Raw genomic sequence first — 56658 nt, 5'->3', positions numbered from 1 at the left:
AATTAGTATATTACTTAATCCAATATTCATTATTTATTGTCACTAGAACACATATTTTATTTTCTCAAATTGTTAATACTTAATAGTTAATAATACAATGCTTTAAAGTTATCAAACCATCAGATTTAAAATAACATATAATATTACAAAATTGTTGACAAATTTTGAATATATACCTAATACGTAAATGAAAAATATTTATTGTAAACGTTATGAATTGTTAAGAGGACACCGTTTGTGTTGTCTTTTAAACGTACAACATATAGCAAATTTACGGTCAGTAAAATCAATTTTGTATTGTTAGCTAATAGATAAGCTATTAAAGTGATTTCACTTATGATCAAACTTAAACGCAAGAATATTTTTTTTTTTTTTTTATTATTGGTTAAGCATCAACTATATAGGTTATTAGCTTACAGGTGTTAATTTCTACATTAAATATTATATGTTATTGTACAATTCAATTTTTTTTAAAAATAAAATTATGCTATGAAAGTTTGAAAATGGACCAATTGCTTCGTACAGGTTGTCTGGGATGTTGAGATCTTTTCTGGCTTCGTTGAAGTTTAGGCAGTGGATGATGATATGCTTGATGGAGTAGTTTGTATTGCATGTTAGGCATAAGGGTGGATCTGTCTTTGCCATAAGATGTCCGTGTGTGAGTTTCGTGTGACCGATTCTGAGTCGATTGAGAATAACTTCATTTTTTCTGTTTAGTTCAGTGTATCTTGGCCAGAGTTCAACAGAGTGCTTAATTTCCCTTAATTTATTTTCCGTGGTCATGTGCCACTGTGAGTTCCACAAATCAATACAGTATTTGCTTATATTTCTTTTTATATCCACGAGTGAGGAAAAAGGAATATTTTCACTGTCTGGACTGTTGACTGCATTTCTAGCATTTCTAGCAAGAATATTATCGGTGCTCTTTCGTTGGTTTTTACGATATTTAAATTTTTAAACGAGTTATTATCATTTTTATATATTGATATAAATATTACATAAATAGGTAGGTTAAGTACTCAAAACTTGCTTAAAAATTTAAGTATTGTAAAAAAGTAAAAACCAACGAGAGAACACAAAAAATATGTTCTTACCTTTAAAATTGATAATTCACTCTAATATTCAAGCCACGAAATTGGTTTAGCTGAACTCAAATTTGATATGTTTTACATATTTTGTAAGACGGATACAAGAAATACAACATATGAGAGTCCATATGTGTATCCTCTCAACATAAAGAATCTGCTATTTTTATGAGCGTCTAAATTGTTAGAATTTTAATAAAATTCATGAAAATCACAACAATTTTCAAATTATTTTTAGTTTGAAACTATAGGTACAAATGTACAATGTAAGTACATAATAACAATTTTTTCTTTCACATCTAAGATTTGACAACCTACCTTAAAAAAAAAGATTACCGGAAAGTCAAATTAATTTTTTATGAGCGTTTGAAGATCAAATTTTTACGACATTATCCAATGTAAACCTGTAAACCCTGTATTTCTCTGCTTGTAAATTAAAAATTTCTCATCAAACAATTTTCTTATTTGGGTGTGATTCGAAAACGAACAACTGTAGATGTTTTTTTTTCATATTATATTTATATAGCACAATATGGTATAGTCAAAATTCAAATCTAAACAGCAACCTACCGGGAAGTTTGCCGACTTCCCAGTGGCTCAGTCTACTACTGATTCACCATAATATTAAAAATAAAAGAGTAAAATGGATTATGTTGAACGTATATTATGTTTATGTAGGTATGTGTCATAAAGACGAAATACATGTGTGTACAACGTCATAAAGTAAGTCATAAGACAACAAAATATAATATATATCAATTAAAATACAACCATTTAACTTATAACAGTGTACAGTTCGAACTTTCTAGTCTAACTTATTTGGGACTATAGGGGTTGTCACTGTTGTCAGATTATTGAGATTTGAGGGTTTGGCAGGAAAGTTTCTCGCCAGTCTGAGTGAGCGAGTGAATTCCAAATCGATGTTTGATCCGGTCAATTATTTCCTATATATTATATATATACAAATCTTTTCAAAGTATGTTTCACAAAACGCATATTATGTTACAATATATATCAGCTGTAACTAAATTTGGTGTAAGTAATTATATGTTTATTGAAAATCCTTGGTCATTCAACATGGAATCCCCTCCAAAAACCTTTGTTCGTCGATTATAATATCATTATTCAAAGATTTCCAATTAAATGACCCACTTGTCGCGGATAGTTTTATGTAGGTACCTAATAAAAAAACCAAATCTTTTCGTTTAACATATATTTTAGTAAGTAAGGTAAAAACTATCATAATATTTGACTTTTTTTCACTGGTCTACATTATATTATCATAAGTATTTACATTGATGACATTTATATCATTCATAGTTCTACTTACGTCAGTATTAGGTATATATAGGACAGCTGGTGTTTATACTTAAATTAATAAGTAATTATATATATAAATCATTTCAGTATAACATGTCAAGGTTATTGCACATATTTAGCGGAGATGGGAAATTATATTTTTCCTTTTTAAGATCGTAATTGGAGCGAGACGAGCTGATGGCATCTCAGAGATTAGTTTTTGTCTTGTGTGACTACACGGTATAAACTTTTTTATGTTTACGGTCAATTTTAATAATTTGAAATTAAAAAAAAAAAATGATTTAAAAGGTTTGTTATACAGACTTATCTTATTTTAGATTTGGTTACTATTAGGAGAGCAAGACATAGTGTAAATATGTTATTCGAAATGCATTGAATTATTTGAATTCATCAGAGCCTATTAGATTCTGATAAAATTGAGCGATATAGGCAGTGGTTTTGCAATAATATATTGTTTTTTGTTATTGTCGTCACCTGTTAGAGTAGAAAAAAATACAAAACGTCAATATTGAGGCTAATTTTTAGTAAAAAAAGTAATCTAGTTAGCACTTGGGTGGTTAAAATTAAAAACTAGTAATAAATTAGAAAAATTAACAACAACAATTCTTAGTCATTGGTTTTTTTTGTTGTAGTTCATTAAAAAAAAATTCCATAGACCGGTAAGTTTTAATATTTCAAATATGAATATTGATTATGAATACTAATAATAGTATTTATAATCAATAATATTAGGTTCTATTTTATAGTCGTGATATAATTTTAGATTCTGAACGAAGCGATGAATGTATTAATTGTATAATGATGTGTTTTTTTTTAATTTTTAATTTTTGTGTCTGTCATCACTTTTTAGGACAGTAAAAGTGCTTGGATTTTCTTTAACAGTAACTTCTCTGATAGGAAAGTGAAACTAGTTGGTACTTTGGAAAGTCAAAAGTAAAAATTTCCCAGTAGTTTTCAAAAACGAAGTGAAAAACAAAAGAAAAATTAAGGAAAAACGGGAATTTTTACGCAAAATCTGTTTTTGAGAAAATTGATTTTGTTTTTTGGTGTAACTCTAAAACAAATTAACGTATATACATGAGACATTTTCACTGGTTGTTTATATTTGCATTTTCTATACACGATAAAATTTTAAAAATATTTTGATTTGTTTTGAACTGTTTAGGAACATTTTCAGTTTCCAATTTTATTAGTATTTTTGTCTATGGATGTCAATAAAACTTTATTTGTTGGGTAAAAAAACTTGAAAAATTAATAAATGGCTCCTACTATATTATTACTATGATATTTGAAAAATATTAAAAATCCTTAGTCACAGTTTTTATTTATAAGCATTTAAAGTTCAAATCTTGGCAAAATACTGGAAAATCACGAAAATTAACAAATTATTTTGTGTTGAGAATTCATAAAATTTTTTCCTTTTAAATCTAAGATTTTAAAAAGTAATACAAGATTATCCATAAGTTTGTCTACCTTTATCAAAAAAATAAATGTATACCTACAAAGAAAATCAAATTAAATTTTTATGAGCAGTCGAAATTCATATTTTTACAACATTTGATATTTAGTATTTACTCGATATCTCGTGTAACGATTTTCTTATTTTGTAGTAATTAAAAAACGTATGACTTTAAACACTAAGGAAAAACGGGAATTTTTGCTCAAAATCTGTTTTTGAGAAAATCGATTTTGGTTTTTGGTGTAACTCTAAAACAAATGAACTATGAACGTATATACAAATGTATATACATGACATTTTCACTGGTTGTTTATATTTGCATTTTCTATACACGATAAAAATTTGAAAATAATTTGACTCTTTTTGAGCTGTTTACGGACATTGTTAGTTTTCATTTTTTTAAATTTTTTTTTCTATAAATATTAATAAAATTTTATTTGTTGGGTAAAAAAGCGTGAAAATTTAATATAAGACTCCTGATATATCGTTCTAATAGCAGTTGAAAAATATGAAAAATACATAGGCACAATTTTTTTTATAAGCATTTAAAGTTCAAATTTTGACAACATTTATCAAATTTAAAATTTAATAATTATTTTGTAGTTAAAAATGTATAAAATGTTCAATTTTTATAGCTAAAGATTGAAAACTGAAAACAAGGCTCCACGTAAATAGGTTATTTATAAATTACTTTATTTACAATAATATCATCAAATATACTTGGTAATATTATAGGCTGACTGACTGTTTTCGCTCAGAATCGTATTTCTTATATAATGATATCATATCATTGAATTCAAATTTAACACCATCCATTACAGTGGCCCACTTGTAACCTACTGTACAGCAGAGCGACATCCACTTACCCACCTTTTTTAATTTTAATTTAGTTTAACCTTGCTGTCTATAAAACGATAAAACCTCTCTACATTTATTGTTTAATCATTAACGTTTGCAGAATTTTTTTATAACTATTCTTAAGTTTATACAATTTTTTCACTAGGTTTTTGTTTTTGCCATATAAGTGCTCAGGACTATCTTTGCTTTTATTTTAAATAATTTTTCTCAAAAATCATTAATATAAAAATATTTTTATGTTTTTAAAATCATTTTACTAGTCACAGGACTGCTATTCTTTTTATTAAAACTTATTTTATTTATTCTAAAGTTGATTAAATTGTTTTTGCATTTATAAAATATTTTTGCCTGTACGTGGCCACCGTACTCTCCACTTAATTGTATTTTGTCTTAAAATAGGTTTTTATGTGGGTACTCTTAATTTTTTTGTAAAGGTAATTTGCAATTATAAACTATAGTTTTTATAATAGAGGCATTTTGTATCACATTTTAAATCATTTGACAAAGAAAAAATTATTTTATTAACATGATTATTATTATTATATTATTATATCGAAAGAAATTCGAAAATTATTCACATTAGGAGTCGATAGTATTGATCTACTCGTCATTGAATGACTGTTATGGATATGTTAAATTTAATTCAATGATGAATCATTGAATACGAGAAAAGAATTCTAGTGTTGACAGACCGGTCAGCCTATTATAACACGTTATAAATTATAAATATGCAATAGTTTAAAATTGTTCAAATTATATTTAAAATATCATTGTGTATAATAAAATATGTATATAAGTACCCACAAACAATTATTTTGAATTAGGTTCAATATAATAAAAATTATTATTCTTTGTTTAAATATATAATTTTGTTAAAATTTGAACTTTAAATGTTTATTAGAAAATGTTGTTTTGGTAGTAGTAGGTACTTATATAGTTTTTTTAGGTTACAGTATCAACTAATCACGTGAAACTTTGTAAATTTTCAACCCTTAGGCTATACAAATTAAAAATTTTATTAATTATTAGATAAAAAATAATTTGAAAATGTTCGTGATTTTCACAAATTGATATAATATTTGAACTGCCATGCTTGGAAAATAAAATTGCGTCCAAATATTTTTAATATTTTTAAATGTTTATAAATATCCAATTTTTTCTAAATTTAAACTTCAGATAAGCACAACAAATATTTGTAGATTTGCTCTAAACTTTTTACTAGAATAATATTCATGTAAGAAAAATGAATATATACCTAAAATATTCTATTACATTTTTAATATTTTTTAATTTAAATTTAATACTACAAAATAATTAGAATATTTTTGGTAATTTAGCATTTTGTTGAATTTCGAAAAATTTTGAACTTCAAACGATTATAAAAAAATTGTTGTAACGATGTTTTTTTTTTTATTATAACTATTATATATAATATATGTAACTACTATGTAACTATAGTTAATATATATGTGAATAACTTATGTGGAACCTAGTAATACATTTTAATCTTTTTTACCCAAAAACAAAAATCGTAACATACATAAATCAAAAATAAAGCTAAAAATGTCTTAAATTTAAAATACCTATAAATACCATCAAAATAATCAAAATCTGTCATGTAAAATAATTGCTAATATGAATTTATAGTATTCGATGAAAATCTCTAGACGCTTATATTCTGTTATTCATTTTTGAGTTCCAACAAAAAACTAAATCAATTTTGACAAAAACTGGTTTTGAGTAAAAATGTCAGTTTTTCTTTGTTTTTAATTTTTCTTGTTACCGGTTATTTTGTAAAGAATTGAGAATCTTTTACGAAGACCCTTCGGCCTTCAAAGTACCAACTAGATCCAATCCCAGAAGCTAAAACTTATAGGTATGGTATAGATTGTTTGTAAAATAATTGCATAGGCATACGTATACGAAACAAAAATGTAAATAGTTCATAATTTTTATTTATTTCAATTATTGATGCTCTATATATTTTTTATGTACCTACTACTAATTACTATACAATAAACTTTATACACACTAACAATTTATTTATGTATTTATTTATACACTAACAATAAACTTTAAATACATCTAGTCATAAGATTGATTTTTATTTTTTCAGTATAACGTTCACTTTTAACCCAGATTTAGCAAACTTTTCCAGTAGGTATATCAGCAGAGCACCATACGCCAATATGGTTCTATACTTCAAAACAACAGTACAACACTTAAATAATTGCAGACCTTCAACTGAAGTTACAGACAGTCTCGTGCCATTACAGGTGAGTGGTAGGTAAATATAGTATATTACACTAATTTTTAATAATGTATAACTAAATCCGTAAAATTACGATTTCTGTAACTGACATTGAACCAGACCGAACATTACAATTAATCAACCGTTTATGATATATAATATACATATTTATATATTAGGTATTATAATTATAGTTAGGTATATAACTGCAGTATAATATGCAATATTATATTCAGATATTTCATAATATATAAGTAGGTAGTATACCTACTACTTAACTATAGGTATAGCCGTATAGGTACCTATAATACACTCTGATGTATACACTCTAATGGTTTTTTAGAACATTATAATTATTTATTTTTAAAGTAAGGTACCTACGTATTAATACAAAAAAATATATTAAAATGATCGCAAGATCGCAGCTAGTACAATTCATGAACATTGCAAAATGTACCATAACATGTGTGCGTACGCCGTATTATGTGTAAAATAGGTACTGTTTGTGAAATCCAACAGTTTCATTATCTATAATAATTAATTTAAAAACATAACAATGTCATAGATTCCAGTGTTAGTTTGGAAATTTACTTAAAACTTATGTGGTTGACTGAAATAGCTGGATTGAATGATTGATCCACGTATAATATTATAATTAGGTGCGTCTATAATCTGCATAAGATCTGTAGGAGATCTGCAGACTGCGTGTCTGCATTCATGAGAATGTATATTTATAATATAGAGAGGAAAAATTCGCATTTGTATTCCTTAACCCTGTGAATCTTATAAAAAACAGAATTATAATATGTCCATTATTTCATCAATGGATAAACATTGCCTATCATTGTTCTCATGGATCATTCTGTATGTCAAAGTCAATTAGACGTTTTTGAATAACAATAAAATAACAAAATCGCTACATGAGAAATCGAGTGAATATCCAATATTGTAAAAATATGAACTTCAAACGCTCATAAAAATTTAATTTGACTTTCTTGTAGACATTTTTTTTTTTTGATAATGGTAGATAAACGTATGGATAATCTTGTATTATATTTTCAAGTCTTAGATTGAAAAAGAAAAATTTTTTATGAATTCTCAACTCAAAATAATTTGCTAATTTTCGTGATTTTTTCGTATTTTGTCAATATTTAAACTTTAAATGCTTATAAATAAAAACTGTGACTAAGGATTTTTAATTTTTTTCATCTGCCTTTGAAACAATAACCTAGGAGCCTTCTATTAAATTTTCAAGATTTTTTACCCAACAGATAAAATGTTATTGATATTTATAGAAAAAAAAACTAAAAAAAATGGAAACTGAAAATGTCCGTAAACAGCTCAAAATAAGTCAAAATATTTGGAAAATGTTATAGAAAATGCTAATATAAACATTCAGTCAAAATGTCATGTACCTACGGTCATTTGTTAAAGATTTACATCAAAAACCAAAATCGATTTTCTCAAAAACAGATTTTGCGTAAAAATTCCTATTTTCCCTCAATTTTTCTTTTGTTTTTCACGGAGCTTTTGAAAACTACTGGGAAATTTTTACTTTTGACCCCCCAAAGTACCAACTAGATTCACTTTCCTACCAGAAAAGATGTTGAAGAAAATCTAAGCATTTTTACTGTCCTAAAAGGTGATGACGGACACAAAATAAAAATAATAAAAAAACACACATGATTGTAAAATCAATACATTCATCGTTCCACTCAGAATCTAAAAATGATTCTGTGTAAATTGCGTTTTGTCTATATTGTAAGTGGGCCAGAGAGAGAGAACTAACAGTGCGCTGACATTTTTTTAGTATTTTTGATGTAATTGATTCATATCGATTGCCGACCAGTTTTCAAACTATAAATTAATAATACTTTTTGGGTTATAACTATAATTTAAATATTTGATTATGCTATTTATATTTATACAATACTAGCTGATCCCGCTGGCACTTCGTTGCCCGTTAAATGTACCAATTCTATATGACTCAAACTTTGTTCAATTCGTTATTTAATATTCGGTGTATGGTGTATGGTGTTCAAAATTTATCTTAACTTTTCTGTTGCCCGGAATAAAAATTCTGATTCGCAGCAGTATATTATCAGGTAGGCAATCTACCTGCGGTAGATCGCTGACCCCGTGCTGTTTGTACGTAAATGTATGATTTAACTCTAAAGTATCAAAATTTTACCGAGTTTGTCATTTTTACTTAATTCCACCTTCGGAGGATTAATATAATCAATCAATACAATTTTGAGATTTACGATAGAAATTTTTGTTTTTTAATGATTGCTATGGGTTATATATTATATAGATAAAAATAATTGTGTAGACGTTGTTGTTGTTTTTGGCCATGTCGCCAGGTGTGCACTTAAGAGGCCATAACTCCGGAACCAATTATCCCACAGCGTACAAACTTCACAGAAACCATCTACATATCAATCTTAATATGCCCTGAAATTTTTATCAAAATCGGCTTGGTGGATCTTGAGTTATAAAATGTATTCAAAATGTACACTAATTTATATATATATAGATACCTTTAATATATTAATTATATAATGAATTATAGTAGGTTTATTTAAATTTATTGTAGCACGAAGTACAAAGTACTACAAACACGGAACAATGGACATCACACCAGTTGTACAGAATTCAGAATTGGACATGGACATTGGACCACAGAATAGCTATAATAATTATTCTGTGTTGGGCCATAGATAAAAGATAAAGAGTATTATAATTTATTCATTTTATTATGATAACACCAAAGACACACCATAAATTGATGTGTTATCATAATTCATAATAAAATGAATAAATTATAATAATATATTTTTTACTCCACGAAACAATAATATTATCTCTCTGTGTTGCCGACTTTTTTAGAGGTTATGTTGTTAAACTTTTGTTATCGTCTAATTGTACTGTTTTGCTACTGAACTACTCTTTATAGTCAATAGTGTCTTCGATCGACTTCTGTCTTGTTTAGAATTTGGATATCCATTATCCATAAACTATTATCGAATATTATATTTATTTTTATTCAGTATTTCATAATTGGTTGGAACTACTATTCGCCGAATACATTTGCCTATTAATATTCGATTGTTCGTCTTTCAAAACCAATGGTTCGTGGTAGTGGACGTATCGGTATGAATAGATTTCCACCATCGTTAGCCGGACCAATGGTTCCTCCATTTATGTCCCGTAGAGTGCCAAGACATCCTTTCGATATCGTCCTTTGCGAAGGGGCTTTCCCTCGAGTGAAGCCTGGCGCTCATACTACAGAGGAGTCGGCTTTCAATGCTGTAAGTGCAAATCCATAGTCTTGCAACTGTTTGCAATGTACACATTTTGAATAGGTATTATTGTATTATTTATTTACTCTTCAGGCTTTGCTGAAAAGGGCGCAGGTGTTGACACCCACTCCCGAAGACCATTCATCCTTATTGGGAGTTGTTACCAAGATACAGTCTATACTGGATAATATTATTATATCCCCAGGAAAAACTGAAGTATCTGTAAGTTTATTGTTACAGTATAAATTTTAAATTATTCTCAATTTGTAATATTATATTATTATGTTTACATAACAGATAGAAGAGGTTAGAGTAGTTGGATCTTTTAAAAAAGCTACTATTATGAAGGGCCATACTGTGGCTGACATAGTGGTTATTTTTAAAACTTTACCTACTAAAGAGAGCGTAATCTCTTTGTCTCAAAGAATTATAGCAGACTTCAGAGAAAACTATCCTACTGGTATGCAGATTGCTGATGGTTGGTTTAGAATTTCATTATTAATTTTTTATGATGTTTATTGTTCATATTTGGTATATTTGTTTTTTATTATTATTTTTAGATGTTTTGATGGCTCCAGACAGCACTGGTTTTGATGTTATTTCATCACAAGGTACTGTACGCATACTAATTTCCACGATATCTACAAATTTAAAGAAGCTTACGTCTGGCCTACACTTAGATTCAAATGCAATGAAACTACATATGGGTGCAATACGCCATAGGTGATTTTCTATTAAAATATTTAGTGTGTTTACCGTTTAGTTTCATATAATATCATATAATTTAGTAATTTTTTTCCAGAATTGCTTATTGATTTGTATAAATAATGCTATTAACTATTATACCTAGGTAAATAATAGATTGTAAGCAAGGCTCATGACAGCATTTGCATATATGTTTTTAGAGATCCAAGTATAGTAAAATATAAAATGCGTAGTTATATACTTAGGGATGAACACTGTTTACGCTTGTATTATAATTTTAAAGAGATATTAATATTTAAATTATCATGACATTTTTGTATTATTATTATTATTGTGTAAGTGTTAGTCAATTTGTTAATATTTTTGTCATAATTATGTTTGCCATTAAACACAATATTGTTTGATGCAGATTAATCAGTAAGTTGAAGCTGTTTGATAATTCAGTTAATAAGCAGCCCAAGCAGGTCCTATTATTGTAAAACATACAATTAATATTATTCAAGTTTCAAAGTATTATGTTATTAACATTTATTATTTTCTTTTCATTGTGTCTTGGAAATTACTTACTCAATTATATCCAACAGACAGTGTTACAATCTCATATACTCAAATATGTGTAGTATTTTTATTCACAAACTTAATTTTTCCACGTGAATGATTTTTTTAATAATGGCTGAAGATGAACTATCAATTTGGTTAAAATAAATTTGCAACTGACCCAAATGTCAAAAATATTTAATTTTTTCCTTATTTATCATTTTTATTGCATATTTAGGCACTTATTATAATATAATATTACTGTTGTTAAATGCATGTAAATGCTATTATAATATCCTTTTTTAGATTTTCAAAGTCATGAGCCCTGATTACCTTTGTTAACTGTAACTGTTTTTATATTTATTATTTGAATACTAACATTTTTAATAACAATGTCAATATCAACTAAATCTTTTTCTTTGTTTATTTGTAGCCGATGGTTTGATGACAATGCCTCTCATTCATCAAATAAGATGCTTGTTAGGCTTCTTAAAGATTTACGCAACCGTTTTACCGGGCTAAAATGTTTAAATCCATGGATGATAGACTTATTGGTTAGTTTGAAACTTAAAAAATAAAAAATCCGCTAAAAGACAATTTTTGCAATAATTTAAGAAACTAACACATTTTTAAATATTGTTTAGGCTCATCGTTCATTGTTAAACAACAAACAAACATTACCCATTCAGATAGCATACAGGAGAGTCATACAACTACTAGCTGGTGGGCTATTTCTTCCTGGTTCAGCTGGAATAATAGATCCCTGCGAAAGTGGTAACATTAGAATTCAAACATTACTATCATTGGAACAGCAAGACTTACTGTGCATGACTGCACAACATTTAGTTCGTGTGATGGCTCATGGTGGTTTTATTGCTGTACTAAATGGAAACGATAGTATGTAAAACCTATTATCATGTATATTAACTGTAAATTTTATTTTTAACTTTTTTTCTTCAGATATTCTAAAATTGAAATCTATTAACGGCATTGTTTTTGAAGACTTGCAAAAAGCATATGAGAAACAAGAAGAGATGGTAGAAGATGTTGATGCTACAAGTGCCGAAAATGAAGAAGTAGCTATGGAGAGTACATAAGTCAATAATTATAAATTAGTTTTTTAAAATTGTGATTTTCGGTGTATATATTTAATGTTTGTGTGTGTATTGAGTGTGCATATTTTCTACATATTCTTTTTTTCAATTCATTAGGAAGTTATCTAAACGATAATTGTATTTATACATTTAAGAACCTCATTTTTGTATAACTCTTTCATTAAATAAATTTCTTCTAAGGTACAACAGTTTGAAAACACAATTTTTTTATTGAATGTATTATAAAAACAAGAGTAATATAACATATTTAAAATGTGATTAAATTCACAACTTAGGTACAAATGTGACTAGATTTAATGACTAGATTAGTGTTTTTAGCAATATAATTTAAGGCGAGTAGTATTATTACAGTATTAATATAATATGATAAAAAAAAAAACCAACAATAATATTAATTTGTTTACTACCTCCTATAAACTAATTATAATGGAGTTATTTCATTAATTCAGCGAACAATGAAATATTTAATTATGACAACATACTATTCACCCGAAACTGGTGGTTATTATGTTGAAATCCATTCAGCACTTGTCTATTTTTTCTTTTTTATAATACACTTAGAGTATAATTGATGATTCCCGTCTATAGTGTATAATACCAGAATAAACTGAAACAAATAATAATAATATTTTATCAATCAACTGCTGCATAACACATTAACACAACTTTTGTCTATATCTGCCTAGTGTGGTGTGCAGAGGGAATTGGAAAACAGATGGGAGTTATCGTTTCATTACGAGACATATTTCGCTGTATATAATTTTGTTTCTAAGTAATTGTTGTTGTAAGTAACTTAGTTATTGACGTCATGTCAACGACTGCAAACTTGTTTTCAATTGGTTTTTATTTTATGGTTGTGTTTTGAAGTAATATGATAGAAATATAAGTATCCATAATATTGTCATTAAGCTTGATTTATATATATTTTTTCAACGTTTTCTCGGCCTACAGACTCATGTCTCGATACTGATTAATACTATAATATATCCCCTTTGTCAAAGCCTAGAAGCATAAACAGCGCCTACAAGAATGATTAATTATATATACCTTTTATTTTTTACAATGGAATGTGTCATCCATGGCATCTATTGTTTTTTTTTTATTAGATACTTATTATGTCAATTAATATAGGTTCCAGATTGTAATAGTGAATATTTTTTATAAAAATAGAACATTTAATATAAGTACTAACAAGGCATTTATTTTGTTAATTACAGTCGTTATAAGTATAATGCCACGCACAGAAGAGAACCGATTGACAGATATTTTAAAACTATAAACAATCTCATGAAGGGTTAACAACAATTTATAAATGCCACACACAGAAGAGAACTGATCGACAGATATTTTAAAACTATAAACAATCTCACGAAGGGTTAACAACAATTTATAAATGACACATTTTTTTGTTAAAAAAAATAAGATCGTAGAAATGTTAGAAAAAGCACAAGACATCAAGCTCACCAGCTCAAAATGATTATGATAGGGTTCAATATGTTAAAATCATTCTTCACTTTATTTTTTATAATTAATAGCTAGGGTTTGGGACTTATACTAAACATTTTAAAAATATGCAATTACAATATTATTCAAACTTATGCAGATCATTTTTATAATAATTTGTTTTATAGTTATGAATAAAAGTGTATAATTAGGGTTTGGGACTTGTGCAATAAAAATGTTTGAAATATGCTATTATAATAACTAAAATATACAGTTAAAATTATAGGAGGGCAAGTTACAGAATGTATATGAAAATATGCCCTAATATGATAATAATAATTGTTAAAAATGCTAACATTTTTGTAAATATAACAAAATATTTAAAGGCAAACTTTGTACTTGATTTCACCATTTCACAAAATAATATTTTACCTAGAGATAATTATGATAAAAAAAATGCTAGAAGTCCTGAATGAACTGAATTGAATGCCTGAACCTATATTTTTATTTTAAGACCAATGTTTGGTACTTAATATTTCATTTATAGCTTATAGTGAAAATAAGTTTAGACTATTTATCTGATTTTGTATGAATATAAAATATAAGCTTTACATAATAATATACCATAATATTTACCATTTTATTTGCATGGATGATTGTTCTCTCCTATATCAATCATACTGCAAGCCATGTAAGAATTGTAGCTTGTTGACACTGGGACTCTGAATACCATTCCACTCGGCATACATATGCATAGTTTATATTGATGAGCAGCAAATTTGTTAGACAGTACTACTGGTAAATTTTGTACATCCAAGTAAATGCCCGCAGAACTCAGTACTACCGTACCATTTACCGATCTGAGAAATATATCTCCTTCGGCTGACCATTTTATTTTAGATCCATCAATGGTAGTTCCTTCATTACCTTTCAGCCGAGTATAGTTTGAAGATTTCAATGTTAGAGTTTCGTTTATTGGACTTACTATCCGATTAGTGTATACTGTGGCTACATCTAAGTGACGGACACCTTCTGGAAGTCCAAAGTTTGGAAATGATGTGGTAAAAATAGGATTTTCTGGATCTCCCACTGTGAATGAATTAATGTTTTTTACTTGTGTCTTAGTAAATCCAAGTTCAATAGCGGATTCCAAACCTAGAGGAAAAAAAAAATTCAGTTCACAATTTAAACCGCAGCTTATAATCTCTACCAGATTTGGACAACTTACTTTTATCTTCTGGGTTGACAACATGTATAAGTATATTGTCATTTTCACTCACCATTTCTAATGGTATATCTTTAAACCCTTCCATAATGCCATCAACTTTATATATATCGTCTAAATCTATATTGCCCATAAGTTTAGTCAGCTCGCTATCAGTTAAAAACTCTATACTCTCCATTCTAGTAGTGAATCGTAAGACGACCATTAGCATAATAGTGGCGCCTAAGCCAATAATTGCAACTACCATTAATGTCCATGTATAAATCCAAAAATACCAATTTGTAGCAACTAATAACCTGTAAAAAAATATATTAAAATTTAAAAACTATAATTTATTTACAGATTTTAGTTAGGTATACATCTATATGATAATATATTTTTGATTAACTTTGTAGCCGTTTCTTTTTTTACCTAACTATTCTCAACTCATTTATTTTTGTAGGCACTAAGATAATATACCTACTTTATAATAGAAAAAAAAATATTGGTATGCTTTATAAAAACAAAGTACTTACTACTTATAAAAGAACAGTTTACTAACTATAACTTTTAATTAAAATTGTACACAAGTACAACTAAGTAGGACCATAAAAAGTGATATGGAATTTGAAACCTCCCAACCAAGGCCATAACTAAAAAAAAAATTCAGGAGGAGGGAGGAGGTTCAACATTTTTTTAATATGAATCTGGACACTTATCATTTTTACGTTGAAAATATAAAAACTCTTGTTAATCAACCAACTACAAGGAGTCCGAAACCCCCCCAGTTAACGCTTTGTACATAACCATTTATTAATAATTAATGTCTAATGACCATAGGCACAAATTGGCTAAATTTTTTGGGGGGACTCAAGCCAGCCTCATAGGCTATATTGCTTAGTACCATAGAATATAAAAATTAGTACTAATTACTAGATTTTTACCTGGGGGGACTTAGTGCCCCCAAGTCCCCCCCCCCTATTTGTGCCAATGCTAATGACATTACATTATGAAAAGATACTTTCTCATTCATTATTAATTTAGGTTGTCTATCACCATAATAACTATTTTTAAATAGGTAACTCTTGGAATTTTTTTGCTAAAAGATATTTTAAACATAATAAATTTGGTCAATAAATATAAATTTTAATATTCTAAACCGAAGGGGAATAATTCAATAATAACACAACATAAACATAAAATGCATGTTCATTGTTTATGAATACATTAATACCTAAACAATTAATAAAGTATAATAGGTATCATAAATTAGTAGTACAATTTATGAACTCAAATATTTGATGAAATATGTCAATATTAATGAATAAAATTATTTTTTACAAGAATTTTTATAACTATTATGTAGTATAAGAACAATATAATCAAGATCTAGGCATCTATTCAAATAATTTACAATCATAATATATTCAGTATTAATTACTTTATTATAAACTATAATATGGTTTTAGCCGTTTTAGGTATAAAACTAACCAGTAACCGTACTACACATTTATTAATATATAAAGTGGAATAAAAATAATGTTAGGTAAGAGTATACATAAACTTATAGTAATCTATTAAAAATAGTTTAGGTAGTTGGATTTCCTGAATAACATTAACCTATTTTAACATGAGTCTATCATTTAGAATACATTTGCCTAAATGTACATTTCCATAACTCACCAGTCGTTTTCTTCCGTCTTGCTTTGTTTCTTTGATGGTTTTATCAGACGGTTGGGCAACAATAAATTTTGTGACGCCACATTTTTCAAATTTTTCATCATTTTTAACAACAACTAATTTATTGTACCTATTTAACAATTTTTTTATAAATAAATAATAATATTGTATTATTGTTATCAAATTATCACTAGAATATATTTTGTTACTTCTTATCGCGGATCTTTTTATCCGTGCTTCTTTTTGATTGTTGTTATCACGGAATATACAAGATAATAAGATACAAGGTAACAAGGTATAATTTTGTTCTATGTTAAATGTTAATACACAACAACTAAAATACAACTAAAATATTTACCATATTACTCTATGGGTAAAAGTATCAGAATACAAATTTCATAATTCCATATTATTTATATATTAAGGTCTATGCATAATTTATAAGGGTAGGTCCGTCGTCTGTAATTCCTGTGCATATGTGACGTCACTATCGTATATTTTATAACCTCAAACAAATATTATGGTACAAATGTACAATAATGTAAACTTTAAATTTTCCGCTTAGTAATTGTAATTTGGAACTCGTAAGTTAGATACTACGATTTTGAGATTTCTCAATAGAATATTTGAAGCTTACTGAAGAGTGAAGACTCATTTGTTGTCAAATATGGCTACCGAAAGATACAGCTTTTCGTTGACCACATTCAGGTAAAATTAATTTTAATACTACGGTTTCACAATTCTGTTTAATATTTCTATATTATCAAAATTTTACTGTATATTCAATGTTAATGCAAATAGTTAATGTTCTACAGTTTTAGTGTAATTTTGTTTGTGTTGCTTTTACAGTCCTTCGGGTAAACTTGTTCAGATTGAATATGCGTTAGCAGCAGTGTCGGCTGGTGCAGCATCAGTCGGGATTAAAGGTTTGTACTTATAGATTTATTATTTATACTGTGCCTGTGGTGATTTAATTAATTGGATGCTAATTAATAACTACCTTTTGTAAATAGAATTTGAAGATTTTAGATTAAAAAATAGGTTTTATAATTTCTTAGAAACCCCAATAACTACATTTTAAATTAGCATTTATGTAGCATTTAATTAGCATTTATTTACTACCTATATTGATTAATTTATTAATATTAACTGATAAATACAATTTCCATGATCTCCTTGAACATATTATTTTAATGTATTAAATAATTACCATTATAACAAAATATATACCTACACAAATTTTACCATGCCCCAAAACTAAAACAAGTAGTTTCTCAGTTATTAAAATATGAAATAAACCGTTTTACAAAAATATAAATGGATGTAGTATCGGATCTAGTAATTATCAGACCATTTTTAAAAATTATTAATATCAAGTAAAGTTTTTAAATCAACATAGCCCCATATCTTTTAAAGTCTAAACACATTATCATAAACCTATTATTCTAAGTACATAAAGTCAAATAACTCAAAAACTACTCATACCAATTTTGACTCTGATAGGTCAACAAAATGTTGTATCTCCTCAGGATACTCCTTTAATAGGTAATACAAAAAATTTCAAATATTTTTAAATATGGTCTACAAATATTTATAAATTCCAAAAATCTGATTTTGAATAATTGCATTATAAAAAAAAAGGGGAGGGGGGAGTTTGCTTTGCAAATCACCCTGTATTAAACTACTGTATTGGTTTTTTTTTTATATTTTGAGTTATTTATACATTTATGTGTAGAGATCTAAAGGTTCTGTTATTAAATTATCACAGTTTTCTTTTACTGTTTATATTGTTTGTTAATAAATTAAAATTAATGCTAAATTTGTTATGTTATTAGCTTCAAATGGTGTTGTAGTTGCTACAGAAAACAAGCGTAAATCTCTTTTATACGAAACAACAGTTGAAAAAGTGCAAAAAATTACACCCAACATTGGAATGGTTTACAGTGGTAAATATGAATATGATATAAATCTAAACTAGAAATTTAATTGATCATAATTTTAAAATTAAAATTCCAGTAAAAACACGTTTTTTTTTACATAACTGATATTATATTTTTAATTTCAATAAATTATTTTGATAGTTTTAAATACAAATATTATATTATAAGTAAAATATATTTATTTTTATCAGTTATTTGAGTACAGTAAAACCTCATTAATCAATGGATTAATAACTACCATAAATGTAGAATACCTATATTATTTATTTATTAAATTTTTTAGCTAGGATGCTTTTTTTATGTTCTAAAAATAATAAAAAAAATCACCAACTTTTAAATCTTATTGATAAGTATTTAGAAATAAAATATTTGTATTACTTGAGATTTTTAATTATTGGTTTTGGTATCTGAAGGTATGGGACCAGATTATAGACTTCTTGTTAGAAAAGCAAGAAAAGAAGCAGCACAGTACCAATTGAAATTCGAAGAAGAAATACCTACAGCTTTACTGGTACAAGAAGTTGCTAGTGTTATGCAAGAATATACACAATCTGGGTAATTATTATAAATTATTTATTCTATGACATATATTCTATTAAAAAAAAGATAATCAACCATCTCCTGGAATTAAATACTAGTCCCCTATAAAAATCACAATTCTTAAGTCTTGCTGAAATTTTTTTGTTAGTTTGTGTCTGTGCTTAATATACAAATATTCAGAATGTTATTGTTCTTACAATATACTGTATAGTGTATGTTGATGTACCTTTAATTTAAACTAGATTTTTATCATCTCAAGTGAATTTTTCAATTTGAAATGTTTTTAACAGACAAAATTGAAATTACTTGTTAGTTTTGTGTGAAAGTAATGTTTATTTCACAAGAATCCTATTATTATAATTTATAAATATGTTATGTAAACATTACAAATGGGATATCCACAAATTATAACCCTTGGATTGTGGCTGTGTTGTATTTGGATTATCACTAATCCATGATTAATAATAACATGTAAAGAAAATTTTATTTTATGAAAAGATGAAAAGAAAATACTATTCAAAATTTGAAATTAAGGATTACAGGGTATTATAGTCTAAAATGTAATTAATTGGTTTTTCAGGGGTGTAAGACCTTTTGGTGTATCATTGTTGGTGTGCGGCTGGGATAAAACTGGCCCCAAACTTTATCAGTGTGATCCATCTGGCGCATTTTTTGCATGGAAGGCCACAGCATTGGGAAAAAATTACGTTAACAGTAAACAGTTTTTAGAAAAAAGGTAAATTAAAAACATACTTCTTAAAATATATTTATATTATTAATTGTTATGCTTATTTTAATTATTAATTAGATGTTATTTTTATAGAGAGTATATTTATATTTATGCAAATATTTTTTTGGATTCACTTACCTAAATAGACTATAAAATCATTAATTGCAGTTTTCTTATTATGTATTAATTGACAACTGTCTATAGTATATTTATAGCTGCGGGTCTCAAACTGTGCACTGAGGTGTTCTTTGCCCAATCCAATGGCATTACAGTCCAAAATAAAATATATAATAATTTTGTATAACAGACTATATTTTATTTGAATATCAAAATTTGTCTCCAGACATTTTTTCAATTTATTTTTAACATTTAACAAATTTAACTCCGCGACGTCAATTTTGTCAACTTTGGTTGGTATATTTACCGAAAAGTATTTTTTTACGAACAAGTTTTGTTATCACGATTATCAATAAGAACCATCATTAATTTTTTATTGATCATAATATTCACAGTAGCAATGTGACTGTATTTGGTCCATTGGCTAAAAAAATTGTAAAACTGCTGATTTATAGTATATTTAATCAAATTAAATTATTAATCTTTAATCCATAATATTAGGTTATTATTAGTTATTACTTATATCCATTTTTAAACTGTGTCTTAGGTATAAAGAAGACTTGGAGTTGGAAGATGCTATTCATACAGCGATTTTAGCATTAAAAGAAGGGTTTGAAGGACAAATGACTGCAGACAATATTGAGGTTGGCGTTTGTCGTAAGAATAGACACGATGAAATCATTTTTGAAAAGCTTGACCAACAACAAGTGGCTGATTATTTAGCTAATATACCAAACTAAGTTTATGATAAATGTATTTGTAAATGAGTATCAACTAAATATTTAATGTGTTGGAGTTAACAGCTCTTGAATAATATGAGAAAATATTGTCATCTCATTAAATTTTATAAATAAGTTTATTAATGAAACATAACTAATTTTTCAAAGTAAAGGCATACGGTATTTTGTAAGTACTGTTTTCAATTTATTTCCTTTCATGTATTGGTTTTTCAACATAATTCTTTTTAGTTTTACATTTTTTCTTTAAATAATATTATGCTACCAACTAATAAAAATTAATTTTTCAAAATTGTTATATAAAGTTTATATTACATTTAAAATTTCATTTTATTATTGACACATTTTTGAAGTAATAAAATATAAATATTAAATTGGTAGGTTCAATTAAAAAGTTCATAAGAACATCAGTATTAAATACTATTAATAAACATAATTTCATGTAATTTGTTTATGTTAACAATATTACATGGTGAAAATAAATAACTAAATAATATTAATTTTTTTGGCACTATTGATGGTAGTGAGGGTACTTAGTGTAGTACAGTGGTGCTTCCCTAAAATTAAATATTACTACTTATTGTCTTCATAATTGTAGATTCTATAATCATTCAGCTGTGATTGTATTGATTTTATAATGATTTGTGTTTTTTCTTGTGTGTTGTTATTTAAGGAAATTAATTAACTAATTAGCCATTAATAAAATAGTAAAATTTAGCTAAAGTTTTCATTAGCAACACAGAACTTTGAAACTGGTCAACATTTGTTCTTTAGAGTCTTGTACTCTTGTTAGAATCACTAGAAAGGAGAAGTGCAGTGAAGAGTTTCAGATCCTTATCTTTAATAGTTAATTTACTGTGGATAAGAACTATGTACCAAAGAAGAAAATCTGTTGAAAATTTTTATGGTGCTAAAAAGTACGATTTGTCTTCCTCAAGAATAGTACAACTAAACTCTAAAGTATTAAAAAATGGTTACAATTTTAAAAATAGACTACTAAAATATTGTATTCTTGTATGAAATGTGTTCTGGTTCAAAAAATTTCCCATTTCGGACTCTACCTAAAGAATAATATGATTTAATCCTATTGCGTAATTTATGTTATAAAATATATACATAATATAATTAATAACTAAAAAATCAAGAAAGTGTAGAGGACCCCAATTTATTAATTGTTTTTAATAAGCATTTGAAGTTATAATGACAAAATTCGTCAAAATCACAAACATTTTAAAATTATTTTGTATTTAAAAATGTATTAAATATTCAATTCTAATACAAGGTTCCTTGTATTGAAATAAGTCTCAAATATTTTATACTGATAAATCTAAATAATATATAAGTAATAAACTTTATATTTTTTTCATAGCCATTTGAAGTTGGAAATGTTCAATTTTAAACGAAATTCAATAATTGAACAAAGTAACGGTTTTGTTGCATTTCAAAAATATGGGGATTGAATATGAATATTCTAGGTTTGACGTTTCAAAATATTTATATAGTTTAATTTTGCATTTTTGCGTGTAGCAATGTAGCATGCATCATGCATAAGAATTATGAGAATAATAAAAAAAATGATTAAAAACAGCGTTATCAGAATAGATAAAATTTAACAGATTTTGATGTTATCATTATCAGACATTATTATTGTTGCACACTAATTAATTGCTCTTGGTATTGTTATTTAAATGTTATTTCTTAATAATAATTGGTCCAGGGTCATGGATATTTGATTTTAGACATCTACGCCGCCGAATCGACACGACTCGCCACTCACCAGCGACCAGCCCCAGGTAAAATGGGCAAGTCGTCCAAAGATAAGCGTGACATATACTACCGGCTGGCCAAGGAACAGGGCTGGCGGGCTCGGAGCGCGTTCAAGCTGATCCAAATCAATAGCCAGTTCAAGGTGCTGGATGGCGTCAAGCGGGTGGTGGACCTGTGCGCGGCCCCAGGAAGCTGGAGCCAGGTGCTGAGCAAGGCGCTGTACTCGGACAGCGACGACAAGGATGACGTGAAGATCGTCGCGGTCGACCTGCAGTCGATGGCCCCGCTTCCCGGTGTCGTGCAGCTGAAGGGTGACATCACCAAGGAGAGCACCGCCAACGAGATACTCGCTCAGTTTGATGGTGGCCGGTTGGTGGACCTGGTCGTGTTTGATGGCGCGCCAGACGTCACTGGGCTGCATGATCTAGACGAGTATGTGCAGGCGCAGCTGCTGCTGGCTGCCTTGAACATTACCACTTACCTGCTCAAGACCGGTGGCACGTTCATCGGAAAGATATTCCGCGGCAAGGACTCGTCCCTGCTCATCTCCCAGCTTGAAATATTCTTCGGTGATGTAGTTGTCGCCAAGCCTTGCAGCTCGCGCAACTCCAGCATCGAGTCATTTGTCGTATGCCGAGATTTCCGGCTGCCCGACGGCTACACGCCCACTATGGCCAACCCTCTGATGACCAACGACTCGCAGTCCTGGGACGAGATGGATGTACATAGGGTTATCACGCCGTTCGTGGCTTGTGGCAGTTTAAGCGGTTTTGACGCTGACAAGACCTACCCTTTAGAAATTGACGGCCTACAATACACGCAGAGAAATCCTGTACAGGGGCCAATTGCACCACCGTATGAGAAATCAAAGCCATTGATAACTACAAAAGGCATGAGTATTGTCCAAACACCTATTGACCAAGTTGTCACCTCTACTGAACAACCATTGGACTGATTTTTATGTCACCATAAAATTATATTCTCTATATTAAATCAACTTTTTTGATTTGTAATGTATCTAATAATACATTTGTACCTATGATATTATTTTTGTATTCATTTCTACAACCTGTAATTAAAACATACAAGTAAATTATAGTGGTTTAAAACATTTTAAAATTAAACACGGTAACCCTATAATTGTGATTTACAAAAGTAAACTGATTGCTTATAGTTTGTAACTAAGTATGCATAACTTATAATCATAAGAAGACATTTGTCAACTGGTATACATATTTTAATAAAAGTGCAATATGCAGCATGCTACTAGACATTTTTCCTCTGCAAGTAAAATTGAGTAATCATAGTTATGTTTTTGGGTTTAGTGCAATGGAAAAATATCTAGTAATATGCAACATTCTGTTGTAAATTTAATGAATTAAGAATTATAGATTCTATTGTTATACTTAAGAGTGGTCTCTGATGAGAACATTTTGAAACAATTCACCTTGGTTAGGTCTTTGGTAAAAAAACAAAGCATTATTTGTATAATTATTATTATTTAGTAATTTTTTATTTGCGTTTCTATGGTGATAAACGAAGTGTTACACAAAATTTCCTGGTGAAAAAAAGTTCTATCCAACCCAAAAACCTCTATTTTATAATCACTTAAATATTCTTACTCAATACTTTTATATTATATTAACTTTTTTATCCCTAGTATTAATAATTTATTAATTCTTCAATATTTTCAGTATTATTCTAAATAAAAATCTAAAAATAACTGAAAATATTATTTTTACAATTTATTATTGTTATACTGGTATCATAATATGCTCAGTCGCATTAACATACTCACTACCTACTCTGTACTCACATCCAGTTCACAATGTTTTCATAAGAGTCATGATTATCAGATTTTTTTATTAAGTATCTGTTTGGCTGATAGTGTTTTTTTTAATTATGAATTGTATGATACTATTCTGAAAAACCATCCAAATGTTGTGGTCTCCATAATCTTCATAACATGCATTCTTTCCATACTTAACCATTTAAACTGAATCATTTACGTGTATTCTGCATTATAAAGCTTATATTATTTAATAATAAATACATTACTGATCAGAGGCATAGATAGGAATTTTCATTGAGGGGGGATATATATTCATAATCTTAAGTATAATAAGTCACAAGGTAGTGCCCCCCGGCACTAATACTATGTATAAAGAAATGGGCAAGTGGGTAATGATCTGTTTTACAATAAGTGTCTAGATTTGGAATTAAAAAATGTATTGGTATTTGTAGAAAAAAAAACTAATAATATGAAAATTTCTATTAATATACATGTATCAAAATGAGTAGAAATATTTTGAAAAATTTGAATTTTCATGCATAGAAAATAATAAAATAAATACATTAGGTGAATACTTATTAAGAGGACGCCACACCTGCATGTGTTGTCTCCGTCTTACAAACGCATAACATTATACCAAATGTACGCTCAGAAATTCACGTTTAATGCCGGTAGCTTAAAAATTAGAGTGAATCGACCTATTATAAAACTTGATGGTAAGAAGATTATTTGTGTTTTTGAGCATTTTTAATTTACGTTTATTATACACGCATAACTCACTAAAAAATGAATTACCATCGTAAAAAAACTTTCATTAATACACAGGTAATGTTCTGTCCATCAAGTTTCATAATAAATCGATTCACTCTAATTTTTAAGCTAATGGCATAAAACGTGAATTTCAGAGCGTAAATTTGGTATGTTACGAGTTTGTAAGACGGAGACAACACATGTGGGTCCTCTTAAGTTGAGGAAAACCTTCATAAAAGTATATGTATGGAGTGTGGCGTCATATGGCTGCTTTAGTGTTCAATTATATAATGTGTCCGTTCTTAAAATTAATTCAACAGTTACCTATAAATAGCCACACTAATATCATATTGTGGCCTGTGGGTCACTATTTTTATTTTTGTTTGTTTTTTGTTTTTCACGGTTACATCTGCAGTTTTATTGCCTATACTGTATAGTACATTTTTGTAAAACAAAAACATAATATTAATGTCGAATATTTTTCATTAGTTGATTACCCTGGACAAAATAAATGTCGTTTATTAGTTATTACTCATTAGTATTACTTACACACATAATACAATCGGTAAAAATATTTATTATAATAATTCAATAACAAATTATGGTCATGATTCACAAACAACATAGTGGTTGTCAAAAAATAATTTTATTTCTCTCGATATTTTAAAGCGTTACACCTCTCCTCGTCTTTAATGTAAGTTACGTAAAGTAAAATTAGGTAATTATAAAAATCATTGTAAGGGGGAAAACTTAAAATGGACGGTCAATTTTTTTGCTATACACGTGTGGCATAGTTACATTTTTTCCCGATGCCTACAATTTTTTTTATTTGTGGAATCAATAATTAAAATACTTGGAAAGTTTTTATAAGTCGCCAACAACAGATTATTTAATTTTATATTTTTGTAACGAATGATAAAATTAATGTAAATAATATATTAAAATGTTTTCCAGGATCAATCCTCCCGAACGGCAAAAGGATGATGACGACGATACAATAATATTCTGTTATGTGCGGAAGGGAGCTAGATTTCTTTTTAAGATATCTGGCGAGTCAAATCCGCAGCTGATGATGACGACAAGACAACAATAATATTATTCCGGTAATATATTATACAATAGTCCGCGTATATTCATAATATAATAATATCATTATAGTGCCGCGGTGTGCTGTGCAGACCGAGCCACTATACTATTTACAAAATTCTATGCAGAGATCTTCAATCATTCGAAAAAATTTAATATCGCAACCCGACCATCAAGCGCAACTGCTAGTCCGCTATTTCCCCGCGGCGGCGTGTCATTATATTTAAAAAAAAGCTCTAAACGCGAGTTTAGTTTGTTTTTTTTTTGTCGCTACCATTCTTTTTCGAATGATTTATTATTTGTCCGAAAGACCTGACAGCGTATATACCAACCGACTACGTTTGTGGCATATAATGTATATAATATATATATATGTACATTGACACATTGTGCACACACGCGCCGCCGACTTCTGTATATTATACCATTATATTATATACACACCAAACGTAAATACAACAAATTACGTTTCATTGTCGCGACTAGGTAGGTACCTATATATTAGTATATATTAGGTACCTACTAAATATAAAAATGACAATTTTTTTTAAATATTGTTTATTTAGATTACCGAGAATATGAGAAATTTAGGTCAGCTACACTCCAGATTTCTATTAATTTTTCCAATTAGAACGATTTATTCCTGTACAACATATTTTAACACATTTTTAAATCACGACTTAAATACACGTAGGTAGGACAGGTTATATTAAAAAAAAAATACAAATCGGGCTTTTAGCCACATTTCAAGACATTGTCTACTTTCTAACAATAAAAAAAAATTATTTAAATCGGTCTTTTGAAAACTAATATTGGTACCTATAGTAACAACACGCGTGTTATTATTTTTCATGTGGAATTTAGTCGCTTTCTGTTAATAATAAAATTATCACCCTGGTAATATTATATACTAAATTTATTTCATATAAACTATAGAGGCTCTGCCCCGCACTTGCTTCTCTAATCAACCTCCATCCAGTTGTGGATTCACCCCGTGATCCAAGGTTTTTCGAGATGTGAAGAGGGTCTTCGCACATCTTGAAATTTAATAACTAAAGTAGGTAAGTACATAAAATATTTGAAAATACAAGAGGTGGTAGACAAAATTTTCAAAATTTTTTTTAAACAATAATATAGTTTTATTTTATTACCATAGCAATTACATTTTGTGAAAGATACAAATATACAATATACAACACTTTTTATTATAATATCTTAATATATATTTATTTCCGTGTGTAAGTATTCATACTCCTCCTAAACGGCTGCACCGATTTCGATGAATGTTTTTGTGTGTGATTGAGTGGGTCCTTGAATGGTTTAGATTCACAATTGGACCCGGTATGCCCAACCCGGGGAGGTCCTTAAACAGGGATTTTGAAATGAACGACGGAAATTGCAGTTGTTTTTAAATGATTGCTATTGGTTATAGGGGAAATAATTAGTAGAAATTAGTATTTATTTATTATTGGTGGCCATTGGTTATTCTTGCAGATTAGGTACAAGTATGCATCAAATCGAATTTTCGCACATTGCCTTCCAAGGTAGCTGAGTTGCACATCTTACTGTAGCGAGTAACCATATGTGCGCACCCAAAAGTAGTTAAACAATCACAATTTGTTTAAGAGTCGTCATTTTTTACGGACAACAAAGTGCGTGGGATCAGCTAGTATAATATAATATAAGATTATAGATTTTTGAGTGAAACTACTCTTGACTTTGCATACGGGAATTGGGAACAAAATTGAAAATTCAAATAAATAAAAAAAAAAATAATTAGGTATGTTATTTATATATACATTATATATAGGTACATTTTACATACTAAGTATTAATAATAATATGTTCTAAAAGCGTCTTCGATCCACAAATATTTGAATGTCGCAATTTATTCATTTATTCTACGGTAAAATTACGTATTTTTATGGATAGTTTCAATTTATTTTTAGAATTACTATAGAATAGCTAGGTGGAGGATAAGGTAGTCCAGGGATGGCCTTGCAGTGATGTGCTCACATATTATTATATTATATACGTCCTGCCGTAGTTACGTTTACATAGGTTTTCGGTGAAGAGAAGACGAGTGTGTAATGTTATAGAGGTGCCTAAGTATAACATAGTTGTATTTATCCTGGTGACATAGTTTCTAAAGCTTTGTCAACTCTAATAAGTTCGGAAAACTCTCGTTTACGAAGAAAACACGCGCGGACGCATGCACGCACGCGCATATATTTATTATCGTTTTCTATATATTATATTTATTATAAAATGGTGGCGTTCACATTATAATACGTTGTCATGGCACTTGTTTTTTATAAATGAGCATATTATGTGTTTGTCATGAGTATCATTACTAATACTATTATCTACAGTTTCCGTAATTTTACGATTTACACTGCGGCACACTAATATGCGCGTATTGCAAGGAGGATGTGTCCTATAAAAATTGATAGAAATATCGCATTATCCACATTTATGTGCATGTATATTATATTATGATTTATATAATGATGTACTTACATATAATATTATTTATACATCAATAGTTTGATATTTTAACCGTTCTAATGCGCTCACGACCCATTTTTATGCTTAAATAATAAAACAGTAGGTACAGCATTTATTCAAATTATTAGGTATATATTTTATTTATACATACCTTTTTTTTTTGAAGTAAATACTTCATAGATGAAAGCGGGTCGTCACTAAGCATTAAACGTAAATTAAATTATTATTATTGTTTTTATTTATAGTAGATATAGTATTATGCATATTATATACGTTCATTATTATATATTTATGTAAAATATTTTAATTTCAATCAACGTTAAATATTCATTGTATTCACTTCTGTCATGTGTAAATGTGTAATGTGTACTGACGTCTGACCCAAATATGTGTTTTTATATTTTCGTTTTTGAACTGACGACGCCCCGGGATACAAAAGCATCGTATTGCTTCCGCAAAATATATAATATATACCTACTGAAATAGTATATTTAAAAATATTAAGATATTTCATGGATTCTAAGGTAATGTTTGTGGCTACACAACATGTAGTTTTTCATATGAGATAATTTTCAAAAAACCCACCTGCTTAAAAATGTACAGTCACAGATATGTTCACATTTGTAAAACAAAAAAAACACCATGCAGGACAGTTCTTAAATCTACGATTTTCAAATTAATATAATGATCTTTTATTACGAATTTAAAAAACCAGAATTTGAACAAATGCACGATTTAACCAGTAGGATGAGCATAGGTATCGTTAAAAAATCACTCTGATAATAATCAAAAGGCGATCATACCGGTAGCATATTAATATTATCATTGGCACGAATTTACGAGACACTATAATAATGAAACGTTTACGCATAGCTACACAATTTCGTACTCTGAGGCGTAAAATCATATTCTTGCATTTTCTATACAGTTGCATAGAATTGAAATGTCTCATTAGAATATTCGTGTACCTAAATCATTAAGCTCTAAATATGCTAAGCATACCCATTACATGTACACACGTCTCGTAAATGGCCTGATTCCAACGTTATTTTTAATTTAATTGGAAACGGTGCTTATTGTATGTACTGTGTATGCCGTACGTATTTCTGCAGCTATATAATGTGTTTTTTTGAGCAGATTGGTTTAACTGTTCTCCTGCCATTTAATTCTAGACGTAATAAATTATTTAATATTCCATTCCACGCACCGGCGGCGATTTCATTTATAATCTTATACGCACTGCCTTATTCTTATTAATAGTGCAACCTAAAACAGTACACTTGCTTGCAATAACATAATTTACATTTTCTCTCCTTTTTTTTTAATATCCCAAAAACTAAAATGTAGTTATTTTAATTAACTTTATTAAATCCCACTTTAGAAGCAATACTATGCCGAATAAAGCATATTTCGGAAAGCATATTTAATAATATTTCGATTGCACGACCCTGGATTTCATTCGGGAATTTTTTACTGCATAAAGGATTAATATTTCATTTTTTTTTTTGAAAACTATTTTTATACGCATGTTTTTTTTTTTGGTTTTCACCCCAATTTTTTAGTTAAAATTTAAATTACATTATTTTTTTGAAATTGATTAATTACCTATAGAGTTTTTTCCTAGTTTAAAAATTGATTTATTTAGACTATTCACTCTAGTTAACTTAAGTTTCGATTGATGCATGATGTATTTATCATATTTTTAATCGTTCACCTACAATTTTACATAGTTCCACGTGATTTCGTATGATTTTTTTTTTAAACCTAGGTGTGGTGTCTTAACTGTTAAGTACAAAATCACACGGAACTTGGTAAAATTGTAAAAATTTTTTTTAAAAAATACGATAAGTATAAATCAACATGCATAAATCGAAACTTAATCCAATTCTCAATAAGTAAACTTTTGAGTTACCTACCTAGAAAAAATCTTAAAATATAAGTCAACGTTTAAAAAAAAATAATTTAATTCAAATTTCAAATTTGTTTTGCCTTGTAGAGGCTGTGGAAAACTATATTAAAAATAAGAGTAACATTAAACTCTTAATGCAGTTATATAAACCTGAATGTAATTGCGGATCATGTGTTTGAAATATTTAGAGATTCCTTTGTCATCGAACACACTGTTCATATAATATGGCTATATAACAGGGGTGACCGGCGATTAGTGAGTCACGAGCCGCATAGTATAATGAAAAAGCGGGCAAGTGGGTGACGCTTTGCTGTTGCTGTACAGTGGGTTTCAAGTGGGTCCCTGTAATGGATGGTGTTAAATTTAACGATATAATATCATTGTATACGAAAAACGTTTCTGAGTGGTGACGGTTTGTCAGACTAGGATATTTTATATTATATTTATATTGTTATTATTTTTTTTTTAAAGTTACAACAAAAACTAAAATCGATGTTGTTGAAAACCCGTTATTGCGTAAAAACTCCCGCTTTTCCTAGCGATTCGGAAAACTACTGGGAATTTTAAATGTTGACCTCCCAAATGTACCAATTAGGATTCACTTTTACATTGGAAAAGATACTGTAGTTGAACATTTAAGCATTATATCGACTACTTACGGGGGCGGCTCCAGAGACATGGTTAGGGGAGGGACAAATCATAATTTTCAGAAAATTTCGATGACTTTTTTTGTAATTTTGTTTTTAACGATACATTTTTTTAGAAATACAGCTTGGGGAGCGCAGCCCCTAGGGTCCCCTCCCTGGAGCCGCCCCTGACTACTTATCGTTTACATAGACACAAACAAATTTAAAAAATAAAAAAGACACACACAAGTCATTGTAAAGTCAATACATTTATCTCTCCACTCGGAATCTGAACAGCCAACAGGGATAAAAAGATTCTCAATAATCGTAAATAAAATAAGATATCAAATTTAATAAAATGTGTAAAATTTGAAACAATATAAAAACGTGCAGTCATTTCAGATTAAATATTGTATATGGCATAATATTACTAATAGTAAGAATGTTTGGCGTCTTATACGATAAGACTCCAGCCGCGGTTTGATCACCCCTGGTATAAAGGTTTTAGATACATTGTACATATGATACAATATACATTTTCCCTTATAAAAACCTGACATAATAAGGGCTTGTAAGTCCACAGGCGCATATTGTAGCGTAGCTCAAGGTGCTTAACACTCTAAATCCCATGATTATAGTACTTTACTACACTAGTATTTAGCACAAACATTGTCTTGAATAATTCGTTTTCATGTATTTTCAACATGTGTTACCAAACATATAATATTTTATATTTATTATGTATATATCATTCGTATACATTATACGAGATTATTTTTATAACTGCACGTACAGTACCTAAACCTATATACAATTTTAGTAAAGCAATTCAGTTGTAACATTTTCGAAAACTTTTGTTTTTAATTATATACCTATATAATATTATTTTATGTATGACTATATCCAATTATAATATTTTATATTTTAATTTTTTTCTTATTTTTTCATATTTCTTATGTTTTCTCAGGTATTTGGTTAATCCATTTTAAACTATTGATTTATAAATCACAAACTATATTTTTAATTTTTAATCACGAACAGAATACTTTTCTGAACATTATTATGTACAAAATATTATATTAATAATTAGGTAGGTACCTAATCGTTTTTAATTAATATTTCATACCTACACATTTCAATTTTGGATAAGCCTGTGCCCTGAAAATTTTGCTTACTGTTTGAGCATCTTTAATATTTTAATTTTATAGATCAGGGATAGGCAACTCAATGCTACTAGAGGGCCAATTTTGAATGTGCAAAAATCTAGCGCGAACATAGAAAGCAAAAAAAAAATGCTAACTATACGGCCCCTATAAATAATATAATATTATTTACATTTAATAGTTCAATACTAGATAAGAATTTATATCTTTTACGATTTACGTAATAATAAAATAAAATACAGAAAAATCTTGACATTTTATATTTTTATAGACTAAATTAAAATGTAGCATGGGCCAGTGAAAAATGGTACGCGGGCCAGATGTAGACGATAAATGATTAGTATTGCGCCTGTCCATGGCCCATGCTATAGGTATAGTAACAACTACCTACCAAGTGTCAAGTAACAACTAACCATAATTGAAAGTATAATAATTATTGAACCTATAATCCATATAAAACAAAATACTTATAATGAAACCTGACCAAAACCTAATAAAATCATAACCAATAGTTGACTATTTAATTTAGCTACTTATACGAGTACCTATTACCTAAATAAACTAATAAAAAAGTGGTGTTTCTATAAATATTGTATTTAAATATTATGTTAATACTTATAAGTTATAACGTATACTAATACTTTTTATTGTTCATCTAAAATTACAAACACAGGAAGTTTCAATGGGAAGACATGTTACTATAAATAATCATGCCTATACATTTTAATGAATTGTGGATGTAAAACCAGACATATAGCTGGTATTTAGTTAAGTTCCTAAAAAATTGTTTATAGCTTATAAAGTAATAACAATGGACCAAGATTAAAGATATAAGTAGGTTACCTATATTACCTACCTACCTATATTTTAGTGGTCGACTATAAGTTATAACTGAATAATACCCATGTAGATGAGTACCTAAGTATATATTATATCTTAGTCCGTGTTCCATGATGTACCTACCTTAAGGTACATAGTGTTATGTATAAATGTTATGTTATAATAAATATATATAGATATTAGGAGGTACATAGCAATAAATAATGAATAATGTATCATTTTAATTATAAATTTAAATTTACAAGCTTTTTTTCCTTGCTAAATAATCATCGATTTTTGTTTTAGGTGATTAATGCAGTGTTATAGCCTATAACGAAAAAAGTAATGGACAAATCTGAGGCCCCTAAATAAATTCTAACTATTGAGGCCTGGGGGCCATGGCCCCCCTGGACCCCCCTCCCCCCTTAATCCGGCTTGATTACACAGTTTGACGCAACTGATGATAACTGATAATGCAATAAGTGATAGGTTTATATTTACTTTTTAATATTAATTAAATTCTAGATTTTCCTTATGTGTTAGTAATCCTGCCAAGTTTCATTATATTCGTTGGTAATATCTTTAAATATAAATGTGAAAATGAAAACATTTGAGGCCTATGTTCTCGGAAACTACTGAACCGACCGTTATGATTTTTTATAAATTGAAGAGCTCATTGCGGAGAAGGTTTATGGCATTTTATCGATTCTCTAACTAAATAAACAAAGGAGTTATCAATTATTATAAATAATGACCTGTTACGTAATAATAAATAATAATAATAAAACAGTATTATTCTCAACTCCTATAACCCATAGCAACCATTAATAAACAACAATTTCTATCGTAAATCTCACAAAATTTCTGTTTGACAACCTACCAGGAGTGATCAATTCCCTTTTTAAATTAGTCTATGACACAAACAAATAATGTGGCTTTCTATTGGTGGAAGAATTTTCGAAATCGTTTCAGTAGTTCCAGAGATTACACTCAACAACGGTAACTAACAACTCCTCTTTATATAATAGTATAGACTAGCTTATCCCGTGCACTTCGTTGCCCGTTAAATGTATCAACTCTATATGACTCAAACTTTGTTCAATTCGCTATTTAATATTCGTTGTATATTATTCAAAATGTATCTTAACTTTTCCGTTTCCCGGAATAAAAATTCTGATACGCAGCATTACATTATCAGGTTGGCAATCTACCTGCGGTGGTAGATCGCGGACCCCGTGCTGTTTGTACGTATGATTTAACTCTAAACTATCAAAGTTATACCAAGTTTGTCGTTTTTACTTAATATAATCAATTTATACAAAATCCTATCCTAACCTAACCGTACTAAAATCCGATGAATGAAATAAAAAACAAATTTAACTCTTTGTAAATATTAACCTATCTTCTTCCCAGAGGTCTAATCCACCAACCAACTATATAAATACTTAGAGTATAAGTATACAGACTAAACTCTGGAACTACTTATTAGATCTTATACGTATATTGACAAAAGACAATAATACAAATTAACAAATATGCCCGATTAACCAATAGCAACCAATATATTATACACAGGGGGATTTTCCTAAAATTTTCTTTTATATAAACCTTCTCCGTGAAATACTCTTTCGTTTAAAAAAAAAATTTAAGATATTTATAATATATACAAGAAGATCTGATAAATAGTTCCAGAGTTTAGTCTGTATAGTTATAGTCTGTGTATTAATATAGTTATATATATATAGAAATTAATGTTTGTGGGTAGATTGGACCTCTGGGAGGAAGATAGGTAATTTACAAAGGGTTAAATTTGTTTTTTTTTATTCATCGGATTTTATTACGGTTAGGTTAGAATAGGATTTTGTATAAATTGATTATATTAATCCACTGTAGGTGGAATTAAGTAAAAACGACAAACTTAGTATAACTTTAATACTTTAGAGTTATACACTATAATCATACACTTACGCACAAACAGCACGGGGTCCGCGATCTACCGATTGCCTACCTGATAATGTACTGCTGTGAATCAGAATTTTTATGCCGGGCAACGGAAAAGTTAAGATAAATTTTATTTTGAACCCCATACACCGAATATTAAACAACGAATTGAACAAAGTTTGAGTCATATAGAGTTGATACATTTAACGGGCAACGAAGTGCTCGGGATCAGCTAGTACTAGTACATAAACAATTACAGTGAACACCGTACACCTCTGTTCAGAGTGCAAGTATATTTTCAACATAATAATATTATACGTTATTATAATATTGTATAAAAATATCACCATGACAGTATATGACACAAATATCACCATTTACCTATTACAATAGAATATTGAAAAATAATTTTGATTACATTAGTTTGAACAGCATACGATAATGACAAGAGATTATTTTTATGATAGCTCTCTGTTTTCATACACTCAGTGATAGTTCCGATTTCGACATCAATAATTTAATAACTGACAAATGTTTAAATTTTACGTGACGGGAAGATTGAGTTCAATATATATTTTCATATTATGTTAACAATATTAAAATTATTCGTTATTATAGTATTATTGGCAACAACATTATTCAAATATTACAATTATGGACTACCTACTTTTCAGCGTATTAGTACTAACCTATAATTTATATGTGTATTTTAATAATAATGCAAAGATTTACACCGAAAAAAAATACAATAATCATGGTAATATTATTATTTGCTTAAATATAGGTAGATACTTAAAAATAAAAATAAATTATTCATATGAATCATATCAACCTAATTGTGACACACTCAAAATTATACGTTTTTTTTCTAATGATAATATTGTTATAGGTAGGTATATATTATAATAAATGACTTTATCGTTCCACTTGAAATCTAAAATACAAAAACCGTAATTTACAATCCGGAAACTTAAGGCACAGCGAGTATCAATCTTACACAGGAGTATCAAACTTTCTCACCGGCTTACGGTGACAAACTTGGGTCAACATCATATATCACAATGTGTAGTGAAGTTTAATCGATAAGACGATAAGAGACATAATTCAGCGAAGCCATCTATTGTTAATCAAGACCCCGGAAATTTACACTCCCACGGATTGGGGTGTGACCATTTTTACGGTTCGATATTAAATCATAATAATGATTGTACAGTATATTATCATAAAATGTACGTCAAAATTGTACATAAAGTTTCAGCCGAATGACGCGAATCATTAAATATCAAATTATATTTTATACCATCAACGCGCGTCTATTTTATTTATGTGTTTGTATACCTCAGTGAACTCGTGTATTCATTTGTGTTATAATTGAATTATGCGTCATTAAAATAACACGGAAGGTAGGTACATTGTACATTCACTAGCTAAACCACGTTGGTTTTTATGTTACCAAAAAGTATAATACGACGAGAGCATAATATTGCGTACCGATATTTCCAATAAATATCCATCGGTTCGTATAACAGTGGCCGTCATTCATAATATTTAGCCGAATAATTATAACAGAAACGAAATGTGTGTACCTATCTGATACTCGTATCATTATTATTATTATGCTCAAAATTAAAGTATAAAACGTATGCCTCAGAAATAACACAGAAGTCGATAAAAAAAAATGTAAAATGTGCGTGAGGTAATTAACTGGATTGGTATTGCGAGACAAGTGTGTGTGGCGCTACAATCTGAAATCTATATTCGATAGAACCATAAAGATGGATTGACGAGGTCAGAGGACAGCGATACAAATAAATACAATATCGCATTAGAATATTATTCTATACGACTACACCTACTAACAACTAATTTTACTTCAGTTTTTAACTGCGCATGTAAGCTATAGACAACAGTGGTGGAAAATAACTAAATTTATACTAATAGACTAAACTAATTTTAAAATCATCAAAAATATCGAGTGAAAAGTTATCATGTATCATGGCATTGTCGTCGTTGTATGGTACGTGTTTGTTTATAACTGATTAACTGAAGTTCCCGATGTGATACGCATTAGCACGATTTTATTTGATAGACCCGTGATAGAGTGTCATATTTAATCACTAGAGCGTTTTGTTATTTTATTATTTGCTTGACTCGTGTTGGTCCCTGTCTGGCTGTCTCCATAAGTGATTTATTGGATCCAAACGGAGTAACAATTTTTTTAGAAAATTTGTCACTGGACTGCGTCCACATCACATGACGTGACTCCTTTGACTATATCCTATATGTATACATATTAAACGTAGGTACCAAGGTACTAAATATACAATATGGTACGCGTATACAATACAGTTGGCCGTTTAATTTTTGGCATTGTGCACCAGTGTAAGTGTTTAACTCGATAAATCACTATATATATATATACGAGGCGGGGACGTTGGCGAATGGTTCTCTTTCAATATATTATAATGGACCTAGCTAATTTGGGATCCGTTTGAATCGCCCGGAGATTTTATTTATATATATAAATGTGCGCGTGTGTGTGTGTATAACAAAAGGCAGAGCGGTTTTCGCTTTTGCGTCGTTTGCACCACCATTGCCGTCGGGAAATCGTTTCCAACGCATGCGGTGGCATGCTCTATAGTTGCATCCACCACTGTATGGCAGTTAGAAACGGTAGCCAGCAGTTATATATATATATTTATATATAAGTTCTGGCGTCCTCGGCCTCGCAAATAATACAACTCCGTCTGGGAAGTTTTTCGCGGGGAGGGGGTGGTAGACGGAACTCGGGAGTTTAATTAAAGACACGAAACTGTTGTGTCACGCGCTAGAAGTGGTGCGCGCGGGTCGGTCGGACGGTTGGTCGAATACTTACCGGAAATTCGTGACCGGCGAGAGGGTAGTAATACCAAATATACATTTGTGTGTGTATTTGACTTGGGGATAAGGGGATGATATAGTGGTCGAAGGGATAACCGCAGACCTATCAGCGTGACCGCACGCCGTCGCGTATCGTCATCGTTGACGTTCCTGTGCAATGACTTATTATAAGTATACAATTTATAGTGCTCGAGTTGTGTAGTTTATTGTTCGGGCGTCTTAATTGGTTCCAAATTAGTGGCGTATTGTTAATGGGTGAGAGGTTTTTTCTAATGAATTCATAATTATATCTAAATTATATCTATGTTAATAATGAAATTTACAATTTATCATTAAATTGGTCGGGATTCAGATGACGTGCCGTAGTCCCTACGTCGAAGATCTTCACGATTGTATATGTATCTATTATTAAAGTCATATACCGACTCAGAAAACGAGGTGTATAACTGACCTTGGCGTGTATATAATATAATATCGCATAGAATATATATGAGCTCGGTTACCACGGTAACTACGAGACCGGACGTGATGTATACCTACGCAGAATGGAGAACTCCAAGGGGTGCGTGGGGGACGCAAAAAAAAAAACCACGTAGAAACAAAGCGTCTAGAGTGTAAATGATGTGGAAAACGTCCGGGGCGTATTATACAATATATATAGAAGACTGTCTTTAGAAACCCTTGGTCCTACGGTGCTGGCGGTGGCGGTGGCGGTTGTGGTGGTGGTGTGGGATGGGAATACTGCGTCGGTGATATATATATATATATCGTGCGTGAGACTTGGCAATAGAACGACGACGGAGCCCGGTAAGAGAGGTGAGCGTTTTTGGTGCGGGAGTAGTTGGTAGCAGGGGGGGGGGGGGGGTTGGAGTGTCGTCGGGCACGGCCAGAGGTGAAGTGGAAGAGCGCGGACGGCGAAAGGGCGAGGATTACGAGAGACGACTATCTTTCATTTCGATAACAAAAACGTCTCTGGCTTTTCGGCTGTCACGACCACGAGACACCGCGCGCGAAAATCTCCGCCCGTGCCGCCGACATTAATTCCCAATTATTACGCTCCATTTTGTCCCTCGTAACAATCGTATAAACGTTTTGGTTTTAAACCCGCCTCGGACCCATTAAACGCGACCTCCTCGACGAGCATTTAATACCTACGACGCGTTGTCATATTATACTATTCGAGAACGAATACGTTCGTTATAATGTATAATAATATTATATGCATGTGAATGATATTTTATTTTTGAAATATCTTTCTCGCCGTGCACTGGGGCACATTTTTTGACCCTGATAAATTGCTTGCTGGTCAATAGGACATCTATAGATATTTATAACTATTATTGTGTGTAGACGCAGTGTGTTCGTGTACGATGTAGCAACGTCAATCCTCTGCATTTTTCACCCGGTTCTTGATCCCAACTATTTTTTCATTCACATACAATAAGTGAAAAGAATACTAAACTAGGTGTATGAAACAATATTGTATGGTAAAGCTTTATACTAAACAGATGATACTATAGTCTATAATATCCAATTTCCATTCAGCAATAAAATATTATTAGGCAGTAAATTTATAATATGAATTTTGATACTACAAGTAATTGCTGGTTCTATTATCTAATACTAAAAAAATGAGTTATATAACTACAAATACAAATTCAAAATTAATTGTAAATTTACTTAATGCATATGTACCATTGATGTTATGACTAATTAAATATATTGAGTCAAATGCTGGTTAAACTGGTCACTACGTAAATCCGGCGAGTCCGACGATTTATATTCTGTTCTGTCGGCAAACGATACGACCTATGCGACAAAATACAAATTGTTTTGTTTTTCGTCGCATTTTTCAAACTGATAGTTATATGTAATTATAAATGTATGTACTTACTTATTGTAACTAAAAAAACTATATAACTACCGTTATTAGTTATTTCAACTAGTTACATATCTTCAATCTGTCTTCTTTTTAACGAGTGTTTGCGAACAGATATAAATGGTAAAATAATTTTCATTGACATTAAGCATACATAAATAACAGAAGTTTATTCACGGGGATTGCGGAGTGGTGGAGTGGCAACATCATTCGGAAGTCTTGTTCAGAAACCAAAAGATCTATTTCGATAACAAAAATGAATATTCTACACCAGAAATAGACACGCGTATTAATAAATTATTTTACCGGATTTCCGTAAAGTAAAACAACTAGAGAAAAGGTGCGGAGCGTTTATAAAATATAGTTACGAAGATACGAAACAGTTTTCACTTCTTGGTCGTTTAAAAAAAACAAAGTTTAATCTGGATTTAATTATTTACACAAGGGTTGATTTTAGGTAAAATAAGGGTGATGTATTTAGCGTTTGTTTTGATACCTATCTACTATTTGAACACATTAATATTAAATGAATAAACTATACAACTAATATAAATATATAATATATATGTACTATATGTATAGGTATTTAAAAATAAAGGTTTTTTTTTATGTAAATTGTAGTTTTCCATAAAACTATATCCAAGTCCTTTACGGATTAATATACAATATAATGGTGTGTAATAATTTATCAACGGTCTCGGAAAAGCGATATCGTGGTAATAAATAATAATAATAATAATTATATACACGAATATAACATTATAGAGAATACCGAACAATAATCATCACAATACATGCACACTTATAGGACATATTATTACCATAATTGCTGTGCTCGTGTTGTGCGTTGAAATATATTGTACGCATATCATATACGTGTGTGGTGTGTGATTATTTTTCTAAGCGTGCGTAATATTTTATACTCATCGTGTATTATATGCATATTGTATAATATATTATTAAACGTTGTACAAAATAATAATATTATAATGTTTATTGCGTTTACGCGTAATATTATGATAATATATGACACGCGATAAAGCAAAATTATTATGTTTCGAGTATACTATTTTCTATTACAATAAACCACGTCGAGTTGTTGACTCTGGTAAACGGATTAGGTGCACGGCGATTCGCCAGCCGCTCGGCCGGCGATGTGTTTTTGAAGTGTCCGACCAAAGTGTCGAGTACAAACGCGTCAGTACACAATAATAATAATATAATGTCATGATAATAATAATAAAAACAATATTTATGGAGTGGATGCCACATCATACGCATAACAATGTAATATAATATAATACAACTTTGTGTGAAACAATAAGCGCCTTTTGACGTGTGCGCACGACGAGTGCTCGTTACGACGTAACCGTAACAATAATAATAATAATAATAATATATTATAGTAAGCATTATTATTATGTACTCACTGGCTCGCCGATTTGGCCAGTCCATCTACTATGACTGTATGAGTTTTGTTTCGGTCCAAAATGTAAACGTTTAAATATTAATGGCCATGTACAACTATTATGATATTATATTAAATACCATATTCGAACTATTATGATATAAGCTGCTGATTATTATATGCACTGTAATATTATTATGCTTCCGGTGTTTTTTTTTGTTTTAACATCGTTGTCTGAGAGAATGAATGTTATTGTACTTTGCACTATGTGAAATTGTTCGGAACAGCAAACGATGGCATAAAAGAACGCAGTGATTGTGTTGTTATATCGATTTCTACGATTTTAATGAAGATAGGATGTTATATGAAATTGTATAGTGTGTCGTATTAATATGCGTTTATATTTTAAACTCAGTTCTGATTCTACAGGTCCTATATTATACCGGTCCTTTACGATACAGTATGATAAATGCTATCGATTGAAAGTGTTGACGAAAATAGACACTGTGCTATTATATTTTATTTTATCTGCGAAAAAGGAACGGCAGGTATATAGGTAACAATATATTCGACGCGATGGAGAACGATGGAAATTTAAATCCAGCAGTAAAGTCGCGTTGTCGTACGGCAATATGTTTGATCCTTCGAGTCGCAGACAATAGAAATACGATTTTTGTCCGCTTCGCTGCCGTGTTTACATTGTAGCGATTTTAATATATACAGAAACGCGTAATATACGATAACCCGAGCGAACGATGTAATCAACGTACGCGGTACTGAGAAATGTGCACGCCATCGAAAGATTTTAAATTAAAATACAAACACACCTTTAAGGCTTAATCGAATTTAAAATTTCGCATCTCGATGAGTTTTGTGTAACGTTCTGGTCGAATGAAATATAATATTGCACTCAACTGCGTACGAGCTGACATTAAAATAATGCAAAAAGCACCCCACAGGAATATTTTATTCGTCCATTGTTATTATTCGGTCGTGGCCGTTCAAGGCGGCTGAATGTATATATATATAGATTCTAAACGAGGTGAGAAACTTACTTACTGCTATAATATATACATATATATAATGGTTTCATAGAAAAAACGTTTTATTTTTCTGTGATAATATTTCGGGAAATCTGTTATAAAACTTCATGTAGCCTTATCTATAGTATACCGATTATATTATGTAAATTTAAGTGTTTAACCAATAGATAAAACTTGAAGCAGTGATTTTTTGATTTTCTTTGTAGTTTTGACAAACGTTCGGTAAAACTTAATTATTGGTTTAATACCAAAGGATATCAGACAATTATTATGTATTAATATGATATTATTAAAATCACTGGAAGGATGGAAGGATATCTGCCGATCAAGTCTTTAATCATTATATTATATTATGATAATAATATTATTATAAACTTTATAAATTTAAATTAATTTTATTCGTTCACATACTTAGCGGTTATACATCTGAAGCATAGTACACTTACATCGTAGTATAAGTGTATAATATACATATTATAGCGTATTATAAATTATTACATTTATGCATTTCAAATTATTATTATAAATATATGACTACACGGCGTATTGTATAGGCAAATCGAGTACTTCAGCAGGTCGTGGGAGTTATGAAACAATTATTTTATTGATATTATATTATTATTAATTTTATTATGATAGTTGTTTTTCATACAGTTCAATGTTAACAGTATAATATGTTCTATATTATGATCACCCGTTATGAATATTGGCTCAGGAACGCCCTTTTTTTAAGTTCATTTCCTCGGTATTTTATAACTATACTATATAAGATGAATGCTAATTATTGTTAAAATACTCTCATCGTACGCTACCAGGCACGTTTCACGCATTCAATATATTCTAATAATTGTTCCCCACGTCATGGAGACATAATATTATTATAAATCATATTCTGTAAATATTTTTAATACCTACCTATGTAATATAATTATAATATTATATTATAATAGTTTATTGGTATAAAACCCATCACCCAATGACACCGATACACGCATAAGGTACGGTGCTGCAATTACATATTAATTATACATCGTAGTCATTATAATAATTTATAATATTTTAATATAATGGTCGTGTTAGATAGGCGCATTGCAGTATTGATACGACGATAATATTAATATACATTATGTTCGGCGGTGCGACGATTTTTCTATGGTCTCACCATAAATCTCGGAAAATGTCCGTATTCCATACAATAATTCATCTGCGTGCAGCATAAATGCAAATCGGTCGACCCGATTCGAGTGATGTATTGTACTTTGTGCCGATCGCCAACAGCGGTGGTTCGATTAACCGGACACAAAATAGGGTCGTCCCACCAAACTTTTCCATTTCATTATTATAGAGTATAATATGTAAAATATGTATTTGTACACAACGCTCAGATAATGTACATGATAACACACACATGATTATAGTATGAGAATTATTGTGTGTGATTGAGAAGGAGAATAAAATAATATGTACTAACGTGTGCTGTTGTATTATCATAATATAATATGCCGTAAATAGTAGTTATCCAATTGAAAATTAAAAATTAATTAATTGTTCCGTTCAAACCACAAGTTGCATTATTAACATATATTTATCATTTTTCGACATTTCAAAAACGATAACTCTTCGTCGACATTCGAGAACGGCGGGACGAGACGAGTATATATTTTAAACTCATATCTTGATCTCAAGATAATATTATATTCTGTAACAGTTCCACTGATCTTTTACGTATAAGTGAATATTCAAATATAGGAGAAATACCTCTATCAAATTTAAAATTGTAAGTTTAATCGAAAATATGAAGTAAGTATACTTCCATTAGTCCAGTGTGGACAAATAGATAAAAACTGTTGGAAAATCTAAAAAAACCGTTGTCTTTACACTCATTAGTAGTAATTTTATGACGGTACTAAAAATAAATACTTCAAATGTTTGGCGTACCTACTTTTTTATGGTAGTGTTTGAAATCTACATCAAGCATATTATATTAATAGATATTAATAGAATCCATAAAATTTGGTAAAATGTGTGTTATATTATATAAAATATATTGTTCATACTTTAATATTATTATGATATATAAATATATAAATCGTTTTTTATTTTAATTTTTTAAAAAATATTTCTACAAGGGGAATGTAGTTTTATCGAATTGAATTTTTTCAAACATTATTTAAGTCACGTCTTACATCTATAATAGTACTCCTCATACTCGAACAATTCAAACTGAATGTTCAATGATGTAAACGAAATTCAATCATAACCCCATCGTGGTTCAATTTTATCGCATGACATACGGTACGATGACTTCAATAGGTTCTATCCGAATATATAAGAAAAAAACATAACAACCATATAAGTTAATATAAAATAACACACTCAAAATATTTTCCATATCATATACACCTTGAAAGGTTTTCAAATACATCTATTTTCTTCATAAAATAGCACTTATTGTTATACTCAATTTATACATTTATTACAATGAAGTCTGATTTTTGAAATTTTTTAATAGGCAACTTAAAGACCACATTTTGAATTACTGTTAGATGTTTTACGGAATTTAAGGACTATGTAGAAAGAACCTATAGGGACATGGACATTGTATAAAATATAATTTAAAGAAAAATATACATAACTTACATCCGCTAGCATTACTCAAAAACCTCTATTTACGTTTTATGTATAATAATACACGAAAATATAATTTACAACCATTATTGTTAAAAGCATAGTCCATACAAATTCTAAGCAAATACATAATTTAAATAAAATTATACTAAAATATTCAGTCGACTATTGTTCTTAGAACATTAAGTAGAATAATTCAGAAAATACATGTTTGAATTTCAATTTCATCACATCTACTTTAAAATTCACAGAAAAAAGGAAGTCCTTAAATTCCTTAAAAACATAAAAGGTTTTGTAAATGTGATGATTATGACTTTGTAACGGTGTAAGAGTTAAGAATAATTACACCTACTGATAAAATACGGAAATAATAACTAAAATAAAAAAACAATTGATGAGTTTACTAACTACGATTTATAGTTTTCTTTAATATTACACTTACAAAAATATGCATACGACCTAAACAACAAACAACAACTTCCTGACCTGATTGGTTGAAGTCGCACTGACTTATATATTGGGTCAGTGGTGTTGGTATTCATCAGTCATTGCTAATTCATATAAAACTTCGTAGGAATTACCCACAGGTCTACAAGTACTAACCGCACGAACATTCTGAAAAACCAAGTTAACGCAATAAGTATTTATATAAAAATGACGAACATACTAAATTATGTATGCTTTTAGATTTTAGCTTAACAATGATTAAAAAATCAGGATATATATTATTATCAAAAATTATGTTTCATTTTAATACATATTTCTAAGTATTTTAGAAAAAAAAATAATATCAATTTATCATTAATAAAATTTGAAAAATGTAACGCATTCATTGTTAGGTTGACTGAATTTCTTGTACAAAACTCTACACCGATTCATATTTTTTAATATGAAATACTCTGAAGGTTCGCATATCGAAGATAAAAAGAAAACGAATACAATACGAAATGATATATGTATAATAGGGTATATTGCATACAGGTAGGTAATAAATATTAATTCCGGTGTAAATCATGTTGTTTATAATGTCTTGAATAATTGCATGATACAGTTAGTTGTGTTTGTCTTTTAATTTTAATTTTTTTAGAGATACATTTAAACGATGTTTCTTTATACTCGCGGCATTGCTTTGACTTGTTTAAAAAGCTCATATATATTATTTGGGTATTAGTTTTAAATCATTTTCGTTGTGTATTAGTGATTTCTTTTTATAATACAATTTAAGGGACTTTTAAATTACTCTATTTGATGTCTTTATGTCTGAAGGCTGTTGATTTGGAGTCAAACATAAATAGTGATTGAACGAGGTATTTTTTTCATTTATTTAAAAACCATTAAAAACGAACCAGTGAAATATGCTGTACATTTTTTTTGAACAAAATCAACTTCACCATTTACGTCTAAACAGAGTGAAGTTTTTAAGCTACTCATCTAGTAGTCAATTTCATGTCGCAATTTATAATTTATATGATGACTTTTTAAGTGTATAATACAATTAATAATAGTACCAATCTACTAAGGTTATTGAAACAAGAGTGCTTACTAGGTACACTATGTACTTTCTGGGAGTCCTAGTATTTTTTTATTTTTATTTATTCATCAAGAAGATAATGGGTCCCACTGAACATGTTCGAGTGAGGGCCCATGAGTTCACATTTTGAAATATAAATTTATTAAATAGTTTTTATAAATTATTTCGAAAGTATCTTTCCAAAGTGATGGTTTCTACATTTTATACAAATTCATAATCATAAACAATAATATTAAGTTAAATGAAAACTAATCGGTATTGACATTCAATAGTGGAAGAAATATCCTAAATTAATATTAGTATATGAAGTAAGTTGTATAATATATTGTTATTAATAATAATTAATAAAGTTATTTATTATTTTTCTAAGAAGAGACAAAAATCTGTTTTACATGGTTATTTGGAAGAAAAAAATGTTTTGTAAACACAAGAGTTTGGGACAAATAATGGACTCAAATCATATTGATGATATCATAGAAACATTATTTGTTTGCTTTGCATTTGTATTTACACATACGTTTACTCAAAGTTTAATATCAGGTGCATTCCTTTTAAGTTATATTATAATGTTAAACCTGATAATGGTCTAAAACTATAGGTACAACACAGTTGAGAGCCAAAGCCGTAAAACTAATTTTTTTAATTTCCAACAAAAGCTTTGCAGTTATAAGGCTTGTGTAAAATATATACGGACAAATTCGTACAGCGCAATAGAAGTGTATACAAGCCACTATCATTTAGAATTTATTTCAGTATACATGATGATATATATTAATATTTTAATTAAAAAAATAAATGATAATTTTATTTAAATCACTTTGAAACTTCATAAAAAAAACAAACGTATATATTCTTTTATTATACGATATTACGAGAACGAACATTTAAATGTCCTCTGAATCGTATTCGTGTTTGTTAATTTCTAATGTTTTCGCATTGTGTGTCGGAGACACGGCTGCACATTAATTAAATGTGTACAACGTAGAAACGCCGAGTTCAAGTAGTGTAACAAATTAGTTTTCGTTCAACTAAATAACTAGTTTTAACTTTAGTAAATCGTGATAATGAAGTATTACGCTCTTCAATATATATATATATATATTATATACATATTATATATATATATATATATATATATATATTATATACATATTATATATATATATATATATATATATATATGTTTATATAATATATATTATGCGTACACGGTACACTGCTATACACCAGCACACCACAGGATAATGCGGCAGGGTCTTTACCGAAGTCGAGTTAAATCCCATTAACAAAATCCGTTTTTTACATTTTTGAAACACACACTGGTCAATGGTCATATTATATAATATTATTAGTTAATAAAAGTGTACGACTTTAACCTAACTAAAATGTGCAGATATTAATGCCTATTCACAGCACACTACAGGCTCAATATTTATATTAATAATTATACGATTATATTAGCTTATATTGGTATGTGATGCATTACAATAAAATGATGTACGATAACGGTTAAGGTTTGACGTTAAAACGGGTCATTTTCATATGAGTACACCAGTGTTATAAAACCATTTATACATTATTATTTAAAACCGTTGAATATTTACGCATAAATTAGTTATTTATATTATATACCTATTATCCAGCAGCGAGTCTTCGAGGGGGAGGTGATATTGCGGGGAGAACGTGAAAGTGTCAGTATTCATTTCTCTAAAACGTCATATTCTATGGACTATAAAAATAACTATACTTAGTAACAACGGTATAATAACTTTGTTCAAACCAAAGAATTGCCTAATTCAGTTGTTAATTATAATGGATCAATATATGTTACATGGTATCCACTATACCAAGTTTAATAGTATCATTATTTAAACGACAAAGTTTAACGTGGTTACATTATCTATTGATCACCGTTGTAATAGTTGTATTTAATGTGTCGTCTAATACGACACCGTCACTCGATATAATATTATAATATAATGAATAGCGCCACGCAGTCCACTAAATTCACAACAAGCACAAAATCCGTGGGTGGACATCATCCAACTGGATACAGGAATGATCGACCACCGACATTGTGGCAGCATGTTGAAATCACGCAAGTTTAATCGACCAAAGTTGTGCGAATCTGCAGCAGCTGAGGAGCTCGATCGACGGTCGAAATATAACATTATTCTACGTATGAATTAATTTTTTTTTCCGACGTCGTCGTAAACCATTTCCAGTCGGCGGCCGGGCCGTTATGTCATACACGCGCACGTGTATTTATATTTTTGGGCGACAGCGCAGAAAAACTCGGTGATAAATTGGAAAGTTTAAACCGTTTGGCGGGCACGTGGCAAAACGGAGAAGTAATGAGAGATGGTAGAACTCCGCGTACACACCAGTGCAGCGGTGGCCAGTGTTTAACTCTTTCTCTCTCTCTCTCTCTCTCTCTCCCCATCTCTCTCTGTTTCTCTATATATCCATATATATACATATATATATATAGCTTGTGTACCCACGTCGCGATGAGTATGTACAAGTATATATTTATATGGCGGAGACGTCCGCCCGCCCCCTTCTCCGCGCACCGTTGGATCCATCCCGCAGAGTGAGGATTACCGTGGCGACCAAACGCAACGTAGTCGGACGGAATCAGGAACGCACGCGGCCAGCATTCGACCTAGCCTTTACCGGTATACCTATGTACATAAAAAAAAATATATTATGATTAAATGGCCGTCGGCGCCCTGCAGGATGCTGCAACGGCCGGACGGGTTGGAAGAGTTGGAAAATATTATAGTATTGTGTTCAAAGTATTGTTTTATATTTCGAGGAAAATATTTTCTTGGAAACTTTTTTCTCTCACCGTTTCCTCACACGGTCGTAATTATTAATGTTGTTTTCTGATAAATTTTTTTGCCGGAAACGTATTTAATTGAAAATATTATCTGTTACAATAATATTATTGTGCCGGTGTACAACTGGCGGAAACCCGGATTATTGTTTGCCATACGGCAAAATTAATATTTATGTAGGTATTGCAATTTAAAATTGTTTTTATATTTTCAACAAAGTTTTCGCAACGATAAATTTTGTTCTGTTTTTTTTTTGTATATGAAAAATTAAATCTAAAAACATGTCCTTTGAAGCGCAATGTTCTACAACAAAACAACAAATGATAATAATAATTTATTCGTTTTAAGATTATTTCTAAAATGCATAACTGCAGCAAGTTGGGTCTTAATAAATATTTTATTATATTACCAGTAATGTATCTAAAAGTCAGATAGCCGCTTTGTATGGTGTATTGGCGTAAAAAACAAAACTAGTTTTAACCTTCGGCTGAATTTCAAAAATATTATGGTATAATTCTTGTAACCATTGAATGCAAGTACTTGTCACAATGCCATTAATTGCTAGTGTAAGATAAAATTTGTTGTCTTTTTAATATTTGGGTATACAGTTATACACATATTGCACCAAAAACACATTGACATAGTTGTAATTAACGTTTTATTGAAATTAAATGAAATAAATCGTTGAGTTCAATAACATTTGTTTTTAAATCTATTATTACATTTTTTTTAAATTTATATATATCCTCTACCACGTACCAGAATAATAATAAATTGAATTTTTAATAATTATAAAAATGTATAATATGCACAAATCGTTTTTTGTTATTATATGACTGACACAGTATTATAATAAATCACAATTATCTCTTTGGTTTGAAACACTAATTAAAAATAAAAAAAAAACTTTTAAATATTGTTTGTTGGATATAAAATAGCCACAAAAGCGGTAGTTAAATGGCTTTTTTTTTTTTTACAAAATCACTAAGTTCGTTTTCATTCCGTTTGTATGATAAATAATTATAATATAAAATATATCTAAATAATAATTTATCAATCCATTTTGTTATGTAAAAAAAAACACCGTATCTAAGTTAATAGTTTTTTTTTAGAAAACTTTACTTTTTTAAATCAAAAAGTTAAGAAATTATTTTCTTTACAATAATACTAAATACTAATAGAAAAATATATTATAGAGTCTATAATAAAAACTGTCGCAAAAAATGTAGGCCCAAAAAGTGGGTTAGCTTGAAGACCACTTTTATAGACTATAGTTAACAATTTTCTACAGTTTAAGAATCAGTGGAATATTACATTTTACACAATTTACACTTAGTTAAAATAATTTATGTGGATGTAGTTGCATCTGTGGATGTAGTTGATTTAATACATCGTTTATTTATATATTATATTTTGTATTTAATATCTTACACATCCAAAATTTAAATTGTAATTAAATATCTTAATTATTCTTATCCGGGGATGAAAGTCTAATATTTTTTGGAATACTATGTTGAATACCATCGTGTTTTAGTTTATAGTAAAAATTAATAATTATAATTTATTAGTGCCCTTATATATTTAATTTTGAATATAAAACAGTGGATTTTGGTTTTTGCTTAATATTATCTGCATTGTATAATATAATATGAAATAATTTGACTATATTATATTTGTTAATTGAATCAGTAATAGTATTATTTTATCTTTGAAACAGACCAAATGTATGATATATCCATTAGTATAATAAAATATTAATATGGCCATAAATTTGTTATAACTGAAACTGATGGTATAAACGGATATATACACGTATAAACAACAAAAAAGCTATGTTCGGGATAAGTTCATGAATTTATTAAAATCTTTTTGTGGTGTTCATTCAATAATCCATCTCGTTTCGTTTGCCGAGTTAAAACAATGGAATCTCTGTGCTGCAGTTGTTATATTAAGTAATCACTTAACTTTGTTATTTGCTGTCAAAATATTTGCCAAGAAACCTAAATCCATATCATCATCTTTAACGATTTAACAATATAATTAAATAATATATACCTATGTTGAGTCGTTTGTATGTTTAGTGTTTACATGTGTATAAATATTGATAGTTAATTTACTTAAATAATTTATTGTATTGCGTAATCATTTTTATTAAAAATACAAATTATTAATAATTAATTAAATTTGAAATTAAATTTTTTTAAAAGAATAAAAAATTGTCTGGAATTTCATATAGCAATAATAGAGTGTCGGACAAAGCCAATAATTAGTTAAATCTGCTGCTCAAAACTCAATGCATAACCAAAAACTTTGTTCGTCTAAAGACTAATTAATATAAAAATGGTTACACAACATAGTTATGTGAGTTAATAAAATAGAGACTAAACTCAGTGAAGTAAAATAGACAACTGAACTAGAAAAAAAGGATAAATTGGAAAAAAAAATGTAATTTTAACACGTTAACAAATATGGCATACTTTATGGCCTATACACCTACAGTTACCTTATGTGCTGAGACGTTCGAATGCTCAGCCTGTGGAGCGTATAATTAACCGTCAAACAACTCCTCATTGAATGGGAAAAAACAGTAACCTTCCCTAAAAACGAAACAATAACCATACAATAACTGTAAACTTCCACATAACTCAACGTTGATGGTTCAAGTCAGAACAAAAAGCAATTAAATAATTAGTATCGATAATGTATCATTATAATATTAACATGAATATATTATCATATGTAATACGTATAATATTCAAAGCAACACAAGTACACAACTATTATACATATATTTATAGTATTTTTTTTTTTTTTATTATTATTATTAATTAACCAATGGCAACTTAGGCCATTGGGTGGTTTTACTGTGAGGTAGGGTACTGTAAGTTTTAAACACGCGTGCTTTGATTTTGGCAGATTTTTAGTGGGCACCCGTAGGTATCTGCCATGTTCGGGTGTGGAATGGCGGCACTTCTCTCCGGACACCGTGACTTGCCCGAAGAAAAATGCCGCCCGCGGCTGGCATCGAACCGGCGCCGGTGTGCGTCACGATCGACTCCTTAACCCGTTCGGGCACTTCGTCCCCATATTTATAGTATTATATACCTATATAAATGATAATATTACGTCACTATATAAGAAAACAATTAACACGACACAATGTCTTATCTTAATAATAGATTAAAAAAAAACATTGCTTACTGTGTTTCTAAGTTCAAAATATTATATCAGTATTATACGACAAAATGTAAAATAAATAATATAGCAATAATATGCTTTTAGTTTTGGAGATATACAATATATTTATTATTTATCGATTCCTTGGATATACTCCGTAATAAATAATCCAACTATACATTTGATATGTAAACGTTTTTTTTCACCCAATATAATTAATAAAACAAATAACCTCACTGATAGTTGTGTGAAATTGACTAAAATAAAAATCTAATAGTGTAATATTTTTTTTATTCAGTTGATATCATTTTATACAAAGAGTAAATTTAGTGAAAAAAGAACATAAATACTGGTAGATATAACTATTGTGTAAGTCGGTAAATATTAATATAATACCATAGTGTTTATATTTCCATATACATGTAGTAAAATGTGTACTTCGCAAACACCAACGGTCAATACGTTCTGGTTTATTGTGAAATATTACCGTGGCTAAGGGTGAAAACGCGTTATACTCGTATATTATAATATTATTAATTCGATCGTTTTTACGACATACGGTCATTTGATTTTGATAAATGTTCGGTCGGCCGGGTGGCGTTACATTTTTTTTTTCTACTTCAACGTCATAGCAGCTGCAGTATGGCGAGATTTTCGACCGTCTATATCATATTAATATATTATTATTATAACCATGGTTGTGACGACATCTGGCGCGCCAGCGCAAACACACGCGTCTCGAACGATATCAATTAAAATTCACAGACACAATATCCGTACGTTTTCATATTAAACAATATATAACATTATTACTATTATTATTATTATTGCGGTGTTTAAACCGCCTCCGCAGCGGCTACACCGGAGTCTGCCAGCGACCGTATACCTGCGAAACGGCTGCAAACCCGCGTCGCACGGCTGTACCGAAATTGCCTATTTAGAGCGCCGTGTCAACGCCGGCCGTTCGGTCGGTCGTTTTCGACTAATTTCTAGGACCGTTTTGCGCGTCGTGTGTATTTGCCAACGTGCGTTTTATGGTTTCGATCACGTGGGGGGGGGGGGGGAGGGAGGAAGAGGCGAAGGGGGGCGATGACCTGGCCAACGACCACCGGAGCGATTTAAAGGGTACACGACAACAGTGCGTGTTGGTGGTGGTGGTGTTGGTAGGTAGTGGTAAGTATTACGGTATGATATGGTAGTAGTATAGTAATATATATTTTAGTAGTGCGTAATAGTGTGGACGTGGGGAAAAAACCGAACGGACATCAACACCCGGGGTTTCCGAAATTCATAATAAATATTCATCCCCAGACCTCCCACGAAAAGTGTAACAACCACCACAACAGCATAAAAAAAGACTCGAGCATATATTATAAACGCCATATCCGTAGGTACACAGTTGGGTCGTGTCTGAAAAAAGAAACCTAATCCACTGTTTCACACGTAACACATTTTGATACGTTAACGCGAGGTGAACTTTTCTTTTTGTTTTAGACTTTTGGACAAATTGAATGTTTAAACAGTCTCGAAACGACATACTCAATGAACATTTAATCTGTTCACGTCGTAATATTATTATAATGCGGCTGTATACACCGAAGTAAGTAGCTGGTTATAAACATATTATTATATCTTGTTTTAGGACTACAAACCATTTAATCGATATACCGAATTATGTGGGTCAATGGAAGTATATAATGTATACATATAATATGCATATACGCTTTATTGAAAAATACTTGGTTTTGTATTTTTGTGCGATTGATCGATACAAGGTAATATTATATAATACGTAGATAATATTAAATTTAAAATGGCCACGAGGATTTAAAATAAAAACTGTTCTAATATTATATTGTTAATTTAAATGTGTATAATGAATAAATTATATTGTGTTACGACATCCAACCTCTGAACTCAGTTACATTGACTTTTAACCTTTAACATTTGTTTTGATTAATACGACGTGGATGCAGATATACTATGTTGAGCAGTAACTAGATAAAACAACTATTTATCTAAATGATAATAAACGGGTAGGTACCTATCTAATTTATTGTCATTTGAGATAAACTATACATACCAATCTATAGATGAATAAAATTAAGCTAATCTCAAATAATTATCTCTGATTTTGATTAATTTATTGTCGCATTTCATTATACAAGATGAAATTGGTATAATATTATCTAATATAATAATATTGTAAAATATAAAAATACATACATTTATTTTAAATTTTTGTTTAGTTGATAACTTATTAACTAGAATTATAATACTTAATTTAGCATAGTTTATTATTGATGAAAATATTTATCCAATATTATTTTGCTAGTGTATTAGTTATGTATAAATAGTATATTAACTATTTATGAATTTATTAAACTATTATATTATATTATATAGGAATTCAATCAGTACGCTGATAGAAAATACTAACTATCTAGCATATTTATATATATTTAAAACAATAAATTATAAAATTCACAAGAGTATAAGCCACGAATATAGGTGAATATTCCAGAAATATATATAATATATGTAAATTATTTTTTATTAATTTAACAAAATAATTAAAATTACATAGCTAATAAAAAGGTATTAAATACCTATTTTTATCTTTTTCTATTAAGTTTTTAGTTAGATAAAAACAAAATCCATAATATATCGGGATTGAGATATATTTTTTTATAATTCATAAATTAATACTACGGGTGTCCCGCACCCGACGACAGGGACCATATACCATATTATATTATATACTTACGTCATAAAATAATTGTTATACCTTATAGCTGGTACGGCAGGAGGATTTACTGTTTGAAAGGAACGGTTTGGCATTTTGTAATACGCATATCTGATTTGTGACCGTTTGGAAAAATATTTCATCTCGCCAACGTCAATGCCGCATAATAATAACCGATCGACCGGATGCTATAGATAGGTCGGCCGAGACTGTTTTACATTTTCGTACGTTTAAGATTTCGAATTTTTCGTTCGAACCGTCAGTTTAAGTCTAGGTATACTTATTGATAACATTATGTTATAATATCGTACACGTATTTCGATCGTTGTTTTCCGAGCGTCGTACTGCATATTTTCAAAAGTGAGATTACAAAATATTATTCCATCCGCACGGTACGTACGAGGTAGTAAAAACGTTTGTTTTACGAGCATCGCGCGTTTTACGTTTGTCAGCTCCATTCGGCGTTTGACGTATCATTCTGTCGTTGAGCTATCCGTCATTTGTCACGTTCCCGTGGTTTTTTCATTCAACCGTCGTCTCCACTTGCACACGCCGTCAGTGGGGGGGTTTCGACGAGAAGAGAACACTGCTGGGAATTGCACGATTTGTACGCTTCGTCTTGTTCGGCGTGACGTCTCACGCGTAAGTACCAATATACACCCGGTAAGTACCTATATGTACCTGCAGCGGTGTTGAGATTGCGGGAAAACCGGTCGACGCAGACCGTAGTTGTCAGCTCGGTTTACTGTCTACCACCACTCCTCCAATGCCCTAATATAAATTACCGCATATTATGTTTTATAAAAATCTGGTTTCGAACATATTATGTAGCACTAAAATTGTTAACGTTTGCGCTGATGACTACAACAGTTTAAAATTATGTGCACTAGCCACTAGCTTACGTGGATATAAGAACTACAGGTTTTTCTTTTTAACTAATACAATTGTAGTTAATTTTGTAAGTGTTTTTACATAAATAAGTTATGACCAAATGTATTAAAACAAATTTGAAAAAAAACTATACTTGTCACATGAATTTCAATTATTTTTTAGGCTATTTTCATGAAAAAAAAATATTCAACTTTGAATGTGGTTTCTGGTAGCAAATTACATCTAGTTGTTACTTTGACGGGGGAAAGTAC

At 29.5% G+C, this 56658-nt stretch overlaps 4 protein-coding genes across 4 annotated transcripts; 3 read left to right on the top strand and 1 right to left on the bottom strand.

Annotated features, from left to right (window-relative positions):
- Positions 1-9679: 9679 nt before the first annotated feature.
- On the top strand, positions 9680-12820 carry LOC132940107 (interleukin enhancer-binding factor 2 homolog). Its single transcript, XM_061007527.1, has 7 exons — positions 9680-10284; positions 10369-10497; positions 10573-10753; positions 10836-10998; positions 11951-12071; positions 12162-12414; positions 12478-12820. The coding sequence occupies exons 1-7, from the start codon at positions 10102-10104 to the stop codon at positions 12612-12614; spliced, it is 1167 nt and encodes a 388-aa protein (XP_060863510.1). The 5' UTR covers positions 9680-10101; the 3' UTR covers positions 12615-12820.
- A 1-nt stretch (position 12821) lies between these two features.
- On the bottom strand, positions 12822-17135 carry LOC132940108 (beta-sarcoglycan). The gene is made up of 4 exons (XM_061007528.1): positions 16963-17135; positions 15304-15596; positions 14712-15230; positions 12822-13239 (listed from the first exon to the last, which is right to left on the bottom strand). The coding sequence occupies exons 1-3, from the start codon at positions 17061-17063 to the stop codon at positions 14716-14718; spliced, it is 909 nt and encodes a 302-aa protein (XP_060863511.1). The 5' UTR covers positions 17064-17135; the 3' UTR covers positions 12822-13239; positions 14712-14715.
- Positions 17136-17483: 348 nt separating this feature from the next.
- On the top strand, positions 17484-21196 carry LOC132941298 (proteasome subunit alpha type-2). Its single transcript, XM_061009291.1, has 6 exons — positions 17484-17667; positions 17809-17885; positions 18795-18905; positions 19313-19454; positions 20020-20175; positions 20834-21196. The coding sequence occupies exons 1-6, from the start codon at positions 17627-17629 to the stop codon at positions 21024-21026; spliced, it is 720 nt and encodes a 239-aa protein (XP_060865274.1). The 5' UTR covers positions 17484-17626; the 3' UTR covers positions 21027-21196.
- A 1454-nt stretch (positions 21197-22650) lies between these two features.
- Positions 22651-23886, top strand: LOC132941297 (tRNA (cytidine(32)/guanosine(34)-2'-O)-methyltransferase-like). The gene has a single exon (XM_061009290.1). The coding sequence runs from the start codon at positions 22822-22824 to the stop codon at positions 23743-23745; it is 924 nt and encodes a 307-aa protein (XP_060865273.1). The 5' UTR covers positions 22651-22821; the 3' UTR covers positions 23746-23886.
- Positions 23887-56658: the final 32772 nt, after the last annotated feature.

This window comes from Metopolophium dirhodum, chromosome 3, assembly GCF_019925205.1.
Source record: "Metopolophium dirhodum isolate CAU chromosome 3, ASM1992520v1, whole genome shotgun sequence".
Taxonomy (NCBI): domain Eukaryota; kingdom Metazoa; phylum Arthropoda; class Insecta; order Hemiptera; family Aphididae; genus Metopolophium; species Metopolophium dirhodum.
Note: the sequence above shows the minus strand (reverse complement) of the source record. Positions and strands in the feature narration are given on the sequence as shown.

Excerpts from the sequence above, each read along its gene's own strand:
- LOC132941298 (XM_061009291.1), top strand. The coding sequence starts at position 17,627 with ATGGCTACCGAAAGATACAGCTTTTCGTTGACCACATTCAG. Across the intron at positions 17,886-18,794 it reads AGCATCAGTCGGGATTAAAG|CTTCAAATGGTGTTGTAGTT; the intron begins GTTTGTACTTAT and ends TTATGTTATTAG. Across the intron at positions 19,455-20,019 it reads CAAGAATATACACAATCTGG|GGGTGTAAGACCTTTTGGTG; the intron begins GTAATTATTATA and ends TTGGTTTTTCAG.
- LOC132940107 (XM_061007527.1), top strand. The coding sequence starts at position 10,102 with ATGGTTCGTGGTAGTGGACGTATCGGTATGAATAGATTTCCACCATCG. Across the intron at positions 10,498-10,572 it reads CAGGAAAAACTGAAGTATCT|ATAGAAGAGGTTAGAGTAGT; the intron begins GTAAGTTTATTG and ends TTTACATAACAG. Across the intron at positions 12,072-12,161 it reads CATGGATGATAGACTTATTG|GCTCATCGTTCATTGTTAAA; the intron begins GTTAGTTTGAAA and ends AATATTGTTTAG.
- LOC132941297 (XM_061009290.1), top strand. The coding sequence starts at position 22,822 with ATGGGCAAGTCGTCCAAAGATAAGCGTGACATATACTACCGGCTGGCC.
- LOC132940108 (XM_061007528.1), bottom strand. The coding sequence starts at position 17,063 with ATGATGAAAAATTTGAAAAATGTGGCGTCACAAAATTTATTGTTGCCC. Across the intron at positions 15,597-16,962 it reads AAGACGGAAGAAAACGACTG|GTTATTAGTTGCTACAAATT; the intron begins GTGAGTTATGGA and ends ATTTTTTTACAG. Across the intron at positions 15,231-15,303 it reads TGTCAACCCAGAAGATAAAA|GTTTGGAATCCGCTATTGAA; the intron begins GTAAGTTGTCCA and ends TTTTTCCTCTAG.